At 35.2% G+C, this 62,165-nt stretch overlaps 2 pseudogenes; both read left to right on the plus strand.

The window, feature by feature from the left end:
- The first annotated feature begins 4,660 nt into the window (after positions 1-4,660).
- Positions 4,661-15,646, plus strand: LOC128222723 (DBH-like monooxygenase protein 1 homolog; annotated as a pseudogene).
- Positions 15,647-19,668: 4,022 nt separating this feature from the next.
- LOC128222687 (dopamine beta-hydroxylase-like) lies at positions 19,669-53,849 on the plus strand (annotated as a pseudogene).
- The last annotated feature ends 8,316 nt before the right edge of the window (positions 53,850-62,165 follow it).

The following is a 62,165-nucleotide window of genomic DNA, read 5'->3' on the forward strand; positions in this document are numbered from 1 at the left end:
GCCATTGAATATGCATTTATATGTAGAAATAGGCGTTTAAGCAAATAAACAAGTTTCAAGTTTCAAATGTACTTACGTTAACTTATCTTAATTATATCATTTCATTTAGTAATTTCGCGTTGTTAATTGAAACACGGAAGTAAAACAGATTGTTTGGGGCGGTCTCTATTACTTGAAATAATCTCTTTTCGTAAAACATGCTTTAGAGGTGAATGATATGCCTCTGTCATACAAGGTTACGTTAAAACGTACTTTACATTTTTAACGTCACGGCGGATTGCGCTTACATGAACGGAGTACGTTTCAAAGGAATTTCGCCTGGATTCCGTACGTTGCACTACATTTAATGTGGTGGAGGAATATAATCTACGGATTTTCCGCACGGCTTCTGTCTGGATGAGATTGGCCATTTTGGATTTTCCTGGTTTCTGATTGGTTTTGGGGCGAATGATTGCCATGAGATCATCACCAATATCAAGGCGCGGGATAGTATAAATACAAGAGCGCCCAGTAGACGCCAACTTTCACAACTGTTCGGCCACATTTGAATCTTTCAAAACATAACTTTTTCAAATCCTTTAGTACAAGTTTATCCAACAAGAAAGAGAACCACCCTGCAGCAATGTAAATATTGAATTATATCATTCTAGATTATGAATAAAAAAGAACGTTATCATTGAAAGAACATTCACAAGTATATATACACTTTAATCAAAGCAATAGTATAAGTGTTACAGTATCTTTTTGGTTTGCAAAGATTGTTTCTTAATTTATGAATAAATAAATGTTATTAGATATGTCACGATCGTTGGTTCTGTATCTAGTCAATTTAAATGTCAACTGGAGCATCTGCTGTCCTTTACGCCTGAAATAAGGTAAACAACAAATCTAACTCATATATAAAGTCGTCTACGTTAGGGTTCACGTTACTACACTTTTCATAAACCATACAATAACAGAAATAAAAAGTGGCGCTTTGATGCGCGTGACTCATCTTAAACGGGGTGTGTAAGACGGGTTTTGCAGCACTGATCATATGACCGGAAACACACGTCCGGTATGAAAGAAGGGTTTTTATTGCATTGTTTACAGGCTGACTCAAGTGCTTCCTGATCAACGAAAGTGTCCAGGTGGACTTTGTCGTGTCACGGCACCGTATGCGGCACCGATGGCTTCAGTGCGTATTGATCATTAAACATATTGCATACCTCTAAACAACCTCAACGCAGCTGTTACTTCTAATTTCATAGCAGTTAAAAATGTCGTCAAGAAAATCATTATAAAACCGTTCTTTTTTATATTTGAAGTACATTAAACATAATAAAATAATAATAAAAGAAAGATTTTTATTAAAACTTATATCAAAAGGCGTAAATGCTTCAATTTATTTTTTAACATCATATCTATAGCTGCAAAAATGAAATATAGTATACGTTTTCTTTTCCTCAAAGAAAGATGAATGATTAATCGCTGAATTGTATTTGAATAAGATAAATAATGTGCACAGAAAAGGGCGTTGTGCTTCTATGTGTTCAATACAAATCACGTGAAAGGTAATACATTATTATTTTTAGAGCTTGAGACGAAAGGAATAATATTTGCTCGTCCGTGATAAATGTTCAGTTGTTTTGTATATCAGGGAACCGCTCAGATTAATTGTATTTGCAAGTCGTGCATGTACGCCTCTGCATGTAAACCGCAAAGACCTGGTTTAATTTTGCATTAGATTACAACCCTACATCAGTAGATATTCTAAATCTTAAATGTATAATAAATATAACATCCATTTGTGTGTGTTTAATTACAGGAACATTGCTAAAATAATTTAGACTAAGGTGTATAGATACTAGGGCGATTACCATTTTAATGAATATGTTAGATAAACTCAGGGTTCTGAATCAGATGATCAACTGCAGTAATCATATATCATCTGTACCTTATAAATATTGTTTCGGCGATAGCTGATTAACCTCAGTTTTGACTTAGATGTAAAGACAAATGAATAATGTAGAAGAAATAAATACTTTACTTATTTATAACTCATCTCCACTCATAGTTGAAAGCCTTAGTAATTTAAACCATGTTACTTTTTTTCTTTCTTTTTTAATTTGTTTTCGTGCATCGTATTTACCTTCTGCCGCGTACCGGATTTTAACACAATTTTAACACAAAGGGCCTACTCAGGTGCAAATAGTATTTGAAATATTAAGACGCATTTATGGGCTAGTATTTGGACAAAATATATCCATCGTTTTCATAAACCAGGGTGTACCTTGCTATATGAAACATTGTCTGAACTAAATGTTGAACCATAGGTACTTAACCGAATATTATTTTTTTCAATTGACAGTTCAGAATATAAGCTCTAATTATATACGTGTGTAAATTACACGAATGTGCCGTTTTAGTGAAGTGATTAAATATGGGTGAGCCTGACTTGTTAAGGTTATTTTTTTAATTTATTGTTATAAAAATGAATATTATTTCTCTGTATCATACAATATGTACTTTTTATTTTATACCTATTTTTTATATGTTCAATCATAGACTAACCTTATTGTACAGTGTGTTTCCATATATGACCTCACGTGCGTACACATATCCCATACTTTTCCATCCTATACGGTTCATCCTTCCAATACAAGATATAAGTTTCTTCCACCTCAGAAAAGTAGATCTAAAATTTTAACCATGCTAGAAATTCTTATCTTGTCCACGGGCAAAGATAAAACAAGTACCCGGATGGAACTCCTTTTTAATGGTCATCACATTGTAATTACCTCCCTTGTTGAAACCTGTCGTCTGTTGCATCATAGAAACCTTGTCTGGTGGCAATATTTAGAATGTTTATTAATTATTTATCGCTTCAAATGTCATAATAAAAAAAAGTTTCACGCACCTTTCAAGAAACAATGTTTCATTTTCCTCAGAACTATTTAAAGACCGATTTGACTATTAACATAATCTGAATCACTGCGCGCATATCAATGACAACCACGAATCATCACATATCCATACGCATTTATTTTCAAAAACGCACAAAATAGTTCCGACAACAAATACAGGTGGGAGAAAAAGCATCTACCATAGCCGCTCGTGTAAGATAGGTTCATCCAATTTCTCGCGCAGGGTGTATTGCGGAAACTCGCTAAACCTTGTTTCCGCAAAACACCCTACGCTCGGGTTGGGATGAACCTATCTTACACTCACGGCCATGGAAGATACTTATAATCTTCATTTACTGTCGGGTATATATGATAAGAAGAAATATAGGCTCAATGGGCTATTTTCCGACATTAAAAACCAACGATAAAGACCGAAACGCGTAAAAAGATTCGACAGACGCTCTAGAGTTATAGTGACATAATGCCTCAGACAATATCTGATATCTAATAAACAAAAAATCCTTTAAAGGGACACCAGGTTGTCCGAAAACTGGCACATACAGTATTTCCTAAAATCAAGTATAGAATTGTTAATTCGAGCTTGTATGTTGCCTATAAGATACATCATTGTACATGATATAAAGAATATTCGCAACAATCATCTCATCTCACTCACTGTCTCAGCTGAGTTTACCCGTTAAAAATAGCGCGGATTGATTTTTTTCGAGCACCTTGCAAGTCACAGGGTCGTTTTACACACTATCATGTAGCCAATGCGCTGTCACATTCAGCAGTTGTATTATCTCTTTTAAAAGATTCAATCACCAATGTTTATCTGTCGGACTCTGTGTCTACGTTGTTTCGCAGCAGTTTCCTCCTTCTTGTATTCTCCAACCTGTTCGGAATGCGTGCATGCTGTATGTATATTAAGCATGTAAAAGGCACGTGCATGGTGACTAATGTTATTGTAAGGCTGTAGGCCGCAGGTCTACATACTTAATACTTAAATATTGCAAAGCGATATCGGGAATAGTCATATCTACCTTTTAAACTGACATGTTAAAATAATGTGCCGGGGTTACAAAAATAGGACATATTGTGATATGCGGTTTAAAACAGCGCAAATGAAAGGGTCACATTATAAGAATACGTTTATAAGATTGCAACATTTATTATTGCAGATTAAACAAACATCGCGTTTTAAACACTAGTGAATGCAGATTTACCAAAAACATTATAACGTATCATTTTTTCGCAGTCAAATTTTAATCAAATGTTGTCATTTTGCGCTCTTGTCGAAGGCGCAATTCGTTAAACCCTAAAAAAATGGCACACTTTGATAAAATGGATAAGAAAAAGACATATTAAGGTCAGAATCTCCCATATAAAAAGTGAAATTATGATACATGCGAAAAAAATTGACAGTTAATTAGTATACAAAACAAAACAAAATAAAGGTGTTTGGTTTCTTTCAGATAATGAATTTCGTGCTGACTCGACAAATGTAATTTAACTTTCATAAGATGAAACATTAAATGTCGAGTCAGCACAAGATTCAAATGTAATTATCAAAATGTTGAATTTTATGTATATGGTAAATGATAACCTTGCAAAAATTAGTAAGCTGATCATAGTTTGAAATGATGCCTATAAGGGTCTTACTACTTTAAGCGCTTTTCATCATGTGAGATTTATTTTGAAATATAATGGACCACATCACACGTACAGGCAAATATCATTTTTCCTCCGTTTATTTAAAGAAGTCTCGTGTTTGCCACTCCACAAATACTTAATATATGGAACACTGTTTGAACTAAATATTGAACTGAAAGTAGTTAATTTTTAAATAAAAGGTTCTGCACACAAGCTCCACCCGTATAAACCTTTAGAGAGTGAACGGAATTAGTATTAACGGAACAGATTCGATATGAGTGATCGTCGCTTGCTAAGGTTAGATTTTGTTTGTGTGCATTTCTGTTAAGATGTCTTATATGAACCATGGATAAATTCATCAGGTAATATCAATTTAAATGGATCTATTTCTCATATTTTTCAGAAAATTTCCCGCTAGGGTGGTATCGCTATTTATTTCATTTACAAAACTGTATTCAAATTGTTTCAAAACATTACGATAATATTATTTGGCTTAAATAAGACCACATATTCTTTATTATTAACATGGATATGAATAGATGTTCAGCTGATGTATGGGGTGATGTTTCACCTGTGTATAATACTTTAAATGAGGACTTTTAAGAAATGTTAGAAAATGATATTACTTATTATTCTGAATATGGTAAAGAAACTGGTGACTTATAAGTGGAATCGAAATGTGATTTCATCGTACATGATAATTTTAACAATGAATATGACGATGCTGATTATGCTCCTCACCATACCTCTGTGGTGTGATCCCACTTTCCCAACCGCTAATGTTTTCTATAGAAATTGAGGTAGGGGTTTGGGGATGTATTGTTTGTTGTAATAATACAGTTGATTGGCGAAAAATTGCCATACTGTGCTGAAAAAGTTGCGTTCCTAATTTTGTGAAAGGGGTTCTTAAATTTCATAAAATAACACAAATATAGAGCTGATTTGTATTTGCAATTCACAATAGTGCATAAAATTTAAAGTACAAAAATGTACTTTAATTTGAAGAAAACTTACAAATAACAAATAATTTGGATTAAATGATAAATGTTAGGGTCTTTTTCGATAGGGTACATAATAGCCATGGAATTTCATTGCTTGGTCTTTGTTAATCTTCATGCATGCGTATTTTTAATAGTAGAATTGGTAATGGCTGTTAACAAACCTTTTATTCTCATTACGGATCTTCCGTCATTGTTTACGTATGGAGTCATGAATGTACCTTTTCATAGATATCTGGGTTTACTATCGGCGGTTTTTATGAATGCAATGATCATGCTCCTCTATATATTTCATTGTATTGAAAGAATTTCTCACCCAGTAATGAGACATGCAACGATGTTAAATATAAATGGAAAACTACTTTACGTTATCAATTTTTTTAAGCTGAAATGTTTTGATAGTATATTGACCACCTTTGTCTCACACATGTCGGAACGAGTGTGTTTATTAAAGCCTTGGATCATTTGTACATAATGTTGAGTTCTATTGATACACTGCGAAATGGGGAAATCGCAAATTTAAGCAAAACATTCCTATAGTGAAAATAATGAAAACTACGAATTAAATGACAATGAACTAGAGACACAAACATATAACCACCGTATATAAGACTTAATTAAATTCAGTGCTGCTAAAAGAAGATGTTCTTATCCGTATAACGCTTTTAATGTTTCAAATTGATATTCAAGTACACCAAAGACACTTTTGTTTACAAATATGAAAAGGATAAGTTCAAATTGTTTTCGAAATTTTGTCTTGACTTAGCGCACTTGCAGTAGCTTGGTACTCTAGTTCGTATGTCAATTTGGTTTGTGGTCACATTGAAAGCCTAACAAATATACCTATATATAGTGTATTAGAATTATATAATATGAAGAGAAACAAAATATCCATTATTACAAATAAATCATCTATATTGTTCCATCCAGTTATCAATTATTAATCTGTTCAATGAATGCAACTATTGGCATTTTAATAATGACCGTACGAGTCAACCACTTTCTCAAACTCAATATAGGTTTGGAATTTTAGGTACTCTGATATGATGTTTTACATTTACGCCGAAATATCACCATTATGAAAGTCATAGATGAAATACTGAGCTATATGTTTTAGTAAGGTACTTAATCGCCAATTATGATACTTGATATGCAATACGGTGAACTTTGAACTCGCTTGTGGACTCTTTAAACTCTGAAACAAACATTTCTCATATTGTTTAAAAAATCGTATCGAATGTTAAAAACTGGTTAGTATATGAACATTCTAATAAAAGTCAATACTTTGCAGGTGGTTGCCTGCCGTTTGCATATTGCTCTCCTCTGTGCATGCCTACCCAAGTCTTCAAATAAAAATCCCGAATGGTGACAGCGTACCTCATCCATGTGACTCCTCTCGAATATGGGATGGGGTCGGGCACGAGAATCAGGCGGGTGGAGGGGCTAGAAACCCCTTTGGAAGGGACTTTGATGCAAACGGGAAGGTATATATTAATATGTATAATACTTACAAACTTAGGTTAGTCTGAGCTAGGATTATTTACACCATCACAATGAAGCCTCTCTTATGTAAATGTTTATATTGAAAAGACAAAATAACCTTTTAACTAGTGGATTTTCCGAGTACTCCAATTTATTCCACGACAAAAACACACACTATTGTGTAACATAACATAATGCGTCACTACTCAACCTCGCACATGTGCCACCATTACAGCATTTGATATACTATATCCCTGAAAGTTCTTTCTTTGTTTATATTCGTATAGGTTTGGGACTCTACAATCTGCAGAATGGATTCAGATGGAGATGGACGGACGAACGGAGAAGAACTGGGAGATCCTGACTGTATATGGAGCCAAGGACAGGCTCCAGCAGTCACTTTCGGTCTTTCACACCCAGGTAAAACCTCAGGGACGGTACCCTATAATAACAAGTGATAAGTTTTTCACGGTTTAATTTGTTTTGTTTTGTTCTTTTATTTGAAACCAATTTGTTGGAATGACATTACATCACAGCGATATTCGCAAGTCAATATCGTCCTATTTTAAATTTAGTGTAATTATCAAAATATATTTTTTCAATGCTTATAAAAAAATAATAACAAAAAGATGACGTATTTGACTATAAAAATCATGAAACAATCTAAGAACAGTTTTATGTCTGTTTCTGCTGTTGGTTTTTGAATGTGTATTCCTACATTAATTGTTAAAATTAGAAACTTATATGCTTCTTGTTTCTTGAGGCTCACCCTGTACATAAAGTTGTTATTATCTTCAGGTGTATGTGAGCCATTGGGTAGTAGCACGTGTGCAGGGAGAAACTCGTTTGTAGACTGTGGAAATACCTGAGAGTTTGATTGCCCCCCCATACACGCAGACGGTAGAGTTTAGTTGTTGTTTCCACCAGGGGTATGTGAGTCTATAGATGTAGCACATGTGCGGGGAGTAACTGGCTTGTATAATGTAGATTTTTATTTTGATCAATATGCATTTTACGGATATTACATTTTGAAATCATATGAACAATCAACCAATAAATAACACCTCTCTAATAAGATTTTACAGCTGCCAACTATTTTTTAAGGAATGACTTGCGGGATTAATGTCATTATCGGGCTATAACGCCAATTTGGCATAATAAAGTGTGTGGACCCAATGCGTACTTTAACCAGTCCAACTGCGTTTATATCTCAGATAATGACATCAACTTCACAATTCATTACTTATATTTACACTTAAAGTTCATTATTCTGTTCAAAAATTGCAAAAAAACTCATTTCAATTTAACAAGTTTTAAATAGAACGACAAACGTAGCCGGAAACAGACTATCAAATGACGTCACAATAACGCAGGAATAAGTCATCACTTCAAATCACTTTTAATGGTAAACTTGAAACACCAATGACAACAATACATTTAACATATCATAGATCTTAACTCTCTAACAAGTTGAGTTAAGTTCTTCGAGGTTTGCTGACACAAAACAAACAATAACAAGATAAATATGTTTTTAATTTACATTCATATTGTTATTCGATGACTCATGATCCGAACATATCCGAAGATGTTGCGTTCATCGGATGATAATCCCAATAGCCGAAATAAAGTTCATTTAAGGAATAGAAGTTGAAGTGTATAAAGTTGAAATAGAGGTATGCAAATGCAATATAGATTAAGTCTTTAAGATGCATCGACATGTTACAAATTGCAAAACAAAAACATTTATTGTTTAGACACCGTCAAAATGGACATACGTTTCCCGGAAACGCCAGTCCCTGCCCAGGAAACCACATACATGTGTATGGCCTTTGAGCTTCCATCTGATAAGCCCTACCATCTGATCGCCTCTAACCCAATCATCGACAACAGGGAGGTCATGCACCACATCATCGTCTACGGATGTTCTGGAATGGGTAATTATTGTTATTCCTAAATGCTTTCCATACAGGACCAAAACATTCTAACGTGCCTATTCATTGGCATTGATTTCTTATTTTTTACATGTATACAAATATAAATAATCATCATTTTTATAAACGTTTTATTTTTTGCAATCTATGCAAGTGAAATTAGAAGAAAGTTGTATTGGGCTGCAGTTAATACTTTGATAAAACCCATGCTTACGATCTGAAAAACATACCATTATTTTGAGTACAGAATAGCCGTAGCTAAATCAGTAGTCTGTGGTAATTCAGTCAAACATTACGAGGTCTGTTTAAGAGTGAATGAGGTTTGTTTGTCAATGTTAAATAACTTCTTTGATGGCTAACGCCTTTACATATTGATCCAGGTGGGGTCAGCTTATGATCGGTGGAAAATCAAACAGTGCATTTCAAAATTATCTTAATATTGAATTACATTTCGCAGTGGGTACAAATACTAGTTTTATATTATGTTTACCTCTTTGCGAACAAAATCTTAATACGTGACATAATATAAAATGATGTATCTAGCTTTGGTTGTATCATGTGTCCATGAATAGATTTCACGTGACTCATATTTAAAGATTATTAAATATCTTTGATTTGATTTCGTGCTCTAACCTCCATTTACCTTTAATAATCAAAATGATATTAAACTATCTACGCAATAAAATAAACCATTCTTTTAAAAAAGAAGTATTGTACAGCTGAATTCAAGTTATAATGGGAGAGTTCTATTCTCATTGTCAGGGGAGATCACTGCGTAGGAAATTATGAAACTCCTTCTTGCCTCTCTTTGTAGCGTTTTAAATGCTACGGAGTTGCTAACTCACTAACTTGTTATTCACTCATTTCAGTTCCTTTCACTAGACTTATAGTGACAATGAGATAAGTTACTCATTGATAGGACACTTAATCGGATTACGTTCACCTTCGATAAATACATTCTTTATTTAGCAAAATTATTTAATCAAAGTCAAGGACTAGCTTATAAATTAAGAATAGTTGTATCTGGATGGTTGGGCGCGATTCCAGTTTTCCTTGTATCCCTCCCAATTATCGGGGAACGCGTTAGTATAAGGTTATAATTCAGGCACTCAATTCGCGATTACTTACCATAGAGGCTTCAAACCTCAAACAGCATAAAAATCGCTTTCTCAGAACGTTATTCAATGAATCACTTAAAATATTGATCACCTTTTTTTTCATTACTTAAAGGTAAAGGAGCATGTCGGGGCAGAAGCCATTAACCTAGGTCAATTATTTACAAACCTTAAGTTTTAAAAAACATAAGAAGTATATTGCCAACATATATATTACAGACACAGCACCAAGAGAGCTCAACAAACCATGGAATTGTCAGGGTGAAATGCAATCATGTCAGGAGATGATAAGTTTATGGGCAGCAGGTAGCCCTGGGATATGTTTCAATGAAGACATGGGATTCCAGGTTGCTGGAGAAGAGGGACTGAAGTATGCTGTGATGGCGGTATGGTGTTTTACTGCCAACGTATTGTATTATCAGCGAGAAAACAATATCTAGGGTCTAGCTAGAATCTGATCATATCATTCATATCCGTAAGTGTATTTATTACGTGTGATCAAGTACAGCAATGACAATTGAGGGATACATGACAACTTCGTAGCTAGGGGACTACGGAACAGAGCATAGATGTACCCTTGCTATCAATTAAACCGAAACTGATATTTTTATTGTAATTATAACTGTTATGTATTATTATTGTATTGTCTACATAAACCTTCCCCAACAAGCAAGTAGCCAGACGTTTGAAATCATGATGAACATTTTTTTATTTATCATGTCTCATTTCATTTAATTGATGGTGACTTACTATAACGCCCAATTACATGTTAAGAAATGGAATCAAACAACATGGGTTATACGGGATAACTCAAAACATAACATATAAACTGATTAATTAATTTAATATCGTACATAGCTACATGATAAAAAGAACCCTTATAATGATTATTGTTTTGAGTTTTATGGCTACTACGTGCATGCAGGCGATTGTAGCATTTATATGAAAACAAAAACTGTCTCAATACCAGATATGAAATATATCTCAAACTCACTAGAACCACATCTACACCATTAAACGTACAGTTATCTACAATAAGATTTGAATGAAACAACTCCCATCAAATTGATACATATATTCCCATTTCAGTTTCATTGGAACAACCCCTCCCTCGTCGACAGTTATACAGATAGTTCTGGCTACGAACTTTACCTCACTCCAAATCTCCGCCCTTACAATGCTGGTGTGTTAATGATTGGTCAGAGTGACATCGCCATTCCGCCGGGTAAAATGGGACACGTGGAAGAGGGCACCTGTCCTGGCAAATGTACCAATCAGATCATGACGGGAGATATACAGGTCACATTGGCTATTAACCACATGCATACGATGGGTAAGTATACCATTTGTTTGTCCACTTTTCTGTTAAGAACTATCGTATTTGGTATATAAATTTCTTCCAATGTATAACGAAACTTCTTTTGAACATTTAAAAAGCTGATTTTTGAATTTGGTCGTCGAGTACTCAAAGAAGTATAAACCTCATTACCTTTATGTTGAAACTGGCTCATTTTAAACGTTAATGTAAAAGTATTAAACAAATATAGCACGATTGATAAGTCGTTGGTCAAGTGTGAGGTTAAGCGTTCACTGTTAATAGTTGTTCATTGAAACAGCTTTGTTTTAATGCTCTTAAAGCTTGTTTGGTTTGTAATCAAACATAATTTGAAGAACTTGACGTCTATAATAAGGTTTGTTTTACTTCAGGAAAGGCCCAAATCACAGAGCTGAATCGAAATGGACGGCGTATACAGTACCTAGCAAAAGATGACCACTATGACTACAACAGTCCTGTGTTTTATGAGTGAGTTCAATGCGTACAGGTTTATTTAAAAATACGTTGTTTTTAATACGAATCTTAGCCTAGCGTTCCCGATGGAATATTAAACTTTGAAGATGAAAACAGTCTTCTTTCTTTTTCAAAATATTCTGATATTTATCATAAACGATATTCGTAGATTTGGATTACATATCTAGACAATCGTTGATACGGCGAGATTGCTCTCACATCAATAGTTGCCCTGGACCTCACCCCAAAAGAACAGAAGTACTGTTTTTTTTCTCCCGAAAAACCTACCTATTTAAATGCGATTTATTTATACTATGGTGTATGTGATAAATGACATAAGTATATATAATCTGTCAAGAGTCCTTATATAATTCACAACTATATTCAACACGTTCAAGAAATGTGTTAGAAAGCCTACCTTCGCTTAGCTCCGATAAAAAATATAAAACGATCACCTGTGTACATGTGTTACCTGCGCTGTTGATGAGCTGAAAATCACAAACTGACTAAGCAATGCCATTTCCCGAGCTATATGCATTGCAGGAAAGTAGTACCCGGATTGTTTTATACCGAAATATATACGGTCGTTTTAGTTCCGTACTGAGATGATATCCAGTAAGAATCACAACATAAACACAAATCTTATAACAAAGTTTTCTTTATCATTTTCCTCATAAATGATGACGTCACACCCGGTTATTCGACGTCATAGTTTGCTTTATCTTGTGACGTCATTTTATATTAAATGCAGAAAGAGACGAACGTTTTAAAGTTTTAAGTCTTCCTCTGATGATTTCAATAGAAACGAATTACTTTATACTAATAAATGTTAATCATAAAAACAAAATTAGAATGGAACTTGCAAATATTACCAATGGTTGTTTCAAGTTACAATGTTTACAAACATATGGAGTAAGATTGTTATATTAAACTTGAAACAAGGCTATATAGCATGTGTTCGAACGCAGTACCAATATATCCTATTTTTACAGATACGAGGATCCTATAACCGTTCGACCAGGAGACGAACTCCACACAACATGTGTATGGCAATCGCTTGACAAAACAAAAACAGTCAACTATGGCGAAGGGACGCAAGAAGAAATGTGTTTTGCTTTCCTTATTTACTACCCTAAGGAAAACTTTCGGTCAGAATGTGAGTAGTGTGTGTTGACAGACAGTTTACAATTAGCTCAATAGGTCCATACTTACGCTATGGTGCGTTTGTAGTCTTTTGCTTCATATTCCTGTCAACAATATCAGAAGTATCTTTTTGACTGCTGAGCTTGTCCTTGCTATTGACAGTTCATATTTTTGTTAGGAATTTAGATGAAACTAATTCTCTTTTCATATTCGTCACTTCTATGCACGAAGCCAAAGGTGTCCGTTTGTAATTTGATTTTTATCCAAGCTGCCGTAAACAATATCAAAGTAGATATTTGGGTTACACGATTTTCTTATCTTATTATGAATTCTCTCTTGACAAAAGAGTTAACATGAATGGTTTGATGTTTAAAACATTTCGAATATGAGCATAATTCTACATCCAATGTATATTAGTCGGGCGCATAATAACATGCTGGTGCTCGTTTTCAAAGCCTTTCAGAATGTCGCCAGTACTTTTAAATCAAAATTTGGATTCGAATGTGACTAATACCAGCTTCCAACTGTATTCCATATTAACATAAATTAATTAGAAAGATGTAGCTTCCTGTATTTATTTCAGCGTGTGTATCAATAAAGGGACTTGATCATTGTGAAATGTGGATGAACGGAAGAGTCAGGAGAGGGTGTGATTTTGATAAAATTTTCAACCCAGTGTAAGTAATTAATTGAACTAACATACGTTAGGATAGCATGCCGTCCCTCGTATACACATACATATTGATACTATTTTGAAGTTTTCTATCAGTATGGAAAAAAATATGTAAATAGTTTGTCAAAGAGAAAATAATGCATGAATTCCTAAAGCATCACTTGGTGTTTGCTTCCTACTGTAAACGCAATCCGACATTGTTATTTTTAAATTGCAAAGCTTATGCTGCGCTAGTTAACTTTACACGTTTTGCACAGAGTGTGATATTTTCATCTTTCTTAACATACGACATTAAATTCTTTTAATATTTTCAACTTTCTTAGCGTATCAAATCAATTGGTTCAAAATACAAATACAAAGACCTTTACAACACATAAAAACGTTGTTTATTTTAGCTTAAACATCTTAGACGAATAACCAGTGCTGAATTATTTAAAATTTAACAGATTAACTTTTCATTTTTATAATGAAAGTGAGAAATTACTTGGACACCAAATACCAATCTTGGGGCGGATTCTTGAAAGAAACGAAATCAGAAGCTCCCGTCTTTCATTTTCAAACACAATGTCAATGTTTAAATATTCAAACGTAGTCATGGATGTCAAAATGTTGAAATACTCTAATCATTCAGACATGATAACCTAATACAAGGTATTATCCTTTTAATTACAGAGACCCCGACACTGTGGCCATGAACGAAGCAGTCTCAGAAAAATGCACACCATTTGTTTGCCGGGAGGAATGTCTTGATTACGTTAGAACCCTTAAGCAACATCCCTGTTTCATCGGTGACGTAGGAGACTTGTTGAGAACTTGGTACTTAAGGGATGAATCCACAAGGAACGAAGTAATATCCTTCTTTGCTGCAATTGATTCGTGCGATATGGAGTTGTGGGAGGAAAGATACCGACCGAATGGAAACATTGATGGATCCATATCTTCTGCCGAGAACCGCCTGGCCTCGACGCATTTTATATTCGCAGTTGCTGCCCTTTCATTGTTATTTTGATGATGTTTTGTGTATATATTATTCCGAGAAAGCTTACTGATTACGTAATTTTAATAACGCAACAGTACATAAATATCACCACGATTACACGTTATTATACAAAATTTGGCAATGAATGTAGATGAAAAAAATAAGGATATTGATTGGTTATGCTGCGTATCATTGTGAACACATTACATATTGCAGTATTATTTGGTAGCGTATATTCGTCCTGAATTTTAGAAACATCATTCAGGCGTCAAAAGAAAATTATTATTTTTTGCTTTGTTAAATATATGTACATGTATGCTTTCCATACAGCAAGAGGATAGTAAAATATAGTATGATTTTTATTTGAACTCTTTATTCCAAACACTACCTTTCGTTTGCCTCCGTAAATGTAAATAAGTGTTGTAGCAATAAAAACTATTCAATTATGTCACAATTAAGAGTTGTATGAGATGACGTATATTATTCCGTTTTGACTGGTTGCTCAAATCTAAAAACTTTCAATCTATTTTAATTCAAGAGACAGATATATGTGCATTTGAAGTAGTCTTGGTTTAGCTTTTTTGCTTCAGGAATTCAGTTTCTGAACTATTATATTTGGGGTATTTAGAAACTTATTTCCTACCTAAACATATAACAAAATGTGTTTTTATTTGATGTAGTCAAATCAATCTATTTGTTTTGTGTAAAATTGGACTCCCATTTGTAGATTTGTTTGAACACATGTACTGTACCTTTTTCATTATTGACTTTATATTCAGTTTTCAGTGCAATTCCTACGTTCTGCAAAAAAATGCAATTTTATTTAAAAAAATCGTGTTTTGCTTTGGATATAAGAATGTTTTACTTTACATGCCTGCTATGTATTTCATAAAGTATTTGTATCTTTAGTACGAGTTTATACGGTATGTTATTAAGAGTCAACAATTCGAGCTGTGATTCAATTATTTCTGTTTCTTTAAATAAACGTTCTCCTTCAGCTTTCAGTATTATTTTCACATGAAGCATATGTTTTTTTAATAATATGATGGGAACGACATGCACACGTCCAATATTCAAATATTAAACAACGAATACTTTTAACGACACAATGCTAAGGCCTGCAAGAAATTAAAAAAGAGATACACGCCACAAAAATAGTAATGCGGTTGTATAGGTTCGTTTTTTATGGACCTTTAAAACAATTTCCACAGGGCACGTGTGTTTGCACCCTTGTTAAAGATTTGGTCTCTGAAATATACGTGCCCTTTTACCTGAATATATCAGTTGTATGGTCTGGTTCGATGTCACTTTTAATATCGTTATGTTTAAAATTATTTACTGTTAATAGAAATTTCATGTAGTCAGTGCGCTCGAATGACAGGTGTGTTTATTTTACATGGTCGGAAAAGACACAAAAAATAGTAAAGATGCAGCAGCCAACTGTCGCAAACTGTTGTATGTGGTTTTGGACAATTGGTCCATTTTTATCCAAAAGTTGCCAAAAGATAACCTGACGACAACTTGTCCCAGTTTTATTTAATTGATTGCTGATTTGTTCTATCCTTCATATTTGTGTCATAAGTACAGTATAAAGATCCGGAAAAATAATAATATATATATAGTTTGTCACCATTCACCAACAGCACACTTTTCTATAAAAATGCACCACCACAATGTCTCGGGTCCATGATTCCTCCACGTATCGGCTATATGACGTCATACAATCTCCGGAAATTAAATGCGCATGTTATTTATTCCGTCCATCAGCATTAACCTTGTTAAATGCCCTCTCCATCATTCAATTTACCAGCTTTGTCAGTTTTTAAACATATTCTTAGCAATAACAAGAAAAGCTTATTCAAGTCTTCCTTTAAACAAACGGTCGCATTCCGTAGGCAGCTGAATGGCAGATGATTGATATCGCTTTCATCTTGATTCTGACCAAATTGTAACCATTTATCAGGTTTCAAAAATCCTGTCCTTCATCATTCTTATGTTTATACCCTGTCTTCAAAATGTTCTTAATCATGCCTATTTCAATTGGAATGAGTTTTGTTCAAATCAATCAACAACAACATTTTTTACTAAAGCAAGGAATCATTCGACTATTTTAAATTACTGCAGGATTTATAAGAACATTTTGTTCTTTTCGCTAAACTAATAGGACTCAGTGCATTTACCCTTTCATGTAGGTTTAACTTACAATATCCTTTCTGCAGCTTGAATATTTCGCACTAATTATATATTAACCATTCACACACCTGTTTTAGTTTGAGTTTATTACCTTAACCTCGAATATTTAATGTGAATTGCTCTGTGTAGACTTTAAACATTCCCTGGTGTACCAACTGACCTGTATCTGGAGCATAATGCAAGGCTTGTATGGTAAAAAACAGCTCCTAACAGTATTGGCATGATTTTTCCTTTATTTCAGAGTGCTTTTGAAACTTTAATCGATTGTTTCTCGAGTTATGAACCAATCAGAGATATTCATTTATTATTTACTTATTTTGTTTCCAGTTAAATACAAATTGTACTAGAGTAAATAGGTTCGAATTTCCTTGTATTTTTGACTGTCTCTAGGCTTTTAATTGTGCCTTCCTGAATAAAGCACACGTCCAAATCAGACTGATCCCTAGACGGGCTATTAACATATTTATGTGTTTTAGACTCAATCCTAGTTGATCAAGTGTTTGTTCCTGATTAAAGATTTTTTTTATCCTGACCGGAAACACATTGTTAATTTTTCTTGAATATCTAAAAATTCTGATTCGTGGAAAAAATGACGTAGAAATGTACGTTTTTACATTTCACCAAAACGCGCGTGCGGCGTTGTTTACTGACGTCATAAAGCGCAGTAATTTTAAATCACTATTGACGTCAAATAGTTCCTCTAAAAAAGGCATAATTATATACTGTAATGTTATTGGCTATGCATATTTGCCAAACAGTTCTTAAATATTATAATATTCAAGATGAGTAATACAGCTAGTATATAAAACAATGCCTTCGTTTTGTTGTCAACAGAAACTTTAATTGGTCTTTACTGTACCCCCTACCTGCAATAAAAGTTGTGTTGTATACACCGGTCAGTGACTGTACAAAAGCACATGGTTATCGTGTATTGTACTTACGTTAATTCATCTTAATTATATCATTTCATTTAGTAATTTAGTCAACACTTTTTTTTCCTGCACCGGCTTTCTGAGGAAATCATGAAACACACAACATCAGTATCATTAAATTTGTAATTCAAGACATAGCCGACATTCATTAAATCAATCGTTTGGAGCACAAACTATATCCAAAGGATAAATCAACGAGCAGAAGAACCCGGCCTAGTTTCATTTATACAGTTTACTGAAAGAAACAATCTGTACAGCCCTACAAATTATACGATCATCGGATTTAGCGATTCTCTGCTTTTAGGAAGTTGTGAGTTGTAAGGAAAATATGACTTCTTAAAGGCTGTCTTCGATGTCATATACTACTGATCAGTATTTAAATTATAAAGATTATATCGCAAACGTGTTAGTAACGTGGTTGTTGTCCTCTTTTCACGTCTGGTTGGTGGTGATCTCCACCTGATCATTTGAGTCGTACGTCACCAGAACGGCCTCCTCCGGCTAAATTACAAAGTTGAGTGGGAAATTAAATAATGTATCTAACGAAAACGTATTTCATATATATTTTTATTATTAAACTTACGAATTATCAAACCAAAACGACAACACAAACCTGACTGTGCTCTGACTTCTTTTACAGACTCACACACGGTCAATATAATAGAAATCATCACGTTAGGTGTAGCAGACGTTGGCAGAGTGGAATATTGCCGTCTTGCACTGGAAATGATTAAGGACTAACTAATTATGCGATATGGAATGATGTGGATTTCTTTTGGGTACATGATAAAATTTATTCTTAGAATATAATAAAATGTATCCCAAACAAGTGAAATTTACTTAAATTAAATTATCGCGGTTAAAAATACCGGCACTTGTGACAATCGGGTTATATTTGAACTTATTGTCAGCTACTGTAAACGAAACAAATATTGTATGCGTTCCGGTATTTTTAGTTCAATATTTAGCTCAGACAGTGGTCCCTATAGCCAGGCTCAAATATCCTTCGTAATGCAAATGATGACTGTTTTTTGTTGAAACGTGACAGTCGAGCTGAAATAATAGGCCACATGATTGTGAGACATTCAAGTTAAAATCAAGGACACAAAACATTCGTTAACACCGTGAAATTTCAAAACACTCGCAACCTCCCTTCTACTCTTATTCACACGATATTGTATTTCAAGCGAAACCATTAAAAAGGGATATACAGAAAATTTGTTTATTTGTAAAATGATTTAATGGAGATGAAATTTTGCGCATAATAACTTGTCATATCTTTGAGAAAATCTGCCGATAGTACGGCAAGCCAAGGTTAATACACTATGATATTTGAGTGACAAAAGCTTAATAAGTTATACAATTAAAATAAATAATAAAACGCTTTTCATTAAAAAAGATTATCAATATTTTAAATGTTATAATTGTTTGCCTCAAGAAGATTCGTTAATGATACAGGTAACAAACTGTTTTAACTTGTACTTTACTTATATAATTAAGATAAATTAACGTAAGTACATTACACGATAACCTTGATGACTATTGTATAGTCACTGACCGGTGTATACAACACAACTTTTATTTGGAGTCTGGAGTCATTCTTTTGAAGTCTGGGGGTTAAACGATAGCGTAAAGAGTTCATTTGAAGTTTTGTAAAGAGATTCTAGGTGTAAGAACTCAAACACCGAGCAATTTTGTTTATGGAGAACTTGAAAGAACACCATTAGTCACTAAAAGAGTTGTAAGCGTTATGAAGTACTGGTTAAAAATTCAGTTTATTATTTAATTTGGACAGTGATACCTTTAGCAAGGCTAAACCTTCATTATGATGACAGTTCTGTTCATGCGTGACAAGTTAAAATCTGGAACGAAGAAATCAATAGTATAAAATGTGAAACTTCAAAATACTCGCAACTTCTCTAAAAACAGTATTAACCGTGTACTATACAACGCGATTGCTTTAAAGATTCTCCTTAATTAGCCTGTGGTCAGTGGACGAAGTAAAAGCGGAACGTACAGATTCAATATGGGTGACCGTCGCTTGCTAAGGTTAGATTTATTGTATTTATGACATCTTTGTTACTCTGTCTATTAGTTCATTATGATTAAAAAAGATATATGTACATTGTTTCTCCGTAACTGAAAAACGCGACGGCTTTTGAATTGTGATAAAATGTTTAGTAGTATTTTAATATACGACTTAAGAACAATTGACACCGCATTTTATAAATTTATAAACACAACAAGTAGATTTGAATCATATGCAATGATGATATATCGCAGTATATCGCAGATTTTGGTGCGTATACGTTGGTATTTTAATTTTTCGGGAGTAATTGCACTTTTACCTATAGTTAAGTTATGAAATACAAAGCTTGGAAATGTATTATGAAACCAAACACAAAATAACATAATAGTGATACTTATTTAAACCAAATACAAAGGAGGGCAAGAACATTATTTTACTGTCAGGAGATCTTAGAATTGCATAATACAAGTATCTGCCCCTGTGTTTAATTAAGGGTAACAGATGCCCACGTTAGCAAATTGTTGATTGTGTATCCAAGTTGTATCGCAGCGCATACACCGCAATCGGGGGCCAAAATTGCAAACGTTGGCCGAAAGACCTATAGTCAATAGCCTTAACTAGCTCGTCAACTTGTAGTAGGTTTCAAGTACATTGAGTGCCTATATATTGTCCATATACAGTAAAATGCTGTCTTTAATTAGTGTGTAACTTAAAGATGCACTCTTACTCACCAAAAAGATTTACCACAATTAATAAGTTTTGTTTTAATATTCCAAAATGGATGAATAAATGTCGAAAACAATGGTTCTTATGAAGGATACCGAGCTTAATTAAAATGAAATGAGCATAAAACACGGTATTTTTACCGTATGAGACTACTGTAGACCACAGTAAATCATTTTGCGTTCACTAATCATTTAATATTTTTGCGCTTTCTATTATTAAATACAGGGTTACATTCTTTTTATCAGTAATAATATTTTCCATATATCATTATTTAGTAAGTAATTGAAGGTTTATCAGTCAAAATTTATGTTTGTTACACATGTGAATGTATAGCTTTTTGAATAAGAGTGTCACTCGATTAACTACCAACTATATCTTAAAGCTGCACTCTCATTGATTGAACGTTTTGACAACTTTTTTTATTATTTGACTTGGAACGAGCATTTTCTTTGCAAAATCAATGGAAACCGGTGATACAAGACTGCTGACAAAAATTAGATCACAGATTTTTATATTTAAATTTTATGCATTTTTCTTAAACCATTAGTAACGGTCTAACCCATACAACATTAATTTTTGAACGGAAATATGAATATACGATCTGATTTTTGTCAACACTCTTATATCATTGGTTTGCAGATATTTACGCAATAGTTTGCTCTTTCTAGTACAAAAAGTAAAAAAAAAATGTTGACAAAACGTGCAATCCACGAGAGTGCATCTTTAAAGGCAATATACATATGAATACATCGTCTGATGAAAGACACCATAAGTTATATTTGATATCGTTTAAATTAGGCATTATGATGTTACTTGACATGATTGATTGAATTTCTCATTATTTCATACCATGCATTTCTCTAAATTGTATACCTGACCAAATATCTGTTGTTATTTACGTCCGTATTTGTTCCATATGTCACTGAAAAGAGAAAATAAACAATTAACCGATTTTTTTCGTATTTAAAATTGATATTTACAGACCAAAGAAGATTTTTTTGTTTACAAATATTCATAAGATTTGTTCAAATTCAAATAGCTTTACAAAAATTGCGTATATATCGTTCCTTAATTTCGTCTAAAAAGTTGAACGTGCGTGACGTAGTGATTTTAACATGGATAACTATTTTCGATGGTTCGGAACCCGGAGGGGCAACTTGTTTTACAACTTAACGATCGAATTTAGGCTAGAAACTGTTAAAAAGCCTTGTCACAATGATAACCGCACAAGCATTTGTTAGCGAACTCTTACCTAAGTTCGATTCCCGTTGTTGATATTTATGAAAAATGTCTGATGTCACAGAATGGCGTACAAGTGGGTCTTTTCCGAGTATTCCGGTTTTAAACACAGCACAAAACCATCATATCGCTACCCGATTTTCCACAGAACACAAGACCAACCTATCGCTCCTGTTTCCCCAAACAACACAAGACCAACCTATCGCTCATGTTTTCCCATACAGCACAAGACCAACCTATCGCTCCCGATTTTCCTCAAAACACAAGACGACCATTTCGCTCCCGATTTCCAAACAAAACAAGACCAACCTATCGCTCGCCATTTCTAAGACATCAAAAGACCAACATATCGCTCCCGATTTCGTACACAAAACAAGACCATCCTATCGCTCCCGATTTCCTACACATCACAAGACCAACATATCGTTCATGATTTCCCACACAACACAAGACCACCCTATCGCTCCCAATTTCAAACACATCAGAAGACCACCCTATCGCTCCCCGTTTCCCAAACACAACAAGACCAACCTATCGCTCCAGATTTCGATACACAACAAGACCACCTCATCGCTCATGCTTTACCACACAACACAAGAACACCCTATCGCTCCCGATTTCCCACACAACACACGACCATCCTATCGCTCATGATTTACCACACACAACAAGACCACCCTATCGCTCATGATTTACCCCACACAACAAGACAACCCTATCGCTCATGCTTTACCACACAACACAAGACCACCCTATCGCTCCCGATTTCCCACACAACACAATACCACCCTATCGCTCCCGATTTCCCACACAACACACGACCATCCTATCGCTCATGATTTACCACACAAAACAAGACCACCCTTTCTCCCACCTCAGATAAGTAGATCCATTAAATTAACCGTGCTAGAAATTCTTATCTTGCCCACGGGCGAAGGTAAAATGCCCGTATGGAACTTCTTTTTATGGTCACCACATTGTAATTACCTCCCTTGTTGAAGACTGTTGTCTGTAGCGCATCATAGAAACCTTGTCTTGTGGCAATATTTAGAACGCTAGTTAATTATTTCTCGCTTCGAATGTCACCAGAAAACAGTTTTCACGCACCTTTCAAGAAATAATGCTTCACTCTTCTTAGAACTATTTAAAGACCAATCAGACCAGTTACATACTCTGAATCACTGCGCGAATATCCATGACAACCACGAATTATCGCATATCCGTACGCAATTATTGTCACTAAGAACAAAATAGTTCCAGCAAAAAAGTACATTTTAACTTAATTTTGTTTAATTGAGGTGGGAGAAAAAGCATCTACCATAGCCGCTCGTGTAAGAAAGGTTCATTCCGACCCTCGAGCAGTGTGTTTTGCGGAAACTCGGTAAACCTCGTTTCCGCAAAACACCCTACGCTCGGGTCGGAATGAACCTATCTTACACTCTCGGCCATGGGAGATACTTATAATCGCTCCCGATTTCCCACACAACACAAGACCACCCTATCGCTCCCGATTTCCCACACAACACAAGACCACCCTATCGCTTCCGATTTCCCACACAACACAAGTCCACCTTATCGCTCCCGATTTCCCACACAACACATGACCATCATATCGCTCCCAATTCCCCCACAAAACAATACCACCCTATGTTGTAATGACTTATCTTATGGAAGTTGTTAAACGAATAAGTTTAAGCTAAAAGCTTAACACCATTATTAATCAGTCGATTGAATCAGAGTGTGAACTGCATGAACAGGAAACCAATTCAGAATTGAATTAAATGTAAAGATTATTAAAGTTAGAACGTTAACAAAATCGGAAAAATAACTTGTCAATGACCACTACAAATAGCAACTTACTCGAGTCACTTACTTACCAAATATTGTACAACCATTTTTCCGTATTCCATGCTTGAGTTGGCAGACTGCAGTCTCAAACGGGCAATTTCAAAGTTTAAAAAGTCACTTTCAAAATAATACTACAAAAACTACATGCCACTAGGCCGCTAGAACTTCACGTCGCTTATCCGCTATGCCATAAACTTCACACAACTAGGCCACAAACTTCACGCCGCTAGGCCGCTAACTTCATGTCGCTAGGCACTCACTAGGCCACTAGGCTGCTAAATTCACGTCGCTAGGACGCTAGAGCGCTAACTTCACATCGCTATGCCGCTAACTGCACGTTGATAGGCCGCTAGGCTGCTAACTTCACGTCGCTAGGCCGCTAACTTCACGTCGCTAGGCCGCTAACTTCACGTCGCTAGGCCGCTTACTTCACGTCGGTAGGCCGCTAGGTCGTTTACTTCACGTCGCTAGGCTGCTAACTTCACGTCGCTAGGCTACTAACTTCACGTCGCTAGGCCGCTAGGTCGCTTACTTTACGTCGCTAGGCCGCTAACTTCACGTCACTAGGCCGCTAACTTCACGTCGCTAGGCCGCTAACCTCACGTCGCTAGGCCGCTAACTTCACGTCGCTAGGCCGCTAGGTCGCTTACTTCACGTCGCTAGGCCGCTAACTTCACGTCGCTAGGCCGCTTTGTCGTTTACTTAACGTCGTTAGGCCGCTAGGTCGCTTACTTCACGTCGCTAGGCCGCTAACTTCACGTCGCTAGGCCGCTAGGTCGCTTACTTCACGTCGCTAGGCCGCTAACTTCACGTCTCTAGGCCGCTAACTTCACGTACATATCATTGGAACCAATGCTTAGTGGTCTCTTCTTCATTTTTATAAGGCTTGCGTGTTCATGGTCCAAATATCATTTAAACTTCTTTGAAATATTTCTTTTTTACGTTTTTTGTATTCACTAGATATATGTATTATCAAACTGTTAAAGTACCGATGCATTGTGATGACTACGATTGTGGCAATCATGCAACGTTTGTAGGGACACTTTTGGAACGATTTTTTCCAATGACATAGTTTTGTTTTATTCAATATTAATTGAAAAATACCCGTATGAAACTGCATACCGTTTGGAGAATATTAAGTTGTCAAATCGAACCTTAGCGTATATATATTACGCTCAAAAATGTTATTAAATCCTTGTTTATATAATATTGTACATTTGTTTCAAGTATTTTAAAATAATAAAAAAACAATAAAAAATCAGGATGATAAATCAGTAATCGACTCTGAACTTTCGTGAAAAGAAACAGAAAACGCTTCTCCAGTCCAAAAACAGTCAACTTGTTGCTTTATCGTTAAATCAGCACATAAAGGTTACGTCCTTAAATTATTCAATTATTTACACAAGGACTTTGGTTTTTATTACTTCTTACTTTACATAATTATAAGTCTTATGCCTTTTTGATGACAAAGCGCTATCGCTGGTTTCACAGTTTGTTTCACAATATTTTGCACAATTCCCATGGGTCAAAATCAAGTGTACTTTCGTATAAGCACGTTAAAGGTAACAATAAAGGACTATACATTAATATGTCTACTTCACAGAACATACGCAATTAAATTTAACCATAATGATTGACATTTGCATGGTCAGATAAAATCTGCAAACTTGTCGATAGACAGAATAAGTACCCTTTTTAAAACACTGAAGAATGTGGTGTTTTGGTAGAAAACGCAGCGACATGATCAGATGATAAAGTACCATTTCGAATGACATTGCAGACGATTACATTATCTGTATTTTTTATAGTTTATTATTATATGCGTTTCTGTGGTTTATATAGATTTAACAGAGAAATAAAAGTGATATGTGACAAATACATGTAGAGACCGCGTTCAAGATAACTGAATTAAAGCTATTTCACAACGCCTAGACCAAATTGAATATGAGTAAAGATATTGAAATAAAGCTTTCAAACTTTACTTAGGCGTTTGTGTACTCAAACATAGAAGTGTAGATGAATTTTAAACTCGTTTAACAGCTTGCACTCAATTTGACAAATGCACTTGTTAATATTTTCGAAAACAGAAATAGTTTGCTGGTTGCATTGTTCTTCTTGAATACTTCTTAACTTTCTAGACTGCATATTTGTATTACAAAATATAATTAACAAGATAATAGAACGTGACAAGGGTAAGCTTTATTGTGCATTTGTTGACTTTAAAAAAGCTTTTTATATGGTGTATAGAAATGGTATTTGGTTCAAGCTTTTATTTCAACAAAAATTTTCGTCAAAATATGTAAATATGTTAAAATCTATGTATCAGTCCGTTAAAATTTGTGTTAGAGTGAACGGAAAGTTGTCAGATTCGTTTGAAAGTTATATGGGTGTGAAACAAGGGGAAACATTATCCCCATTGCTATTTATTATGTTTATTTATTATATGGAGTCACAGTTAAAAAGTGTTAGAAATGACATTGTAAATTTAGAAGAATTACAGATAGTTATGCTTCTTTTTGCTGATGATACTGTTTTGTTCTCTACATCTGTGGAAGGTCTTCAATTGTTATTAAATAAATTACATGAGTATTGTTTAAAATGGAATATTACTGTAAATACTAATAAAACTGTTGCTATGATATGCAAGAAAGGTACACGGAAAGAAAATGTCAGTCTATTTTATAACAAAGTTAAACTGGATATTGTTAATAAATTTTGCTATTTGGGAGTAATGTTATCATCCAATGGAAAAAATTTAGTGGCCCAGAAAGCTTTATCTGAACAAGCATTACGTGCAATGTTTTCGTTAAATTCATTGTTTGAAAAGATACCCTTAAATGTACATGAAAAACTTAAATTATTTGATTCAATGGTTTTACCAATATTAACATAAGGTTGTGAAATATGGGGATTCCATTCTGCTCCCGATATAGAAAGGGTTTATTTGAATTTGTTTAAACAATTACTAAATGTTAGATGTCAAACAACTAATGCTTCTGTTTATGGTGAACTTGGCAAAGTGCCATTATATGTTATACGCCAAGAGAGGATATTGCAATATTGGTATAAGCTTGTAGATTCAAATGATAACCTGTTGTCTAGATGTTTTAGATATTGTTAGCAGCTCATGGTATTCTGATGTTAAAAAATTGTTAAATGATTTAGGATTTAACTACCTATGGGATAATATGTCAGTCACTAAATTACAGTTGTCAAAAGTTATTGAAAGATTATATGATCAGCACATGCCGAAATGGTATGCGACTTTAAATGATTCGTCCAAACTTTGTACTTATAAAAATATAAAAACAAGATTTTGTTATGAAAAATATCTCGATAGCGTCACTAATGTTAACCATAGAGTATCTCTAAGTAGAGTGCGATGTTCAGCACACAAGTTAGCTATAGAAGAAGGCAGATATATAAATATACCAAGGCATGATAGAAAATGCATATATTGCAATATGAAGATGATTGAAGATGAATATCATTTTATTCTTGAATGTCCATTTTATAAAGATATTAGACAAATGAGCTTACAACGATATTATTGTCATTGGCCAACCAAGAAAAAAACTATGTAATTTGTTAAGTTCTGAAAATGCAGCATTATTAAGGAAACTTGCTAAATTTGTTTATATTGCCACTGAAAAGCGCAAAAGTGCTTTAATTTAATTTAATTATTGCTTATTAGTTTTTGAATAGCTATATTTATATTTATTCTTGAATTTATGCTCTTCTCATACAACATTAATGTCAATACTGTTTTATATTACCGCAGTGAATGTATATATATATATATGCATTTGGCTGCGAACATGTTAATGTTTATGCCTAATAAAAGTTCTGTTCTGTTCTGTTCTGATGTATAGCGTAACATGTCGACAAAATGGAGAACTTTGTCCCAAAGAATGTTCAAGCGATCTACAAAACATAAAAACAAACAGTGATAAAGCTTTGAATACAAATAACTTTTGCTCTTATATTTACAAAATCTTTCAAAATTAACGATTAAGTTTATATTTTCATTAAACCTGATGTTCTCTTCTGTTGCTATAACCTTACGCAATCTTCTGTCACTGTGGTTTTGTGGTTGGTGGTTGCGGTCTTACATGCAAACTGTGAAGGTGCTGGTTTGATTCTTGCCGTCTACGTAGCAATTTTATTAATTTCAATTTATATATTTTTTTAGTGTATATATTAATATTTAAGATATTTCATTACGTCAAAATAACAAATAAGAGCTTATGTGCCTTCGTTTTTCAATTCAATTCAATTCAATTCAATATTCTTTATTTCCACCAATAATTGATGATTATTAAACATGAATACAAATATGAAAAACATAAGAGGAACAATCAAACATAAATTCATGGATTAGCAATTACACATCATTCAAATTATTTACAGTGTACAGAGATATTAAAAAAAAGATATTAAACTATTGCTTTATATGTACAGAACACACAATGTGCGATATGTTTTATGTACACACAAGCTTCAGATGCCCTTTAGTAGTCGAATGTATTTATATATTAATATCAGTAGTATGTAGAAATATACTTCATTTCGTCAACACGCCGTGCAGTGATTTATAGCCAAACAAGTTCGGTTAGATATTGTTTATGCATTTCCTCACAAAAGGGATGGATATTTTCATGAAGTCCGAGTGTTAACTTCTGTCCATGATACGTTCACAAGGAGCACCAAGTAAGGTGAGGTAAAACGTTCCTGCGTCCATTAGCAATAGCGTTTCTGTGATGTATAATCCCAGTTCGGCTACTTCACAGAGGAACTTCCACCTGAATCGCTCGGTTGTACTGCAATCAAACACGGGGTGCACTTCTTCACCATGCACGCAAATTTGTGAACAGTTAGTGCACTGGTAAGCTACTTGATATAATCTTGTCCATAGTTTTGCCACATAAAGTTCAATGTTCTTGTCCTTATTTTTGTCGAACACTTTGTAAATGACAGCGGGTGCTATTGTGGGGTGCAGCATTCGAAAGTAACGAAAGTCATCATCCGTAATTGTTCTCCTATACCACAGTTCTGTTTCTCTCGTGTTTACCAGACGTTTCACAAGACATTTCCACTGGTGCTTAGACGGTAGGTTATTTGGGTTAATAAGAACATCGTTAATGAAAGTCTGCAACCCAAACGTGCATAGTAGTTTGCAAATGTCTGGAATAAACCCTAACATAACTCTATTTTTGTCCAAGGTAAATTGGATGTAGCGTTTTATGAACAGATTCCTGCTAGTACAATTAACGTCTAAGGACAGTAGTTTATGTAGGAATATCAATGTTCTAATAATAACATTTGAGAACAGGTTGAACACACCAAGCATAGATTCACACATATCAGATCTTGTCCTTATATGAAATCCTTGCATCTTTTTAACAATGAAATGTTGAAGCTTATTGATGGTAAAAATATCATGGTTATTAATATTATTCCACAATTCACTGCCATATAAGGCTATAGGCATGATTATTTTCTTGTACAAATTTATAGACACGATTGGATTTAAACTATAAGGATGTGTGCATACATAGCAAAGAAGGCGGTTTTAGCTTTTTGGCAGCGTTCCTCAATACGTTCTTTACATCTTAAATTCGAATCCTGTCTAATTCCCAAATGGTTTGCGTTATTGGACTGCTCAAGACATTTATTCCCGTATAAAGTACCAAGAGGCGGTACATTTCGCTTCTTGCTGAATATCAAAACGGTCAATTTCTTAACGTTAATGTCAATTTTCCATTCCGTGCAATAGTGATACACTACGTCAAGCATGCGTTGCAAATTTAAGGGAGATAATGCGACAAGTGAAATATCATCAGCGAATGACGGATTACCTCCCTTTGTTGAAAACACTGAACACCCTAGATTACTATTTTCCAGTTTATGTAATAGTTCATCTATATACACGAGGTAATATAAAGTTGACAATACGCCTCCTTGTTTCACTAATTTAAGGACTGGTATTTCTTCGGAAAGCTCCCCCTACAGTCTCACTACACATTTTAATCCCATATAAGCAGATACCAAAACACGCAGCAATTTTCCTGTTATTCCTAGTCGTCCTAGCTTGAGAAAAAGCCCTTTGTGTGCCACACCGCATCAAATGCAGATTTCTGATCGAGCATGCTAACATACACATTACTGTTACGTTCGATCTGATGGTACACAATTTCTTGGAAGTTAAAAGCGGCAGTGGCACAGCTTAGGTTTTTCTGAAAGCCCTGTTGTTGGTTTGAAGGGAAAAGTAGTTGTTTTACTGTTAAGTAGTCATTAAGTCTATTGAGTAGCACTCTTTCGAAAAATTTACTAAAACATGGCATCAGGGATACGGGTCTATAGCTGCTTGGGATTTGAGTTTCCCCTTACCTTTATATAGCGGGATCAATAAGCTATTTTTCCATTTAGCTGGGTATTCTTCTTTCTTAAGAATAACATTAAATAGCGTGGTAAGCGCAGACATTACGCCCTCGCCGCCATATATAACATTTTCATTCAAAATATTGTCTATTCCCGGGCTTTTTCCTTTCTTTAAAGGCTTGATCGCTCGCTGTTCGTCTTCCGCGGTGAAATCCACTGACAGGCACTCCGTATTTTGATCACATTTGCTTAGATAAGTTTTTAGCTCTTCCAATTTCATATTGTCACTTTTCGATAGTCCATCATTTGCCTCGAACACTTTTACAAAATAGTTTTTAAAGCCATCAATGACCATTTCATCAGTATATGTGATATTATTAGCTTTCAGTTCATTACAGATGTCTGGGACTTTTCCATGTTTTCTACGTAGCAGTTTCCAGAATAATTTGTAGTCTAACTCTGCCGCTGAGTTTAGATCATCAATCACCTTATTTTCAAATTCTCTCTGTTTGTTTATCTGTGTTCGTCGGAAGTCTCGTTTTGCGGATTTGTAGTTGTTGAAGGATGTATGGTTGTTTCCTCTTGGGCGTCCCTCAACAATCCACTGTCTGCGCATATATCTGGCTTTTGTATGGGCGTCTTTAATACCACGGTCCCAGTAGGGTTTAGCCCATTTATTGAATTTACTATGCGGTAAATGACATTCTGCATTTTTCAGTGTATTCGTTATTAAGTCATTTAGGAGGGCTGGGTCTCCATCGTTTATTGATATGTTACTAAGGCCCTGGTGTATTGCTTTCGTATACATATGAATATGGTCCGCTGTATATTTGTGCCACGCAACACCGTTCTGTCGGGATGGAGGTGTCCTACATTGGGGCGTTGCTGATACGACGAAATGTAGAGTCATATGGTCCGAGGTTATTGCATTGTCTGTAGACCCTAATCTAAAATTTGCCACTCTACCGATGAAAGCACGTTCAACTAGTATATGGTTAATTATTTTTCCTGTTGGTATGAATGTCCCTTCATTTAAACCAAGGCTGTGTTGCACGGATATTAGGTTGTTCGTATTAATAAAGTCTGTCAACAATGATGATTTCACAGATGTATTTTGGTTTCTATTTTTCACGTATTGGCCGTTAAAATCCCATGCAGCAATAACGCTCCCCATTTGAGAATAGACAGAGATCAAAGATTGTAAATCACTTAACATAGATTTGTAATACTCTCAGGCATATAAATACAGAATATATATAGCGTCTTTTTATCTATACATTTTATCTCAATACCAGAAATACGATGATTTTCAAACGTATCAATGACAGAAATACAAGAAACAAGTGATTTCTTATACAAAATTGCCGTGCCGGCTTTACCACAACGAAGGGGACAATACTGGTCGACACTGGAATCAACATTAACAATACAATCGTATCTAGGGTGAATACTTTTACAAAAGCCGCTTGATCTTGGTAACAGTTTATGCTCACTAATAAGCGCAATATCTACACATTCGCTATCTGACATTTGTGACAATGGGTATGCCGAGGACATGATTCCACGACAATTCCAACAAAGAATGTTTAAACTTAACATAGTAATTATAGTAAGGATTACGCGCATTATTAAACCTTTATCCATTATTTTATTGCTGAGAAAACAACCAAACGGCAACATTCAACTAACACAGACTAGTCACACGCTACTATGTGCCTCCTACTATCACATTCGTCTTGCGTCGGGTCCCAAGCGTTCTCATCATCTCTGTCGTCCTTTCTGGTGTCCCAGTAGCTTGTTCCGTATGCATCATCCGCGTAGCGGTTGTCATGGTAGCCATCGTCCGGCCATTGATCGGTCCTATAATGCCGTACGTGCCCGTAATTCCGTTGCCTATCACGTAAATAGTTCGCGTCCAAGTTTCTTGCGCTATGATCTGTGTATGAATCAGCAAAACCGTCCCATTTTCGCCCGGCCGGTCTGAAGTCGTCGGAATTACCGCTCATATTGTTATATCTCCTAAATGTTTCCTTTCTGTGGTATCGTGGTCTTTTTAATCTCGTATCACTGATCTCGTCCTCATGCTCTTCCTTTGAGACCCATTTCCTATAAGTAATGCCATCCGGCCAAAAATGATCGTCATCAACAATGGGTTCCAACTCGTCGGGGATGTTGATTTTTGCAGATGACCCTCGTTTTCCGCGAAACAGACGTATGTATGATACATAAACGTCATTGTCTTTAAAGTAGCTATAAATATATATCGGATTCCGTTACGTCCCTGTCAATGTTTCCGATATAGTAAGCAACATTTTTTTCTTTTCCTTGCCGATACGAAACGGTCATCTTTGGAATGAGGAGTACCGTCGTCTAGCTTACTTGCTGAAACACGTGTTTGTTGCGTTGTCTCTTGTATATTTGCCGCAGGTTCGTTATGTGTTTTATCGCGCGTAGACGTTTGTGGTGTGCTCTTAGCTGCTATAACCTTTGGGCTTTCTACATCTATGTTTTGGAGGCTTGTTTCTGGGGTTTTAGTTTGCACCTCTTTGTGGGGCGCTTGATACACAGGCAGTTCCTTTTGTGGTAACGGCGTTGTTCTTTGTTCTTTGTTATTAGCTAGATCAGGTAACATTACACTAACTTTCGTCTTTTCTGGTGTTTCCTTTATTATCTCCGCATAGTTTCGCCTTATTGTGGTCTCATTGTTCGTATTCCTTTGTATCTGTTCTTTTTCAAGCATTCTCTGATTAATTGTAGCTATCGATACACCAAGTTTTGTTGTCTCATTCTATAGTTTCTTTATATCGGATGTAGCTGTAGAATCTGTGAACCTAGCTAATATGCTCCTTTATGTTCCATTCATGAGTCTGTAATTCGATGTTACGTTAGTGATTTCGTTTTGCACGACTTGTATGGTCCTTGATATATTCGATACCTCCAACTGTAAGTTGGCAATCATAGAAATCACATGAAATCGGTGTCCATTTTCGGTTCGATAACGATAGTTTCATTCGTTGCTATGTTTACAAATACGTCCTGTATGTCTCTAGACAATTCGCCACCTATGAAAGCACTGATCGTGTAACAGTCTGAAGCACATTTAAATTCTCTTGAAGCCTGGGAGGAGTTGTGCCTATTGACCAGGCGCGTTTGCGGACAGTCTTTAATGGTTCTAGCCCTTTCCGATAAACGGGCGTCGATATTCGTCTATTCGATGGTAATCATGGTTACAGAGCTTCACTATGTCGCGCACATAATCGTTTCTCGGTAAGCCCATGAGTTGGTTGTCTAAATCCTGGAAGAACTGCTGGGGCAAGAAGGGTTGTGAGTAGTCCTCACATTCGTCAATATAGCCAGCATCACTTCCACAGAATGATGCATTACTTTCATCACGTTCCCGTTTTATACGTAGAATGCTTGAATTAACAAGTGTTTTTGGATCAGTTTCATCTTGATCAGTTAGTTGTGACATTATCATTATTTAGGCGATCATCTGGTAATCCGTTATGATAGCTCTTTCAAACTGTTTTATTGGTATAACCCTGGCGAAATTCATTACCATCTACTCCAACGTCTGAAAAATGATAACTACAGTCGAACCCCGTTGGCTCGAACGCCAAGGGACCGGCGAAAATACTTCGAGCGTCAGACAATTCGAGCCAAGCGGGATTGATATCCTTAAGTATAAAAAATCTGTCTTCTAAATCAAGTTCGAGCCAACGAGGAATTCGAGCCAAGCGAGTTTGAGACAACGGGTTCCGACTGTACTTTATTGTTATACTTGTTGACATAACGAAAGACATTACTTTATATGTCTTAACGTTATTGGTGCCATTGAAAACAAGTTAATTGCCATAAACTGAAACCGTGAATAATCTGTATAGTTCTATTCTGTTATCAATTACTTTAATCAATTTATTGACAATAAATGACGTTTTAATAATTAATGTAGGAAATAATGAAATGCTCTAACATTGAAATGTATTATTAGAATAAAGGATCAACAGTTGCCATTTTCAAAACAATTATATTTCCAATCGCTTTTTTTATGAAAAATTGTGTATAAGATCAACACATTTATTTGTAAACATTGCCTCCTGAGCCACAATCTGTTCAATAACTTTCTTTATCTTTAAAGTTATGATACCAAACTAAGATGTCGATGGAAGAATATGTTTTTCGCCACATACTGGATGCATACATTTTTCAAAATTTAAAGAAAAAGTCCACTTACCAGGCAAAGGTTGGAACCAGAATCGGCACTTTTCATTCTAATTTCGTTTGCAATGAAACATTCTCTCACTTAATGTTTGCATGAAACGAAATTACGTCCTCCCAATTTTTCATAGTTTATTTCAAATGTTTAATGCTAAAAACTGGTGTGTGTTATGATGAAAAGCGCGTGCGACGTTGTTTACTGACGTCATCAAGCGCAGTAATTTTAAACCTCTTTTGACGTTAAGTAGTTCCTCTAAAAAAGACATAATTATATACTGTAATGTTATTGGTTATGCATATTTGCCAAACAGTTCTTGAATATTATAATATTCAAGATGAGTAATACAGCTAGTATATAAAAATAATGCCTGCGTTTTGTTGTCAACAGTAACTTTCATTGGCCGCGAAAATACATTACTTTCCCCATACCTGCAATAAAAGCTGTGTTGTATACACCGGTCAGTAACTATACAGTCAATAGCTCATGGTTATAGTGTAATGTACTTAGGTTACGGCACTAATAGCTATAGACCTTAGTGCGGCGTTCGACACGGTCGACCACGACATTCTCGTCGATGTATTGACCAACCAGTATGGTGTTTGTGGATCAGCGCTGGAATGGGTGGATTCGTACCTGCGACCACGTGGCTGCTGCGTGAAGGTGAATCAAATTTCTTCATCTCAGCGCCATCTAACATGTAGTGTCCCGCAAGGAAGTTGTTTGGGTCCTTGGCTCTATTTGACTTATGTTGGGACTCTATTTGACATTGTGCCCCCGTCCATTTCCGTGTTTGGGTTTGCGGACGACCATACAGCGAACGTTCGTTTCAAACCAACAACAATCGCAGAAGAAGCTGCAATTCATGAACTTCAAGGTTGTGCTATAGTCATAACCGACTGGATGAACAATAACAAATTAATATGAATGCATCCAAAACCGAATTTATCATGTTTAGTAGTTGCCCGCAGTTGGATAAATGTAACACCAAAGAAATTGAAATATGCGGTGATAACATCAAACTGCATAATTATATCAGATATTTGGGTGCTTTTCTAGATGCCACACTTAATTTCAAAGAGCATATTAAAAGAAAGTGTAAAACTGCTATGTTGAACTATTTAAAGATAAAAACTATCCGTAAGTTTCTAAACAAAAAAGCAACTGAGGTCTTAGTTCTGTCATTAGTAATTTCAAAAAATAACACAAATATAGAACTGATTTGTATTTGCGCACATGTCGGAACGAGTGTGTTTATTCAAGCCTTGGATCATTTGTACATACTGTTGAGTTCGATTGATAATATCGAGATCTGATGCCTTGACGTTATTCAACTATTTGCATCCATACAAATTAGTTTGAATAATGATTTTTTTTTATATGCTTGTAGCAGTAAGTGGACTAAGAACCTCGCCATGTAGTACATAACCTTCCAAAGCGTGGAATGAGACTTTTCCCTTTTGGCACCTTTCTTGAATACGTGTAACGTCATATGCGAGGGTTGGAATTCCTGCAGCAATTGAACCAACTTTGGCGCCTTTGGCGCCTTGGATTTTTGCAGATGACCCTCGTTTTCCGCGAAACAGACGTATGTATGATACATAAACGTCATTGTCTTTAAAGTAGCTATAAATATATATCGGATTCCGTTACGTCCCTGTCAATGTTTCCGATATAGTAAGCAACATTTTTTTCTTTTCCTTGCCGATACGAAACGGTCATCTTTGGAATGAGGAGTACCGTCGTCTAGCTTACTTGCTGAAACACGTGTTTGTTGCGTTGTCTCTTGTATATTTGCCGCAGGTTCGTTATGTGTTTTATCGCGCGTAGACGTTTGTGGTGTGCTCTTAGCTGCTATAACCTTTGGGCTTTCTACATCTATGTTTTGGAGGCTTGTTTCTGGGGTTTTAGTTTGCACCTCTTTGTGGGGCGCTTGATACACAGGCAGTTCCTTTTGTGGTAACGGCGTTGTTCTTTGTTCTTTGTTATTAGCTAGATCAGGTAACATTACACTAACTTTCGTCTTTTCTGGTGTTTCCTTTGCTATCTCCGCATAGTTTCGCCTTATTGTGGTCTCATTGTTCGTATTCCTTTGTATCTGTTCTTTTTCAAGCATTCTCTGATTAATTGTAGCTATCGATACACCAAGTTTTGTTGTCTCATTCTGTAGTTTCTTTATATCGGATGTAGCTGTAGAATCTGTGAACCTAGCTAATATGCTCCTTTATGTTCCATTCATGAGTCTGTAATTCGATGTTACGTTAGTGATTTCGTTTTGCACGACTTGTATGGTCCTTGATATATTCGATACCTCCAACTGTAAGTTGGCAATCATAGAAATCACATGAAATCGGTGTCCATTTTCGGTTCGATAACGATAGTTTCATTCGTTGCTATGTTTACAAATACGTCCTGTATGTCTCTAGACAATTCGCCACCTATGAAAGCACTGATCGTGTAACAGTCTGAAGCACATTTAAATTCTCTTGAAGCCTGGGAGGAGTTGTGCCTATTGACCAGGCGCGTTTGCGGACAGTCTTTAATGGTTCTAGCCCTTTCCGATAACCGGGCGTCGATATTCGTCTATTCGATGGTAATCATGGTTACAGAGCTTCACTATGTCGCGCACATAATCGTTTCTCGGTAAGCCCATGAGTTGGTTGTCTAAATCCTGGAAGAACTGCTGGGGCAAGAAGGGTTGTGAGTAGTCCTCACATTCGTCAATATAGCCAGCATCACTTCCACAGAATGATGCATTACTTTCATCACGTTCCCGTTTTATACGTAGAATGCTTGAATTAACAAGTGTTTTTGGATCAGTTTCATCTTGATCAGTTAGTTGTGACATTATCATTATTTAGGCGATCATCTGGTAATCCGTTATGATAGCTCTTTCAAACTGTTTTATTGGTATAACCCTGGCGAAATTCATTACCATCTACTCCAACGTCTGAAAAATGATAACTACAGTCGAACCCCGTTGGCTCGAACGCCAAGGGACCGGCGAAAATACTTCGAGCGTCAGACAATTCGAGCCAAGCGGGATTGATATCCTTAAGTATAAAAAATCTGTCTTCTAAATCAAGTTCGAGCCAACGAGGAATTCCAGCCAAGCGAGTTTGAGACAACGGGTTCCGACTGTACTTTATTGTTATACTTGTTGACATAACGAAAGACATTACTTAATATGTCTTAACGTTATTGGTGCCATTGAAAACAAGTTTATTGCCTGAAACCTGAATAATCTGTATAGTTCTATTCTGTTATCAATTACTTTAATCAATTTATTGACAATAAATGACGTTTTAATAATTAATGTAGGAAATAATGAAATGCTCTAACATTGAAATGTATTATTAGAATAAAGGATCAACAGTTGCCATTTTCAAAACAATTATACTTCCAATCGCTTTTTTTATGAAAAATTGTGTATAAGATCAACACATTTATTTGTAAACATTGCCTCCTGAGCCACAATCTGTTCAATAACTTTCTTTATCTTTAAAGTTATGATACCAAACTAAGATGTCGATGGAAGAATATGTTTTTCGCCAAATACTGGATGCATACATTTTTCAAAATTTAAAGAAAAAGTCCACTTACCAGGCAAAGGTTGGAACCAGAATCGGCACTTTTCATTCTAATTTCGTTTGCAATGAAACATTCTCTCACTTAATGTTTGCATGAAACGAAATTACGTCCTCCCAATTTTTCATAGTTTATTTCAAATGTTTAATGCTAAAAACTGGTGTGTGTTATGATGAAAAGCGCGTGCGACGTTGTTTACTGACGTCATCAAGCGCAGTAATTTTAAACCTCTTTTGACGTTAAGTAGTTCCTCTAAAAAAGACATATTTATATACTGTAATGTTATTGGTTATGCATATTTGCCAAACAGTTCTTGAATATTATAATATTCAAGATGAGTAATACAGCTAGTATATAAAAATAATGCCTGCGTTTTGTTGTCAACAGTAACTTTCATTGGCCGCGAAAATACATTACTTTCCCCATACCTGCAATAAAAGCTGTGTTGTATACACCGGTCAGTAACTATACAGTCAATAGCTCATGGTTATAGTGTAATGTACTTAGGTTACGGCACTAATAGCTATAGACCTTAGTGCGGCGTTCGACACGGTCGACCACGACATTCTCGTCGATGTATTGACCAACCAGTATGGTGTTTGTGGATCAGCGCTGGAATGGGTGGATTCGTACCTGCGACCACGTGGCTGCTGCGTGAAGGTGAATCAAATTTCTTCATCTCAGCGCCATCTAACATGTAGTGTCCCGCAAGGAAGTTGTTTGGGTCCTTGGCTCTATTTGACTTATGTTGGGACTCTATTTGACATTGTGCCCCCGTCCATTTCCGTGTTTGGGTTTGCGGACGACCATACAGCGAACGTTCGTTTCAAACCAACAACAATCGCAGAAGAAGCTGCAATTCATGAACTTCAAGGTTGTGCTATAGTCATAACCGACTGGATGAACAATAACAAATTAATATGAATGCATCCAAAACCGAATTTATCATGTTTAGTAGTTGCCCGCAGTTGGATAAATGTAACACCAAAGAAATTGAAATATGCGGTGATAACATCAAACTGCATAATTATATCAGATATTTGGGTGCTTTTCTAGATGCCACACTTAATTTCAAAGAGCATATTAAAAGAAAGTGTAAAACTGCTATGTTGAACTATTTAAAGATAAAAACTATCCGTAAGTTTCTAAACAAAAAAGCAACTGAGGTCTTAGTTCTGTCATTAGTAATTTCAAAAAATAACACAAATATAGAACTGATTTGTATTTGCGCACATGTCGGAACGAGTGTGTTTATTCAAGCCTTGGATCATTTGTACATACTGTTGAGTTCGATTGATAATATCGAGATCTGATGCCTTGACGTTATTCAACTATTTGCATCCATACAAATTAGTTTGAATAATGATTTTTTTATATGCTTGTAGCAGTAAGTGGACTAAGAACCTCGCCATGTAGTACATAACCTTCCAAAGCGTGGAATGAGACTTTTCCCTTTTGGCACCTTTCTTGAATACGTGTAACGTCATATGCGAGGGTTGGAATTCCTGCAGCAATTGAACCAACTTTGGCGCCTTTGGCTGACCTCGTTTCCGCAAAACATACTGCGCGAAGGTTTCGATGACCCTATCTTACACGAGCGGCTATGATAGATGCTTTTTCTCTAACCTCAGTTAAACAAAATTTAGTAAAAATGATTTTCTTTCAAAATAAATGAGTATGGCTATGGGATAAAACGTGGTTGCCATGGATATGCGCGCAGTGATTCAGATTATTTTAATAATCATATCGGTCTTTAAATAGTTCTTAGGCGAGTGAAGCATTATTTCTTGAAAGGTGCGCGAAAACTTTTTTAGGGTGACATTTGAAGCGAGAAATAATTAAGAAGCATTCTAAATATTGCCACAAGACAAGCTTTCCATGTTGCTACAGACGACAGTCTTCAACAAGGGAGGTAATTACAATGTGATGACCATTAAAAATGAGTTCCATACGGGCATTTTATCTTCGCCCGTGGTCAAGATAAGAATTTCTAGCATGGTTAAATTATTGGATCTACTTATCTTAGGTTGGATAATAAAAGTTGCAGTTATACAACTAAATTCTTTTTGAAATCCTTGTCGTTGTGTGTTTGGAAATTTGGAAAATGACATTTTATCAAATCTACTTAATACGATGACACGTAAATTTTTGCAAAACGTAGAAATAAGTAAAATCGGCCTGTAACTCCTATGAGTTGACCGTGGCTTGCCATTTCCTTTGTTATAAGGGATGATGTAACTACGTTTCCATGACGCTGGATACTCTTGGTAGAGTACTATATTATTAAACAGAACCTTAAGGGTCATAATAACTGATTGCCCACCGTATAAAACGTGTTCATTTAACACCGAGTCTGGACCGGGCGCTTTTCTACGTTTTAATCTTTTAATCGCGACCCTAATTTCACGTTCTGAAATTTCTTTAAATGTAATATTATCTGGTAAAGATTCGCGATTCCTTTCATTTATTCTGTCATTAACTTCACGCTCAAACTCTAAAAGCGACTCATTATAACCAACATCAAATACGGATCGGTAAAAACTAGCAAAACTATCCTTTATCATCTCAACCTCGTACTTTACGACATCAACCTCGAGTTTTGAAACACTATTAGGGTTTTTATTTTTCAACTTTCTAAGAAGGCGCCAAAATAACTTGTCATCTGTTTCTGCCGCGTTATCGATTTTATCAAAAACATTATAAACATATATTTCGGAGAGCCTCCGCTGTGTAGCTCTAAAAAGGGTTTTTGCTCGCTTAAATCTCTTAAAGCTGCACTCTCACAGATTAATCATTTTTACAACTGTTTTGTTTTTTAAATTAATGTTTTATGGCCTAAACCGTCCATGGATTTTCGCAAAAATCTGCTCGTTCCAAGACAAAAAATAAAAAAGTTGTCAAAACGTTCAATCTGTGAGAGTGCAGCTTTAAACGAATCATCATTTTGATTGCGCGGACGACCATTTCGCTTCACTTGTAAGCTCAATATAGGTTTGGATTTTTAGGTACTCTGATATGATGTTTTATATTTACGCCGAAATATCACCATTATGAAAGTCATAGATGAAATACTGAGCTATATATTTTAGTAAGGTACTTATTCGCCAATTATGATACTTGATAGGCAATACGGTAAACTTTGAACTCGCCTGTGGACTCTTTAAACTCTGAAACAAACATTTCTCATATTGTTTAAAAAATCGTATCGAATGTTAAAAACTGGTTAGTATATAACCATTCTAATAAAAGTCTTCTACATTGCAGGTGGTTGCCTGCTGTTTGCATGTTGCTCTCCTCTGTGCATGCCTACCCAAGTCTTCAAATAAAAATACCGAATGGTGACAGCGTACCTCATCCATGTGACTCCTCTCGAATATGGGAGGGGGTCGGGCACGAGAACCAGGCGGGTGGAGGGGTTAGGAACCCCTTTGGAAGGGACTTTGATGCAAACGGGAAGGTATATATCAATATGTATAATACTTACAAACTTAGGTTAGTCTGAGCTAGGATTATTTACATCATCACAATGAAGCCTCTCTTATGTAAATGTTTATATTGAAAAGACAAAATAACCTTTTAACCAGTGGATTTTTCCGAGTACTCCAATTTATCCCACGACGAAGACACACACTATTGTGTAACGTAACATAATGCGTTACTACTCAATCTCGCACATGTGCCACCATTAGAGCATTTGATATCTTATATCCCTGAAAGTTCTTTCTTTGTTTATATTCGTATAGGTTTGGGACTCTACAATCTGCAGAATGGATTCAGATGGAGATGGACGGACGAACGGAGAAGAGCTGGGAGATCCTGACTGTATATGGAGCCAAGGACAGACCCCAGCAGTCACTTCCGGTCTTTCACATCCAGGTAAAACCTTAGGGACGGTACCCCATAATAACAAGTTATATTTTTTTCTCGGTTTAATTTGTTTTGTTTTTTGTTTTGTTTTTTATTTGAGATCAATTTGTTGGAATGACATTACATCACAGTGATATTCACAAGTCAATATCGTCCTATTTTAAATTTAGTGTAATTATCAAAATATATTTTTTCAATGCTTATAAAAAATCTTAATAACCAAAGACGACGTATTTGACTATAAAAATCATGAAACAATCTAAGAACAGCTCTATGTCTGTTTCTGCTGTTCGTTTTTGAATGTGTATTCCTACATTAATTGTTAAAATTTGAAACTTATATGTTTCTTGTTTCTTGAGGCTCGACCTGTACGTTAAGTTGTTATTATCTTCAGGTGTATGTGAGCCATTGGGTAGTAGCACGTGTGCAGGGAGAAACTCGTTTGTAGACTGTGGAAATACCGGAGAGTTTGACTGCCCTCCCATACACGCAGACGGTAGAGTTTAGTTGTTGTTTTCACCAGGGGTATGTGAGCCTATAGAGGTAGCAATTGTGTAGGGAAGAACTGGCTTGTATATTGCGAAAATACCGGAGGGTTTGATCGCCCTCTCATACACACAGAAGGTAGAGTTTAGTTGTCGTTTCCACCAGGGGTATGTGAGCCTATTGAGGTAGCACATGTAATGGTAATAACTCTTTTGTAGACTGTGGAAATACTGGAGAGATTGATTGCCCTCCCATACACGCAGAAGGTAGAGTTTAGTTTTTGTTTCCACCAGGGGTATGTGAGCATATAGAGGTAGCAAGTGTGCAGGGAATCTATGTAGTCGTTTGTAGTCTATGAATATAGTGGATAGTTTGACTGCCCTCCAATCTAAACAGAAGGTCAAGTTCGTTTTGTAGGAACAGTTTTATGCTGTTTAATAGACCCAGATGTGAATCAACATGCATTTGTTTATTTTACGGATATCATATTTTGAAATCATATGAACAATCAACCAGTAAATAAAACCTCTCACTTAAAAGATTTTAGAGCTGCCAACTTAAATTTGTTTTTGAGGAATAACTTGCAGGACTGATGTCATTATCGGGGTAAAAAGGCAATCCGGCATGTTATAGTGTGTGGACCCAACGCGTACTTGAACCAGTCCAATTGCGTTTATATCCAAGATAATGACATAAACTACGCAATTCATTACTTATATTTACACTAAAAGTTCATTATTTTGTTCAAAAATTGCAAAATATACTTCATTTCAATTTAAAAAAGTTTCAAATAGAACGACAGACCGTAGCCGGAAACAGTTTATCAAATGACGTCACAATAACGCGGGAAAAAGTTAGTCACTTCAATTCACTTTCTAAGCGTAAACTTGAAACAATAATAACAACAATTCATTTAACATATCATAGATTTTTACTCTCTAACATGTTGATTTAAGTTCTTCGCGGTCTGCTGACACTTAACAAACAATTACAAGATAAATATGTTTTTAATTTACATTCATATTGTTATTCGATGACTCACGATCCGAAGATGTTGCGTTCATCGTATAATAATCGCAATAGCCGTAATGCAGTTCATTTAAGAAGTTGAGGTGTAAAAAGGTGAAATAGAGATATGCAACTGCAATATAGATTAGGTCTTTAAAATGCATCGACATGTTACGAATTGCAAAACAAAAACATTTATTGTTTAGATACCGTCAAAATGGACATACGCTATCCAGAAACGCCAGTCCCTGCCCAGGAAACCACATACATGTGTATGGCTTTTGAGCTTCCATCGGATAAGCCCTACCATCTGATCGCCTCTACCCCAATCATCGACAACAGGGAGGTCATGCACCACATCATCGTCTACGGATGTTCTGGAATGGGTAATTATTGTTACTCCCAAATGTTTTCCATACAGGACCATAACATTCTGACGTGCCTATCTATGCAAGTGAAATTAGATGAAAGTTATATTGGGCTGCAGTTAAAACCTGGGTAAAACCCATGCTTCCAAACTGAAAAAAATATCCTTATTTTGAGTACAAAATAATCGTAGCTAAATTAGTCGTCTGTGGCAATTCAATCAAACATTACTAGGTCTTTTTAAGTGCGTATACATGCGTCTTGTTTGTCAATGCTAAATAGCTTCTTTGTTGGTTATCACCTATATATGTTGATCCAGATGTGGTCAGCATATGATCGATGGCAAAACAAACAGTGCATTTCAAAAGTATCTAAATATTGATTTACATTTCGCAATGCGTACTAATAGTAGTTTTATATTATGTTAACCTTGTTGCGAACATAAACTAAATAAGTGACATAATATGAAATGATGTATCTAGCTTTGGTAGAACTTGTTTTTTAAACCGGAAGTGAAGAGTGCCAGACAGGCGTTTATTAAACATCCTAAAAACCACAAAACGTTACTTCCTGTACAGTACAGTAATCGCTGAAACCTTGAAAATCACGTGTCCGTGAATAGATATCACGTGACTTATATTTAAAGATTATTAATTATCTTTGATTTGTTTTCGTGTTCTAACTTCCATTTATCTTAAATAATCAGAATTATATTAAACTATCTAAGATATAAAATAAACCATTTTTTTTGTTAAAAGAAATATTATACAGCTGATTTCAAGTTATAATGGGATAGTTCTAGTCTGATTGCCAGGGGTGATCACTGCGTAGGAAATTGTAAAATTTCTTCTTGTCTCTATTTGTAGCGTTTTAAATGCTACGGAGTTGCTTACACTTCAAAAATTGGTTTTATTATTTATTCTATTCAGTCCCTTTCACTAAACTTATAGTGACAATGAGCTTAGTAACTCATTGATAGGACACTAAATCGGATTACGTCCACCTTCGATGAATATCTTCTTTATTAAGCAAAATAATCAAAGTCAACGACTAGTAAATTTAACCATTTGCTTATAAATTAAGAATATTTATATCTGGATGGTTCGGCGCGATGTCAGTTCCCCTTGTATTCATATCAATTATATTCAATACTGGACGGGGAATGCGTTAGTATCAGGTTATAATGCAGGCACTCAATTCGCGATTACGTACCATAGAAACCTCAAACAGCATAAAAATCGTTTTTACAGATGGTTATTAAATGAATTACTGAAAATCTTGATCACTTTTTGTCATTACTTAAATGTAAAGGAGCATGTCGGGGCAGAAGCCTTTAAAACTAGATCAATTATTAACAAACATAAGAAGCATATTGCCAACATATGTGTTACAGACACAGCACCAAGAGAGCTGAACAAACCATGGAATTGTCAGGGGGAAATGCAATCGTGTCGGGAGATGATAAGTTTATGGGCAGCAGGTAGCAATGGGATATGTTTCAATGAAAACATGGGATTCCAGGTTGCTGGAGAAAAAGGACTGAAGTATGCTGTGATGGAGGTATGGTGTTTTACTGCCAACGTATTGTATTATCAGCGAGAAAACAATCTCTAGGGTCTAGCTAGAATCTGATCATTTCATTCATATCCGTTAGTGTAAGCATTACATGTGATCAAGTACAGCAATGCCAATTGAGAGAAACATGACAACGTCGTAGCTTGGGGACTATGGGACAGAGTGCATAGATCTACCATTGCTATTAATCAAACCGAATTTGATAATTTTATTGTCATAATTTTCATGTATTTTTTTTTAGGGATGGAACCGGATACCAAATCGGTATCCGGATATTCGTATCAAGTATTCGAATACTATCCGGATACTCGTATCAAATTGTTTTCATAATAAGTAAATTTCCTATTATATGTCACCCACCTTCTGTCATTTGACAGAATTGTCCACTTAATTTATAATTCGTCATATTGCAATTTCACGTTTTCATTCATTCTTTCTCAGTCTTAATAATTTATAATGTTATAATCAAAGCTAAACAACTCATTTTACGTCATAAAACTCATGATGAATACCACATAAACACCTCGCGAATTTGATAGTCACTTCAGCCGAGGTGGTTGCTTGGTTACTGCCACGTGCTTTCGAGTTTGTTATTTATCAGCAGGTTTCATGTTAGATGACGCTTTGATTATTTGATAGTCGATTGTAATTGTATTTCATTACATCGTTTGATTTAATGCAATACCTAAAATTTCTGTGGTGTTTTGTAATGAAGGATATAATTGCGGAAAAGATATGAAGACAAAAAGACGATCTGATTTTTCTTTTTTTACATGCGTGTACTTTTTTTATTTATCAATAAACTAAACATGTTTACATATCGTATGAAAAATAAATTACAAGATGCAAAATGATGGAACTTGAAAGTGAAAAGATAAACAAATTTGTTTTTGTATTTATTTTTCAGATAGCAATAATTTCTTCATGCATATTCATCAAAAATACGATTGGTCATTAATAGCTTTGATTGCACGACCCTTATACTGTGATTGGACGATCAAATCCTACGGATTAATGATCAATCCGTTTAATATCAACTAGTGCCAATTAGTGTCAATCAAGCACATCTGAGATCATAAGACACTTGTCATTGTAAACAAGGTCATAGAACTTTACAGGGTGCTGCACAAGGACACAATATCACGCCTTGTGCAAACACCCAATTAGCAGACGATTTGTGACACATACCCGCTTCGCGACAGACACTGTTGATCACCTGAAATATTTCATCTGAAATGTTTTATAACAATTGCTATGTCTCTGCTAAGCTATTTCATTAAAATTTTAATTCTTAACGAATATTCGAATACCCATTTAGGTATCCGAATACTTGCGTGACATCCGGATATCCGGATATTCGCTTCCATCCCTAATTTTTTTGTATTACTAACAGATACCGTCCCAAACAAGTAAGTAGCTAGACGTTTGAAATCATAATGAACATAGTTTATTCTCTATGTCTCATTTCATTTAATTGATGGTGTCCTATTATAACCCAAAATAATATAAGCAGGGGAATCAACCAACATGCGTTATAATACTATTGAAAATATTTGGACATGCAAAACTGTCACATATGTGGCCTAGTTCTTGGATGAAGGCCGCATACAACAAGAACAAGAGCGGTCACAGACAGCTATATCCCCCGCCTCATGGGGGCATTTTTTTGTAACGAAAGCCAATCAATGGTAAGGGTAGTTCCTCGGGAACATAAGAAATGCGTAAAATTAAGAAAGGGCAATAACTCTTTCAAAAAAGTTCATATTGCAAAAGCCTGAAAATATGCGCTCCGTCACTATATAGTCAAAAACGTAAGAGGAGTTGCGAAGAAACCAATTTTAAATGTAAAACAAAGAAAGAGCAATAACTCTTTTAAAAATGGTCGAATTGCGAAAGCCCGACAATATGCGCTGCGTCACTATATAGTCATCAATCTGTGAGCGTTTGGTAGAAAATGCATGAAAAACGTAAGAGCAGTTGCGAAGAAACCAATTTTAATGTAAAATAAGCAAAGGCCAATAACTCTTTCAAAAATAGTCGAATCCGGAAAGCCCGACAATATGCGCTGCTTCTCTTTATGATAATCAATCTGTGAAAGTTTGGTAGAAATCGCATGAAAAACGTAAGAGGAGTTGCGAAGAAACCAATTTTAAATGTAAAAAAGGTAATAACCTTTCAAGAATGGCCGAATCGCGAAAGCCCGACAATATGCGCTGCTTCACTTTACGATCATCAATCTGTGAAAGTTTGGTAGAAATCGCATGAAAAACGTAAGAGGAGTTGCGAAGAAACCAATCTTAAATGTAAAATAAACAAAGGGCTATAATTCTTTCAACAATGGTCGAATCGGGAAGCCCGACAATATGCGCTGCTTCTCTTTATGATCATCAATCTGTGAAAGTTTGGTAGAAATCGCATGAAAAACGTAAGAGGAGTTGCGAAGAAACCAATTTTAAATGTAAAATAAGCAAAAGGCAATTACTCTTTCAAAAATGGTCAAATCAGGAGAGCCCGACAATATACGCTGCTTCACTTTACGATCATCAATCTGTGAAAAATTGGTAGAAATCGCATGAAAAACGTAAGAGCAGTTGCGAAGAAACCAATTTTAAATGTAAAATAAGCAAAGGCCAATAACTCTTTCAAAAATAGTCGAAACGGAAAGCCCGACAATATGCGCTGCTTCTCTTTATGATAATCAATCTGTGAAAGTTTGGTAGAAATCGCATGAAAAACGTAAGAGGAGTTGCGAAGAAACCAATTTTAAATGTAAAATAAGCAAAGGGCAATAACTCTTTCAAAATGGTCAAATCAGGAAAGCCCGACAAAATTCGCTGCTTCACTTTATGATCATCAAATTGTGAAAGTTTAGTAGAAATCGCATGAAAAACGTAAGAGGAGTTGCGAAGAAACCTATTTTAAACGTAAAATAAGCAAAAGGCAATAACTCTTTTAAAAATGGTCGAATCGGGAAAGCCCCACAATATGCGCTGCTTCACTTTATGATCATCTGTGAAAGTTTGGTAGAAATCGTATGAGAAATGTAAGGGGAGATGCAAAGAAATGAATGTGGGACGGACGGACGCACACATGCACACACGCACGCACGCACGGAATCGCGCCTACCATTGCTATATCCCCTCGCCTTTTCAAGGCCGGGGATAAAAACACAACGTCATAAGAACAAAACAACAGCACAAGTACACATTAACTTTGTCTATAAAGTGGAAGTTGAAAGTGGTAGCATCATTCCATTGAAAGGTTAATTGATAGGCTCTGTACTCCTTGCAAAGGTTTTAACAGTATTCTGTTTTCAAGAATCACTAGGATATATCCAAATATCCCGAAGGACAAGTGTTGTGCATTTTTCTTCTGAAATATGTAACCTCACACTTGTTCCATCATTTATCAATAATTACTAAATCAAAATAAATCAGGTGGGCCACGACGAACATATCACTTACTATTAATCCTCATCAGAGCACGCATCAACTTGAAAAGAATTGGGAATAGCGCGAAACATAACATAAACTGATTGATTTAATGTCGTATATAGCTACATGATAAAAAAGAACCTAATCATGATAATCGTTTTGTGTTTTATGGCTACTATGTGCATGCATACGATGTTAGCATTTATATGAAAACAAAAACTGTCTCAATACCAGATATGAAATAAATCTATTTCAAACTCACTAGAACCACATCTACACCATTAAACGTACACTTATCTACAATAAGATTTGAAAGAAACAACTCCCATCGAATTGATACATATATTCCCATTTCAGTTTCATTGGAACAATCCCTCTCTCGTCGACAGTTACACAGATAGTTCTGGCTACGAAACTATACCTCACTCCGAATCTCCGCCCTTACAATGCTGGTGTGTTAACGATTGGTCAAAGTTACATCGCCATTCCGCCGGGTAAAATGGGACACGTGGAAGAGGGCACCTGTCCTGGCAATTGTACCAATCAGATCATGACGGGAGATTTACAGGTCACATTCGCTCTTAACCACATGCATACGATGGGTAAGTATATCATTCGTGTGCCCACTTTTCTGATAAGAGCTATCGTATTTGGTATATAAATTTCTTCCAATAAGGTATAACGAAACTTCTTTGGAACATTAAAAAAGCTGATTTTTGAATTCGGTCATCAAGTAGTATAAACTTCATTACCTTAATGTTGACACTGGCTCATTTTAAGCGTTTATGTAAAATAATTAAATAAGTATAGCACGATTGATAACTCGTTGAGGTTAGGCGCTCACTGTTACTAGTAGTTCGTTGATATAGCTTTGTTTAAATGCTCTTAAAGCTCGTTTGGTTTGTAATCAAACATAATTTGAAGTACTTGTCTATAATAAGTTTGTTTAACGTCAGGAAAGGCCCAAATCACAGAGCTGAATCGAAATGGACTGCGTATAGAGTACCTAGCAAAGGATGACCACTTCGACTACAACAGTCCTGTGTATTATGAGTGAGTTCAGGTTTATTTAAAAATTCGTTGTTTTTAATACGAATCTTAGCTTAGCGTTCCCGATGGAATGTTAAAGGGACTATACACAAGATTGGCACTAAAAAATGTTGTTTTTTCTGTATAGATTCGCAGGATAATTATTTGATAAAATGTTTTAATCTTTGATATCATATTTGTAAAATAAATACCAAAATGTAAAAAGAAATCAGTCGGAGATCGGGTTCGAACCGGTGTCGCCAAAAATGCAGTCTAGTGTTGTATCCACTGTGCTACGAATGTTTACCCTAAACACATGGAATATTTGAGCTATTTACTTGGTAATATCACGTGATAACATCGACTAGCCAATCACGCATTAGAATGAATTCTACTAGGTATACATACCAAGTAATCTTTTTTAATTGAAAAATACGAACAACTGCGAAAAATAAATTAATTGTAAACTATGTTGTACTTCAGTTAGTTAGTTTCAATGCATTGTACACAACGATACCATGTTTATGTCAGTTTTCGACATTTTTTTTATTTGTTTCGCTATTTCATCATACGGTGTATAACCCCTTAAGTTCTGAAGATGAACGTAGTCTTCGTTCTTTTTCAAAATATTCTGATATTAAACATAAACGATATTCGTAGATAACATATATATCTAGACCATCTTTGATACGGCGAGAGTGGTCTAATGCCATAGATGCCCTCTCAGCTAAGAGGTCATGGGTTCTCTGGACCTTACTCCCAAAAGAACAAAAGTACTATTTTCTTCTCACGAAATCTACCCATTAAAATGCGATTTATTTAAGCTATGATATATATGATAAATGGCATATATAGGATCTGTCAAGAGTCGTTATATAATTCACAATTGTATTTAACGAGTGTTAGTAAGCCGGCCTTCGCATTTTTCCGATTAGAATATATAAAAAGACCTACCTTTTTCAACTGCGCTGATGATGGGATTGACTCTGAATAATTGAATGGAAAATGAACTACTTCATTCTAATACATCTTAATCATAAAACAAAACTAGAAATAACCGAATGACTTGCTAATATGTACCAATTAACCGATGATTGTTTCCAATTACATTGTTTACAAACATATGGAGTAAGCTTGTTATATTAAACTTGAAACAAGACTGTATAGCTTGTGTTAGAACGCAATACCAATATATCCAATTTTTACAGATATGAGGATCCTATAACCGTTCGTCCTGGAGACGAACTCCACACAACCTGTGTATGGCAATCGCTTGACAAAACAAAAACAGTCAACTATGGCCAAGGGACGCAAGACGAAATGTGTTTTGCTTTCCTTATTTACTACCCTAAGGAAAACTTGCGGTCAAAAAGTGAGTAGTGTGTGTTGACAGACAGTTTACAATAGCTCATAACGATATGGTGTGTTTGTATTTGTATTTTGCTTCATATTCCTGTAAACAATATCAGAATATTTTTTTTGACTGCTGAGCTTGTCCTTGCTGTTGACAGTTCATTTTTTTCGTTAGGAATTTAGATGAAACAAATTCTCTTCATATTCGTCACTTCTATGCACGAAGCGAAAAGTGTCCGTTTGTAATTTGATTTTAGTTCAAGCTTCCGTAAACAATATCGTAGTAGATATTTGGGTTACAGGGCTTGTTGTTGATACATTGCACATTGTTGCTATTTATCAATTATAATGTTTTCTTGTTTCCTATGCATGGGGTTAATGTTTTCATCACCCCTGTCACATTGTAAATCGATAACGGTCTAACAAAAATGTAGGCTTAGGCTTACGGGTATTTTGAATACCCTCTTGACAAAAGGGTAACATGAGTGGTTTGATGTTTAAAACATTTCGAATATAATCATAACTCTGCATCCAATGTATATAAGTCGAGCGTATTTATAATAACCTGCTGGTGCTCGTTTTCATAGCGTTTCAGAATGTCGCCAGTACTTTTTATCAAAATTTGGATTCGAATGTGACTAATTATAGCTTCCAACTATATTCCATATTAACAGAAATTTATTAGAAAGATGCAGCTTCCTGTATTTATTTCAGTTTTCATAGCGTTTCAGAATGTCGCCAGTACTTTTTTCATCAAAATTTGGGTTCGAGTGTGACTAATACCAGCTTCCAACTGTATTCCATATTAAAAGAAATTAATTAGAAAGATGTAGCTTCCTGTATTTATTTCAGTGTGTGTATCAATGAGGGGACTTGATCATTGTGAAATGTGGATGAACGGAAATGTCAGGATAGGGTGTGATTTTGAGAAGATTTTCAACCCAGTGTAAGTGATTAATTGAACCTACACACGTTAGGATAGCATGCCGTCCCTCGTAAACACATACATATTAATACTATTTCGAAGTTTTCTATCAGTACGGAATAAATATATAAATAGTTTGTCAAAGAGAAAATATAGCATGATTTCCTGACCATCTTCCAAAGCACCACTTGGTGTTTGCTTGATTTCTAAAAGATGCGCGAGGTTTGGAAAACAATGTTATGGAAGTTTTAAGCACAATACTAACTAAACAAATAAAAATGGACAAAAGGAAAAACTATCAATAACGCTACAAAAATGTGGTTGATTAAGGTACGCCCCAAATCGCAAATCACAAAGTATAAGTCATCCTGAATCCGAAATATAAAGGAACATATTTTTTTATATTGTAAACATTTTCTAAAATGAACTGTTATGCAGTATCGTACTATGATCTTCACCTTCCTACTGTAAACGCCATCCGACATGGTTATTTTTAAATTGCAAAGTTTATCCTGCGCTAATTAACTTCACACGTTTTGCAACGAGTGTGATATTTTCAGCTTTCTAGCAAACAAAGTCAATGGGTTTTGATATTTTCAACTTTCTAAGCATACAACATCAAATTATTTTAATATTTTCAACTTTCTTAGCATACGACATCAAATTCTTTCAATATTTTTAACTTTCTTATCATACAACATCAAATGCGTTTTTTTGTTATATATACTCAAGTTTCTTAACTATCAAATCAATTGGTTCAAAATACAAATACAAAGACCTTTACGGCACATAAAAACGTTGTTCATTTTAGCATAAACTTCCTAAGATGAATAACCAGTGCTGTAATATTGATAATTTAACAGATTTACCTTTCAAATGTATAATGAAAGTGAGAAAACACTTTAAACCAAATACCAATCTTGGTGCGGATTCTTGAAAAATCAGAAGCTTCCGTCTTTCGTTTTCAAACATAATGTCAATGTTTAAATATTCAAACGTAGTCATGGATGTCAAAATGTTGAAATATTTTAATCATTCAGAAATAATAACCTAATGAAAGGCATTATCGTTTTAATTACAGAGACCCCGACACTGTGGCCATGTACGAAGCAGTCTCAGAAAAATGCACACCATTTGTATGCCGGGAGGAATGTCTTGATTACGTTAGAAACCTCAAGCAACAACCCTGCTTCATCGGTGACGTAGGAGACTTGTTGAGAACTCGGTACCTAAGGGATGAATCCACAAGAAACGAAGTCATATCCTTCTTTGCTGCAATCGATTCGTGCGATATGGAGCTGTGGGAGGAAAGTTACCGACCAAATGGAAAAAATGATGGGTCCATATCTTCTGCCGAGAACCGCCTGGCCTCGACGTATTTTATAATCGCAGTTTTTGCCCTTTCATTGTTCCTTTGATAATGCTTTGTGTATATGTTAACCCCGAGAAAGCTTCCTGATCACGTTATTCTAATAACACAATAGTAAATTAATATCATCACGAATACACGTTCTTATTAAAAGTTCGGCAATTAATGTAGATGAAAAGTATAAAGGGCATTTATCGGTATTATTACTAAGTGTCTTTTAAAACACGTTTCATATTTCACTGAAGTTGTAAGTCTATTTTCGTCTTGAACTTTAGAAACATCATTCAGGAGACAAGCGTACCTCAATGTTTTCAATGATAATTAATTTCAGGTGAGGAATATCTCGTCAGCTATCTTGCAGCCATGTAAAATATTAACTTTATCTTATTAATATCAAAACAAACACAATCCTCAACCTTTATTTCAATTCATTAGCAGAAAACGCCACATAATTAAATATGAAGCTGTAACAAACGTTCTGCAGTAATACAGCACGAACATTTAGGAACTGGCGGCCTTTGTAAGGCCTTGTTCGGTGTTTGAAACAAAATAATAATGTGTATGTGGTTTATGTGTTGAATTCGTTTTTATGCTATCATTTGTAAATAAAAACGTTTAATAAATGATTTACATATGACCCTGTTTCATTTCCATTAAGGATTTGTGTTGGATGTTCTACTTGAAACGCGAATTGAATACTTAAATACAATTTTTTGGCGATAACAATGCCTCAGTTACGTTAGAATGATGTGTTAGATTTATGTGAAAGGGAGATATGGACTGGTGACAACATGCTGATGGATCACCTTTTCCTGGTCGGGAAGAATGTCTCAATAACGTTAGAATCCTATTATAGCGATATGCGTAAGAACGCGATGGAGAATATGTAACAGTGTTGGTGGCATCATGCTGTTGGATCACCTGGTCGAGAAGAATGCCTCAATTACGTTAGAATTCTGTGATAGGAATGTGCGTCAAAGAGAGAAAGAAAGAATGTAACAGTACTCGTGGCAACATGCTGTTGGATCACCTGGTCGAGTAGAATCCCTCGATTACATTTGAAACCTCAGATAGGGATATGCGTTATAGAGCGATAAAAAGAAAGTTAAGGTAGTGGTGGCAAGATGATGATGATCCACCTGATCGGGAAGAAATCATCAACTTCGTTAGAATCTTGTGATAGGGGCATACGTTGGAGAGTTACAGAACGAAAGTTACGGTACTAATGGCAATATGTTGATGGATCATCTGGTCCTTCATTAATGATTGTTGTTGTTTTTTCAGATTGCTATTTTCAATTTATAATAAAACGTTATCAAACTTATACGTATGTGTGATGTTTAATTTCCTTTTAAGCGACATTTTGAATATTCACAAAAGTTAGTTGTGCTTCTATGTGTTCAATACAAATCGCGTGAAAGGTAATACGGTAAATATTTTCATTTAAAAAGCTTAAGACGAAGGGAATACTATTTGTTCGTCCGTGATAAACGTTAGGTTGGTTTGTATATCAGGACACAATTCACATAATTTGTATTTACCAGTCGTGCATGTACGTCTCTGCCTTGTTTCAGTACAAGTCAACCGCAATTACCTTAGATGTGTTTGCACTAGATTTTAACCCGATGAATTTTCAGTAGAAAATCTAATTCTAAAATTTATAATAGATATAACATCCTTTTTTGTGTGTGGCATTTTTTACAAGAGCACTGCGAACATATTTAGGTGCATAGATGACAGGGCCCATACCATTTCAATGAATATGTTAAATAAACTCGGGGTTCTGAATCAGATGACCAACTGCAGTAATCATATTTCATCTGTACCTTATTTTTTCTGCATTTCTTTCCATTCTATATGTGGTTGAATGTCTAAGCACTAACAAGACAAGAACAAGAACTTTTCATACATACATGTGCAAGTTAATATTTGGTTACAGGGCTTACGCTATATACTTATATATGATTTAAAAAGAAAGAGAAATTGGTACACATGAATGAGCCGTAAAACATGATCATATGTAATCAAGAAACCTTAACATTACTAGTCCAAAGTGGTTCATTTTGGGCGTATGTTATTACTTTCCCCAATATATCGAACTAAAAAGTAAACTTGGACGATTTAAGTGGGCTGCGTAACCCCCCCCCCCCCTCTTCATTTTTTCACGTGCAGTCAACCCTAGAGTGTTTACATTTAAGACTAATGATTTGGTAATGGTAAGCTACGTTAATTATATTTCTTTTCCGTAATATTAAACTGTGCGTTTTGGTGGGTGAGGCATTCTTATAATACTAGTTCATATCATTTTTTATTCAATGTCTTGAAATATTGTAAACATGTTTTTATCATAAAAACAACTTAAACTGAAGGAACGATCTCAGAATTTAATCGCTTAACTATTACCTTTTCACACATTTCAAAACCGTGCAGAAACTATTCGAGATACACAAAGCCACAAGACAACATATCAGACAGAGATATGAAGCATATGCAACTGCGTGACGTGGAATTAAAAACACGTTTACAACAAAAATTGAGATTAAACAAACTTGGAAATGCATAACTTTTATTAAAAATACAACCTACATTCTCAGCCAATGAATTGACAGAGAGGCATTTATTAAGTACTACGCTTAATCATTAAGAATTTCAACTTTCGCGGGTGTTGAAAGTTCCGCCCACTTCAAATCATCCGATACACACTCCCTGCGTCAGAGTTTAGTTTGCGTTTACAATGTGTCAGCAAATGAGGTTGTATTCTAAGTCATTATTTTAATGATTGTAAAGGGTTCGTTCGCTTAGCTCACTCCGCCCATTAATCATTTAAATGTCATCTAACTATTACTTAAACAGTTTTACAACTTCACAAGTTTTTTCTCGTATCAGTATCAGTTTCGTGACCTTACAATAAAAGCATTTAACACATTTGCAATCTTTCTTAACAATAAGCGTCTAATTTTGTTCTTATTCAAATGACAAATCTTTGTCAAAACAGATATTATGATGTGTGTTCCTTTGGCCTATGATCAGCTTTTAAGATTACTATAATATCGGCAGATTTTCTCAATGGTATAAATGACTCATCTCAATTCATTGTGGAAGAATTTAATTCTGCTCTGTATCAGATTTTAACCCGAAAGGCTCACAATTATGTGCATTATTATTATCACGCGTTAAAGGAACTGGACACCAGGTTGTCAAAAAAACGATATATACAGTATTTCCTAAAAGGCCCTGCCTTAATTTTCCTAATACAAATATTCAAAACGTCTTTAGCCAGTATCAGATTTTTCTGAATTATTAATTTACAATAGCAATAATTTTGCGGGAAGAAAGCATTTCTCATATATCCTAGTACATATAGGTGTATCAGTTTAAAAAAAAAAAATTGCTTTAAATACTAAAAGCCAGGCCTTTTAGAAAACATCTGGCTACCGAAGTCACATTTAAGAAGAATATGACGTTAAAACAGAGGGACTGAGTTATACACCATATAAATAAATACATTAGAAGATAAAAATAGAAACAAAAATTATTTTAAAAAAGGATTAGTCAAATTTTGGCATATTGCGCTCTCGTCGAAGCGCAGACGACTCAATGTTTGTAAAACAAAAGATGGCGAAAGTTGTCAAACGACACGTTTTGATCAACTGAACAAGAGAGATAAATTAAAGGTCAGAAACATCTATATAAAAAAGTGAAATAGATATGTATACAAAATTTAATGAATACATCTAAACAAAGAAGTTTGGCTTGTTTCAGATAATGAATTCGTGCTGACTCGACAAATGTCATTTAGCATCAATACGATGTCAAACAGGCTCGCCAAAGAATATTAAATGTAGAGCAAGCATGATTCAAATGTAATTTGCTGGAAAAAGTTCAAACCTTTTCAAAATTGATTGTGTCGAACGTTGAATGTATTTTGTCAAGCCAGCTTCTCGATACGCGTTCAGTGTCGAACGTTGAATGTCCTTTGTCAAGCCAGCTCCAAGATACGCGTTCAGTGTCGTAAGTTGAATGTATTTTGTCAAGCCAGCTCCTCGATACGCGATCAGTGTCGAATGTTGAATGTCTTTTGTCAAGCCAGCTCCTCGATACGCGATCAGTTTTGTACGTTGAATGTATTTTGTCAAGCCAGCTCCTCGATACGCGATCAGTGTCGAATGTTGAATGTCTTTTGTCAAGCCAGCTCCTCGATACGCGTTCAGTGTCGAATGCGGAATTTCTTTTGTCAAGCCAGCTCCTCGTCAAGGCATTCAGTGTCGAATGTGGAATGTTTTTTCCTGAACTTCAAATCTCATAAATAAGGATAAAACAATGATCAAATGGTGTCATAAATCAATCTTCTATGATTAAGATCGTCCATAATCGATTGCATAATAATATTATTATTTGTTTTTATTCTCTATAAATAGGATATGGTAGAACGATAGTTAAAAAAATGCCACCCTTGAAAGTTACGTTTCGATTGCGCCGGTTTCAATTTTAACATTTGAGGTAGCACACCTCAAAAGAAAATTGTGTCCTTCTTTATTCTTATTAACTTACTTTTTTGCATAAGTTTACACTGTATATTCATTCAAAAGTAATAAAATACATTTCTTCACATACATTAACTTCTCTGAAGATTTCATAACTTGCAAGACTGGCTGGTTTGGGATTTAAAATTTAAGTATTTTTTTAACAGAGACGATAAATCATTGACATCTTTTGGGCATATTTTTCCTAAAATGTTGGAGTTGACTACTAAGAAATAACATTGGCTTTCCCCTCAATCCTTTACTTGACTTGTATATTATTGTTGTATATATATATATATATATATATATATATATATATATATTATGTGTTACAAAATAAATATTATTTAAACCAATCACGAACTGGTCAGTTCTAGGACTTGTTGATTTTGCATTAATTTTTTTTATATTTTATTGACTCAAACAAAAATGTTAACTGTTACGATAATGTGCGTGTTCCCTCTTATGCAACAAGAAGAGCATAAACACATATCAACGGTGAAACAGTCATCTAATAAATATAATTGAAAATTTACTCCGGCTCCCTTTAAAAAAATGGATGAAAATCTAGCAATTAAATTATATGGCCTTAAAGGCGAACACCATATTCATCCGTTTATGGATGGAACATTTTTGCGCTAAATGTTGAACTTAAAGTGGTAAACCGTTTACATAAATTGTTCTGCTCAAAGTCTCTACCCGTATAAACCTTTAGACAGAAAACGGAATTAGTAGTTACCGTACGGATTCGATATGGATGATCGCCGCATGCTAAGGTTACAATTTTGTATGACATTTCTTTTAATCTGTCTTATACAAAACATGGACAAATTTATCAAGTAATCTCAATTTAAATGGATCTATTTATTATCAGTTTACAGGAATTTTCAGCATAGGAACGTTTGTAGAAGCTGGGTTGGTATCTCTATTTATTTAAAACGGTATTCAAATTGTTAAAACCATTGCGATATTATTATCTATATATATGCCGCTTATTTATGGGGCAATGCTTCACCTGTATATAATACCCTTTTGAAATTTAAGAAAATATAACTTATTATTCAGAATATGGCTGTCCATTTCTAGTGACTTTTTAAATAGAAGAATCGGAATGTGATTGTATTGTACATTATAATATTAACAATGTATTTTGCTCCTGACTATCCATCTGTCAGGGCCTTTTTAGATAGGGTATATAATAGCCATAGGGTAAAATTGCTTGATCTTTGTAAATTTTCATGCATGCGTAATATAAATGATTATGGTAGAATTGGTGATGGCTGTTAAACAACGTTTTATTCTTATAACAGATCTTCCGTCATTGTGTACGTATGGAGGCATGAATGTAAATGTTCATTGATATCTGAGTTTAGTTTTGGCGGTTTTTATGAATGGAGTGATCACTCTCTTATACATTTGTCATTGTATTGTAATAATGTTTCACCCAGTAATGAGACATACGCCGATGTTAAACATCAATGGAATTACTTGATCAATTTCGTTTAGGGATGAATACAAAATTACCTGTCTTCAATGACGTTATAAATTTACAACTATCATCCGCATAGTCGCGGGTCCGTTGTTTTCTGTAGTTTTAATAACAATATAACTCATATTAATAGGACTGTTATTGCGAAAGAAATACTTAATTCGTAAAGAGAGAAAAAACTTCGCAAATCAGCTGAAAATGACAGAAATTGATAAGAAGAAAAACAATTAAGGATTGATTTTTATTTTTGTGCGTTTATGCAGTATGAACGCTCGGCCGCAATTTTGCATATTCATGAATCGCGCTAGCGATTCTTGGAAAATATGCAAAATCGCGGCCGAGCGTTCATACTGCATAAACGCACAAAAATAAGAATCAATACTTATATTTACATTTTTCCTTTTCATTTGTTTTTTTTTTGCTCTAATAGTGTTTGAGTAGTCTTTAATTACAACAAAGGGGAACAAAACGTGTAGAGCGAATGTAAATGGTAAGAGCACTTGTCGCCCTTGGTGTTTTTTATCCTCCGCATAATAAATAGTCCATAAGTAATTTGCAGAAAACAAAAATAGTCAAAGATTTTTTTAATCATTTGGTAGTTTCTGTAAAATATGTGGAGATAATAATGAATTGTGTTGTAATATGTTTATTTTAATTAAGAAATTTCGATACATTTTAACTCCTGTTTTACATATGCATGACCCTTGGAGTGGGCATAAAAAGTGTGGTCATGGTGATTTAATATATAACTTCAGTTCAAGGTAATTATAACGACATCATTTCATTTTGTTGTTGTCTTTTAACTTTTGCGAAGATATTGAATTATGATGATGTGCTAGTCTTCTCGAATTGTCCATATTAAGACGTTTGTTCGGACTCGTGAAAATACATGACGCATTGACAGTCTCCAATCATTTTATGTATTCAAATGTAGACGAAGATGTCGCCTAATTCTATCGTAGAAAGATATTCATTGTCTGAATCCGATAATGGATCATACATTTTTCCTAGAAAGAAATCGCAGACCTCAGAAGCATCAGCCATGTTTGTTTTGACAGTTGTTGCAGACGAATCGTAGTAAAAACCGCGTCAATTTTAATTTGTTTTTATTATTTGTTCAATGCGTGTTTTTTTGTTATCAAATGCAAAATCAAGCATTTTTCAAATGATATTTCTAGAAAATAATGTCTTTTATTTAAATTCTTCGTAAAACATCAAAAGAAACATGTAAACAAGCCGGCATTCAACAGATCATGTGCACTGCTATATTTAGCAATAAATTAGATCGTAGTGAAGATCACCAGCGCCCAATTAGAGCGTTGCTTTCATGCCAAACTCCGCCTACAAAGGTCACGAAAGGTCGACCGGTTCATGCAAAATGAACTCAATTTTTATCGTTCAGAAAATCAAGTACGGATGTAAATATATCAAGATAACGCTACTATATAGTGATAATCTTATATTAACTATGATGTTATTTGCAGATGATATGGCCATTTTAGGAAAATCAAATCAAGGAGTTCAAAATCCATTTCACAACTCATATTTATATTGCAATGCATGTGGTATATAAGTGAATACATGAAATACTTTTATAACCGTAAATCAAAATCTACCATCGGAAGATCGACATCACATTTTTAACATTTCAATATTAATACGCCAACGGGCGTATCGACACCAGCGCTATTAAAACCTAATCTTCATTATTTATCTGCTCTTATAGCAACGGTCCTGTGTTATGCACGAGAATCTCCTGAAGTAGCGCTGTATTGAATAGATAATAATGTTTTGTGCGGCTAAAAAATGTGTTTGCATATAAAATGTAATTATTATAACATGGACGAGTAACAAAAAGCATCTTGAAAACCAGTGAAATATTTGGCTTTACGAAATCCTTAGAAGTAGAACGTATTTCTTTATGCTTTTCGATGAAATATGAAGTTTGATAAGTGAAATATAAATAGCGGAAGTATCAATTTCAGATTTTCACTGCAAAATAAGGTGTGAAAATATCAACTTTAAGAACTGCTTTTAAAATTCATTGTAGTTTATACACTTTGATCAAAACATAACACGTATTTTTATTATTCCACGAAACAGTAAACACAACATTAACCGATATGGCAGATACAGTAAGGGGTGATCATCAACGACCCATATTGCAATATTGCTACCTACAATCAGGAGCCACCTACATTAAGGGTGATCATCACTAGCTGATATGACCGCTTACAGTAAGGGTAGATCATCACTGTTTGATAAAGCAAACGACGGCAAAGATTTATCCCTGACTGATATGGCCCTCAACAGTAATGTGTGATCATCACTAAATGATTTTCCCGCATACAGTCAGGAGCCACCTACAGTAAGGGTAGATCATCACTGACTGATACGGCCACCTATAGTATGGAGTGATCATCACTAACCGATATTGATATTGCTTTGTCAACTACAGATAGGCGTGATATAGTCGCCTATGATAAGATGCGACTTTCGAAACTGATATGGCCACCCACAGTAAAGGATTTTCATAACCGACCGATATGGTTACCTACAGAATGGGGTGATCATCATTGACCAATATAGCCACCTTGGGTACGAGTTGAACATCACTGACCAATATGGCCATCTTCGGTAAGGGTTGATCATCACTGAGTAATAGAGGCACATACATTAAGAGGTGATCATCACTGACTAATATTGCCACCCCACCCCACCCACCCCCCCCCCCCACCTACATGTACAGTTTACGGTGATCATCACTGACCTTTATGGCAACCTGTAGTCTGGGTTGATCATCACTGGCCGATATGGCCAACTACAGCAAGTGGTAATTACCACTGGCAGATAAGGTCACCTACAGAAAAGGGGGTTGATCACTGGCCGATATAGCCAAGAAAAGTGAGGTGTGATCATCACTGACCGATATGGCTACATA

The sequence above is a fragment of the Mya arenaria genome, chromosome 17 (assembly GCF_026914265.1).
Source record: "Mya arenaria isolate MELC-2E11 chromosome 17, ASM2691426v1".
Taxonomy (NCBI): domain Eukaryota; kingdom Metazoa; phylum Mollusca; class Bivalvia; order Myida; family Myidae; genus Mya; species Mya arenaria.